At 41.0% G+C, this 72,089-nt stretch overlaps 3 protein-coding genes and 1 long non-coding RNA gene across 16 annotated transcripts; 2 read left to right on the plus strand and 2 right to left on the minus strand.

Moving 5' to 3' along the window:
- Positions 1 to 3,024: 3,024 nt before the first annotated feature.
- LOC120728189 (secretin receptor) lies at positions 3,025 to 22,225 on the plus strand (the record flags this gene model as incomplete). The annotated part of the gene is made up of 11 exons (XM_040023026.1): positions 3,025 to 3,142; positions 3,833 to 3,933; positions 4,601 to 4,710; positions 7,413 to 7,545; positions 10,683 to 10,836; positions 10,992 to 11,052; positions 12,735 to 12,804; positions 16,670 to 16,761; positions 19,680 to 19,818; positions 20,082 to 20,123; positions 21,820 to 22,225. Coding segments are annotated over 11 exons (1,185 nt in total), but the record flags the coding sequence as incomplete, so codon positions are not given.
- A 247-nt stretch (positions 22,226 to 22,472) lies between these two features.
- On the plus strand, positions 22,473 to 34,580 carry LOC120728271. Of its 7 annotated transcripts, XR_005694709.1 has the most exons (9): positions 24,446 to 24,460; positions 24,542 to 24,614; positions 24,720 to 25,041; positions 32,327 to 32,507; positions 32,606 to 33,098; positions 33,585 to 33,746; positions 33,994 to 34,101; positions 34,202 to 34,317; positions 34,460 to 34,580. It is a non-coding gene; the product is annotated as an uncharacterized LOC120728271 (long non-coding RNA). The 7 variants fall into 7 exon arrangements; XR_005694699.1 differs by having other exon boundaries at positions 23,955 to 24,614; XR_005694704.1 differs by having other exon boundaries at positions 24,542 to 25,041.
- Positions 34,581 to 37,363: 2,783 nt separating this feature from the next.
- Positions 37,364 to 42,552, minus strand: LOC120727905 (uncharacterized protein K02A2.6-like). Of its 7 annotated transcripts, none has more exons than XM_040022784.1 (5): positions 41,596 to 42,552; positions 39,914 to 39,918; positions 39,051 to 39,208; positions 38,575 to 38,629; positions 37,364 to 37,636 (listed from the first exon to the last, which is right to left on the minus strand). In XM_040022784.1, exons 1-3 carry the CDS (start codon positions 42,541 to 42,543, stop codon positions 39,136 to 39,138), a joined length of 1,026 nt encoding a protein of 341 aa, XP_039878718.1. In that variant the 5' UTR covers positions 42,544 to 42,552; the 3' UTR covers positions 37,364 to 37,636; positions 38,575 to 38,629; positions 39,051 to 39,135. The 7 variants fall into 7 exon arrangements, 4 of the variants coding, with proteins under 4 accessions (XP_039878718.1, XP_039878635.1, XP_039878553.1 ...); XM_040022701.1 differs by having other exon boundaries at positions 37,364 to 37,639; XM_040022619.1 differs by having other exon boundaries at positions 38,575 to 38,632.
- A 19,551-nt stretch (positions 42,553 to 62,103) lies between these two features.
- LOC120728454 (macrophage receptor MARCO-like) lies at positions 62,104 to 71,218 on the minus strand. Its single transcript, XM_040023413.1, has 6 exons — positions 70,876 to 71,218; positions 67,925 to 67,993; positions 65,052 to 65,087; positions 63,688 to 63,741; positions 63,017 to 63,181; positions 62,104 to 62,493 (listed from the first exon to the last, which is right to left on the minus strand). Exons 1-6 carry the CDS (start codon positions 71,018 to 71,020, stop codon positions 62,363 to 62,365), a joined length of 600 nt encoding a protein of 199 aa, XP_039879347.1. The 5' UTR covers positions 71,021 to 71,218; the 3' UTR covers positions 62,104 to 62,362.
- Positions 71,219 to 72,089: the final 871 nt, after the last annotated feature.

The raw sequence follows: 72,089 nt of genomic DNA on the forward strand, positions 1-72,089 counted from the left end.
CAAACCTCATTCTCCCTAGGCCCCTTATCAAACGTATCCCCCGGAGCACTGAGATATATCAGGCCATCAAAAAGATACAATATCTCCATTGTACCTTAGGTTTACCCTGGGGCCTCCTCCCAGAAGGACACGTTTGGAATGCCTCACACGGGAGGTTTCCAGGAGCCGACCTAGTTGGAAGGCTGAACTACCGCAACTGTTACCTTGCGATAGTGATGTGCGATACCACTGATTTCCTTTCCGATCCGATACCAAGTAATATTCAGGGTGGTATCGACGATACTGATCCGATACCGATACTCTGTACAAAAACTTATTTTATTTACTGTATCTCAAATTATAGCGTCATAATGATTACAGGACATCAGATTACTTGTTCTTATCACTTAATGATGCAGAGTTCATCACATAGAAATAAAAAACTGAAGTTGTGCTATTTGAACACGTTGCCTGCCTGCAGCACTAAAGGACTCCGTGAGAGACGTCTGTCTCGCCCTAGCAGCACCTGTCCCTGTCCTCCTCTTCAGTCTCAACATACGCTCGTCATATTCTGTGATATGATTTACTCTGAGGTGTTTGACAAGGTTAGTGATGTTGCCACAACCATACATGCCAACCCTCCCGATTTTTCCGGGAGAATCCCACCTTTCTCCAGATTTTCCGCCCAGACAACAAAGTTGAAAAACCATATCACAGAATTCATAGCGCGGCCCAGCAAATTCCAGTTTCCAACAATGGCGGCAGCTACTTAGTTTTAATATTACTCTTATTTCTCTTTCTGGGTCACAAAAGAACTTTTAACATATTTTCAGGTGAGAATGTAGCTGTGTAAACTTCAAATATCTGAGCCGACACATCGTCTTCAAACCCCCGCGGTCTTTCACCACTCGGGTTAAACATGATATATAAGTCCCTTTGATAACTTAAAAATGTTATTGTTTGGCTTTTTCAGTGTTTTATTTGTTCGTGAGTAAATCGGTTTGGCTGAGATTAAAGTTATTAGATTAGATTAAATTAAATTAAACTTTATTATTCCCTCGGGAGGGTTCCTCCGGGGTTTTCACACAGCTGAATAAACGTCAAACAGAAAATGATTAAACAGAAGTGAGAGACGGTGGAGAGTTTACGTCAGCGCCCGGTTATATTTTAGAGAGCAAGGAGCAGACGGCAGAGTTTCACTCCACCGAGGAAGCGCATGACGTACCCCGGCTTTCTTTAGACCGCGAATGCCAGGTCCTCAGGTGGAAGCAGCCTCTGAATTTGGACACTCCTGCTGTTTCCAGGCCGGCCAATAATAACGGTGACATTTAACGTATTTTATCCGATAAATAAACCCTGTAAAATATATTTATCCCCCCCAAACAGCCCTTTTGAATGTCTCCCTAATTCTGAAGTCTCAAGGTTGGCAAGTATGGCCACAACACCTCACTTTTTTGCCACATTTATTGCAAACCACGTCTCAGCTGTTTGTGGAGGTACAATACATCCGCACAGTTACGCTCAGCCATTGTCGTGAGTGCGCACGCCAAGGGGCTGCGAGACATTTATACAGCCGTATTTCGCACATGACTATGACAGGCGGAAGAGGAAGTAGTTCCTTTGAATGTAGACAATCCGAATGTTATAGTTTCTTTCCACTGTGTTCCTGTTAATGATAAACTACAAATTTACCCTAAATTACTAAAATATTGATATTTTAATGTGAGAATCGATTCTAGAACATAAATGATTGGTATCGGAGGAATCGATATCTCAGGATCGATCCGCACATCACTACCTTGCGATGTGGAGGAGCAGTGGCTCTGCTCTGAGCCTGTCTTGAATGAGCCACACTGAACTATTCACTTTTCTTTCTGTTCTCTAGAGGAAAGCCCAGCAAAAACTTTGAGGAAAATTAATCTCCCCGACTTGTTTTTCGGTCACTATCCAATCCATCTGTCAGGATCTCTCACTCATGATCAAATGAGATACCTAAACTCCTCCACTTGGAGAAGAAACTCTTCTCTTACACGAAGTGGCTACTCCAGCCTTTTCTGGCTGACCGCTATGAACTCAGACCTGATTCTCATTCCCGTTCTCTCACAATAGACTGCAAATCGCTCCAGTGTGAGCTCAATGCTCACACTACCTGATGAAACCAACAGGACCACATCATCTACAAAGAAGGGACAGATGAGACGATGAGGCCACCAACGCGTAAGCCTTCAGTCACTTGGCTTCACCTAGAAATTCACTAAAAAGGGCACCTCACCAGAAATGAATCCCTCTTATTGTTGGCATTTCAGACAAGCTCTTGTCACAATTGTACACGGTTGTAGCTTGTAACGGGCCCCATAGTCCTTAAGCACCACCTAAGTATACCCCAAGGGATGCTGTTGAATGCCACCCCCAAGTTTACAAAACTCATGTAGACTGGATGGCCAAACTCCCATAAACACTTGAAAATGTGTGAGTTCAATAAAGAACTGGTCCAGCATGAAAACCAAATTGTTCTTCCTGGATTTGAAGTGCGACTAATGGACAAACTTTCTTTTCCTTTACCCTAGCACAAACATTCCCAGGGAGGCTGAGGAGAGCCGTCTCCCTCTAGTTGGAGCACACCCTTTCAGTCCCCCTTCTTAAATATAGAAACTATCACTCAAGTCTCTCATTTCACAGGCACCACCCCAGATTGCCATGCAACATTGCAGAGGTGTGTCAACAAGACAGTTCTACCACAGCCAGAGTGTTAAGGAACTCAGGGAAAACCTCATCCAGGGGCCCAGCCATCAAACTACCTCAGTGACCTTGACCCCAGTGATGTTTGAATTCTTCTACAGAAAATGTGTCAGTGGGATTAAGGAGATCATCAAAGTAATCCCTCCACCATCCAACTAGTTGAAGTTGGCAGCACTCCACCTTCACCAGAATTGCCTCAAGCCAAAAGTCTGTTTCCATGGCCTCACCAAACTCCTCCCACACCCACGCTGTGCTTTAGCAATCACCTGAGCTGTGCACAAAGTGAAATTTGATTTTCTTTGAAAATTTGATTTTCTTTTTTTGACAGAATGCAGGGGATGGTGGGACCATGTTAACTGCTGGCCCCATGCTGCAGTTGGAGATGTTGTGTCTCAGCCATGTCCTGGATTTCTACACACCACTGGTTAGTAGTAGGGCCATACAGTAGTGCATATTTTTAAACTCATAGCTTGGCTATGTTAGTCACATGATTTGATATCCCTGTGTTGCTGTAGTTTCTACATCAAAATAATAATGTAAGTCTAGAATCAGTATCACAATTTACCAGTGATGCTGTCTGAGCATTCAGTTAGCATTAACCAAGAAACAAGCTAATGTTATTAAAACAAACATGAACAAACTAACATAAGTTTAATATAACAGCACAACCGATTTCACAATATATTTATTATATGTATCATAAATATATTAATATATTGTATAAATTAATAAAGAAAACACTTGAAATGCTTACTATTTCTACCAGAAAAGAGTTTTCTATAAACAAGTACATTTTCCCTCACATTGCACAGTAATGGCATCACAAAGACATGATTGTTCAGTTGCAATGTTGATCCTGGACCAACACTCCTGATAACAAAGAAACAACAACACAGGGATGTTAGATACTTTAGGTCTTACCTTGATGTCCGTGGTGAGCTGGAGTGAACCTCTTGGATTGTGGTATAATTAGATTCACACACTCATTGTCTCCAGGGGGTTGAACTAGATTAACCTTTATCCTATATATTACAAAAAAAACCCTAAATTTCTGCTATTGTTTTTTATGTGTTAACAATAAAACACATTGTATATATGTGTTTCATTTTTGTAGGGCAAGTTTTCAGGAACTGCACAGAGCTTGGCTGGACTGATCCCTACCCTCCACATGATATAGCATGCGAGTATGGCTTTAATGAAAGCCTTCCTCTAGAAGTAAGCCTCTTCCTTCTTCCTTTCATGCTGTAGTACTCAGTCACCCATCGAACTAACTGAAGGGGGGGCGGTAACAAAACCTGTCTCCCCACTCGGTTATGTCCCCATGTCTGTTTCCTCCCAGTCCTTGTGTCAAGCCCGCTTCTTAGTGTGTGTCTCATGTTTCCTATTTTTTTGATAATCCCTTGTCCTGTGTTCAAAGTGTTCAGTTTTGCTTCCTCCCTTTCTCGTTGTGTCAGATTAGTTCCAGCTGTGTTTTCCTTTTGTTTCCCATCCCCTCGTTATTCTGTTTTTTTGAAAATGGAGATTTTCCGTTTTCAGTGACCGAAAACGCCGTTTACGAGGTGACAAAAGGTGCAAACGCATAGAAAAATCTGCGTGTACGTGTGAACGTAGCCTTAGTCTTCTGTCTTCCTCTGCCTCTTCTCACACTCTCCGCACATAGAAGGAACGTGCAGGAACCCTGCAGATGCAGGGTGAGGGCTGCCAGTTCAGTTTGAATTAATCCTGTTTACATGGCAGTGTTGTGGGGATTTTCTGATTAGGATGAGAGAAAGTTATGATACCAAAAATATTCTTGCCTTTCGTCCAATGAGATAAATAGATACATAGTCATGCAAAAATCTGCTGCTGCTGAACTCACTGGATATATTCATGTTTTTCCCAGGTGCACAGCTCCCAGAGGTACTTCCTGTTTGTGAGAATCATGTACTCTGTGGGTTACAGTGTTTCCCTTGTCTTCCTCATCACAGCTGTTGCTATTCTCTCCCTTCTGAGGTCAGTGATGAGAGAATTAACAAACAACAATATCTGCGTACAACACTGTCTGTTACTTTACCAACTGTGTGTGAGGCACAATTATTACAGATTTTATTAGAAAGTAGTTATTTGATTTATTGTAAGACATTTACATTATAAGAGCTATTAGGCCCATGACTAAGTACCCTGTAACTAAATGTAATTTCATTTGAATTTACATGGATTTAAAAAAAAGAAGAAAAACACCTTATATTGTAAGTAATTTGTAAGTAATTTTAAAACATCATATGTATTTTTAAGTGCATGTTGATTACTTCATAATTTCATGGTAATTTCTGGAAAAACAAACAATACTTCCCCATCTTACACTGTAAGTATGCTGTACTGGGGTGCAGGCTGTATAACTTTGAGGTATTTTTCAGGACACAAATAGCACTGCAAGAAATTTAAGTACAGTGTAAGTAATTTAAGTACAGTGCAAGAAATTTAAGTACAGTGTAAGTAATTTAAGTACAGTGCAAGAAATTTAAGTACAGTGTAAGTAATTTAAGTACAGTGCAAGAAATTTAATTACAGTGTAAGTAATTTAAGTACAGTGTAAGTATTTTTAACTCATAAAATGACTTATGCTATTTGTCAATGATGTAAGTATACTGATTGGTTAGCACTTTTTTTGAAAAAAGTTTTGAAAACAAGAGCATCAAGTGATTTATGGAGATCCTTAGCAGCTAACTCTGGTCTTAATTCTTCATTTAAACTATGAACACAGCATCCTGGAGGTTCCTCTGCTCTCATCCCATTTGTCCAGCCAAAATCTAAAAGTCTATAGAAAAAAAAGAGAATCTGTATCTGTGGCTGATTTTTTTTTCTAATTTTCAACACCACCTGTGCCCACTTCAACCTCCTAGGACCTGGCGTCCACATATGTGGGCATCACATTTTGGGTTGTCTAGACCAAAATACTCAATTTTGCTCTACAAGGGCCTGATATCCACTTACGAGGACATTATACTACCATTGTTCCATCAAATTTTAAAACAAATGTCCTCATACGTGGCTCTCATTTTTCTTAGGAACAAAAATTGGGTAAAAAAAAAAAATCTGGTGTTTCTTTGTTTTTACATTGATCGGGTCCCAATCAGCCCAAATATCAAAGAGATATTAAAAATGCATGCCGTGGAAGAGTTCAGGTCTTAGGAGGTTAAAGCTTTAAATTATAAGAGCTGAACCATGAAAACAATTTTAGCATGTCTGGTATATGGACTGATTCTTATATAGTGCTTTTCTACTCTCCCAGAGCAAAGTGCTTTATACAACATGCCTCATTTACCCATTCACACAAGCACTTTTCCTATGCTTAAGTGCTTTCTATCCAACATTCACACACATTTATACTCTGATGAATGCATCTCACCTTTTATGCAACTCACTGGTAAATGCTTCAGGCAAAGGTAGATTTGTGAAGCGTTTGTAGAAAAAGAGGGAAGAGTTGGCTGAGTAGTACACTCTAAGAAATGACACACTGATGTTGGTAGAATTATGTAAATGTATTATGTTAAAACTAATGCCACCAATTGATTTTTAACTTTAAACACAAGTATGTTGTTTTGAATTTAATTAACAACATAAGATTTCAATACAACAAAATGCAGTAAATTAAATCCAATGTAAAAAGTTCATTTAAAATGAAGAGCACTTCATTTTAAAGAGGATTGTCCTAATAGGCTCTCTGTACTTCTGAGTTTGCACATGTGCAGTGTGGAAGTTTGATCATCCGCCATTTTCAACTGAGACTTGCTTATGCTTAGTATCCTGGACAGTATTCGAGTCTGCAGGCTTCAACAAACCTTTTAGCTTAGCACAATCATTACAGATATAGATCCAGAGGGTAGATTTATAATCCTTAAGTTATCTATACTTTACAAATGGTTATGTACTGTAAGCATGTATGGCCCAAGTGTTGATGACTGATTTTTGCCCTTTTAGTAAAACTCAATATAATTATTTTCTTAACAATAATTTTCTTTTAATAATAAAACATGTAATTAAAGGTCCAACTACAAATCGTCATTACTGTGAGTCAAACATTTGCAGCGTTGCAAAATAACACAGTGCTGCATCTGAATCTCCACTTTATCTGAAATGCCACAAATACGATGAAGAAATAAAGAAATTTTGTTGTGGAAGAAATGAATGCAACATAGGGATTCCTCACAATATATTTTTATTACAATATATTTGATCTATGAACTGATGACTTCACTAAGAAGAAATTAGCACGTTTAATCACTCTTAAATCATGAAGACTTCAGTTGTCACATTAACCCTCTGAGCTCCAAACCCCAAACTTGACCGTAACTTTTGATATCTGTTGCAGAAAAGCAAAGAACGTTTGTGGAAAAATGTAAATACTCGATAAGTGTCAGTTAATAATTGTCAATAATTACTGTTTTTTTTCTTTTCATTGGAGTAGAAGTAGAGCCCAAAAGGTTACAAACAAAAATGTAACTTTTTTGTTATGGTAAGGTTTACCAGTGATGATGACCTTAGAGGGTTAAATAATCTATTCTCAATACATAATTTATAATTTAACATGTATATATTATCACCACCAAATATATGCATGTATATACACATTTACATTATCTATGATATACATGTTATCAAATAATATGAACGATTATAACATTTGATCCATGTCTGTGTCCCACAATCCTCAGGAGGCTCCACTGCACACGCAACTTTATCCATGTCCAGCTCTTCCTCTCCTTCATCTTCCGAGCCGTACTCATCTTTATTAGGGATGCAGTTCTGTTCTCAAATGAAGACAGTTTTCACTGTCACATCTATACGGTACTTTCTGTTTTTGTCTTAACAAAGAGAGAGAGAGAGGGCACATGCTATGTTGTGACTTGTTACCGTGACACGTTTAACAAGACATTAACATTTAACATGTGGGGACAGACACATTCAGATAATGCTGTGCCACTTTTTTCTTCAAGTTCTTCAATTAATGCAAGTGGGTGATACTGAAAAATGAGTTTACTACTTCACAGAATCAACTGTTGATCCTGTGATCACTGCTGTGCCTCAGGAAGTAGAGCAAGTTATCCACCAATCATGGCTTTTCCCCAGTTTTTATCTACTGTGTTTGTGTCATAGATAAAAAGTGTTTAATGTAAATAGATTATGGATTCAAGCTCTGCACCACTATAGTGACCATTTCTGAATGGTACATTGCTGAAAAGCATTTAATATGAAATTCTTGGATACAAAATGAAGAACATGACACTTTTATTTCATTTTCATGCTGACTGAGCAAATATGACGCGTTGTATGGCAAAAACAAAAATACGAGTAGATGGAACAAAATCGTGGACTTTTATAAATCAGAGAATAATTTTGTTAAATGTTTGCGTGTTTTTCAATTTCAAGACCTTCAGTCTCAGATTTTTAGAATATTTTCTGCTGCACCATCTCTGATCTGAATAAAATGTTTAAAGTTTGTTATAATGATTGTTTTTCATTTTAGAATGATATCTTATAGTTTTCAAGATATACTTTTTAAAAGGTTTGCACACTTTCATGCTATTTTTTCTTTTCTTCTTTTGCAAATTGAAATCTGGGGCTGAGTTTGAACATGAACATTTTGAAAACTACTAAAGATAAATGTGGGTTTTATGGAGTGATGAATCCCAAGAGATCAGGAAAGAGGCACAACAGTAAGAGTCATCTGTAAAAGATAGTGGACGCTGTGCCGTGGTTGGTTCATTTCAGACTGGGGTTGTTGGGGATCTTGTCAAAATTTAGGGAATTATGAACTTAGTACTGTCAGATTTTGATCCACCATCTGTTTCCTTGTAGAAAGAGTCTGATTGGCAGCAAGTTTATTTTTTAGCATGACAATGATCTCAAACACACTGCCAACACAGTAACACCATACTTGGTTGGAAAAACACACAATGAAAAAATATCAGTCAGGGTTTAGCCTCCCCGGAGCGCAGACCTCAACATTGTTGAAGTGCGATCATGTTTAGAGAGAATGGAGCAAAAGGCAGAAACATGCAAAGAAGAGCTTTGAATCTCTTTCAAGCATGTCAGTGAAGGACATTCAATGTCAGTGACCTCAGCCCCAGTCATAAGTGAGTCATCGCAGATCAGATAGGCCGTTTCTCTCAGTCACACTCCCCCCAGATCACACTATCACTTCCCATGTGGGTAACCCTGCAGACCCCCAGCAGAACAGTGGAGTCCGTGGATTAGAGTCCTTCACACGACAAAGCCACTCTAAGAAGCCTGGGTACAGTGAACCATCATTTGGCACAGAGGAAAAAACAACATGAGGACCCACTCCCTGACTCTGAGGCGCAGGGAAGCTACCCACTTGTCCACCAGGGAAAACCCCAATATGCATGCAGCGAATCCTGAGGAGCCCACCACCTTTCACCTAGGGGATCTTCAGTGGAAAAGAGTCCAATCCCTCTCCAGAAACCTTGTTCCACAACCAGAATTATGCGCTGAGATGAGCCCAGCTATATATAGTCGGTATCTCCCGACCTCACACACCAGCTCAGGCTCCTTCCCCACCAGAGAGGTGACGTTCCCTGTGCCACAGGCCAGTTTTGGAAGCTGGGCATCAGAGTGCCAGGACCTCTGCCTCTGACTGCCACCCAATCCAAAGAGTATCAAACCCCTATAGACTCCTGTGGTAGTGGACCCATAGGAGAATGGACACAGAGCCTGGTCAGGCCATACGGATTAAGGCTCAGTCACCAGACCCTCACTCTGGAGCCTCTACGCCAGGCCAAGCTCCAGGGTAGGGACCTGGTGACCCTGTCCCGGGCAGGGTACACAGTGCAATAAATCAAGCCACCAGGATTGCTCTTTGTCTGGCCCTGTCACAGCCAAGGTTTTTGGAGGAAAATATTGAAATGAATCACACTAAGATTAGCTGCACTGATCAGTTTTTCGCTGAGCTTTTTCCTCACCTACAGTGTTTAGAGCTGAGCATCGCATATTTCTGGCATGTTTCCGAAGAACAGTTGCATACTCGCCCCTCTGTATCACAAGAAAAACCTCTGACAGCAATGATTAGTGTAAGAAGGAGGAGGCGAATCCTCAGGAGATGATGCAACAGCTATAACATTAGATTACACCAGCACAAGTAGATAAGTGCTGGAGGAAGAATTCAGATGCAACATATAAATAGACCACAAGTCCAAGTATTGCAGTGAAAATATCAGCAAGCTGTACTTCTATAATCCACTGTATATAATATAATCACTATATGATTATATAATGCCAATTTAGAATCACCAGTTAAAACTAGCATGTATGTCTTTATACAACTGATTCACGTCACCTGTGAGAGATCTAACTGATAATGTAATTTGGGGAGTTACTGTTACACTGTATTATATTTTGGGTCCACGTACCACCTAGCATAATGTGTGTGGTGGATTAAAATGGGCAATATTCATCTTCTACCACAGGTCAGAACTCATAATACAACAGAACTCGTTTGTGGGTCATTTTTGGCGAGAGTCGAGTTTTTGGCAATATTTATCAGTTGTTACCAAATGTGTTAATGTTTAAAATACTGTAGAAACACTAATGTATCAGTGAATAATGTTTCAGCTGTCATCTTTTCTTTTTAAAATCTAGTTTTAGTTTAGTTTTATGTGACCATGATAACCCTCCAAAAGTTGATTCTGTTCATCTGGACGTAGCGTTTTCACAGGTTTCAATCTTATAAACAGACTGTTATAAGATTGAAACCTGCAGTCAGCTGAGACTGAAGACGTCACCTGGATGATGATGAAATGTTTCTCCCTCTGAAAACATCCAGATGAACAGAAACAACTTTTGGAGATTTACTCACCTGGATGATTGAGAATGCTTCAAGATGACCATGATAACGCTGAGTTACACTGTGTGCACTGTGCCAGACACCTGCTTATCTTCTCTCTGCCCTCTGCTGCCCCCTGAAGGTCAGTTGTAAATTTGCCACTGTGCTGTCTAACTACTGCATCATGGCCAACTACAGCTGGCTGCTGGCTGAGGGCTACTACCTGTACAAACTTGTCAGCGCCTCGCTGTTCTCTCAGAGGAAACACTTGTCGTGGTACATCATCCTTGGCTGGGGTATGACAGCTCAGTAGCAGTCACTGTTACTATTCTTTATTATTATTTTTCTTTGTTTCACTCTGTTTATTTGGATGTCAGTATTTTGCTGATCTATATAGTCCTCTTATTGATAATAGCAGAAGGTAAACGCTAACGTTTCTCTCGTCTTCCAGGTTCTCCAGTGATTATCATGAGTGGCTGGAGTTTTGCTAAGTACCTCCATGAAGATGAAGGGTAAGCTCAACACATATTAATCTATATAGTACAAACAGTACACATGATCACATGTTTTTGGACATTAAAGGAATAAATGTAAAATGATTACATGCTGGGAATAAATACCTCCTTTTCTTCTGATTCCTAGGATTTCTCTTCATTTCAAATATCAAACTGTTATTTAAAATACAGGAGTTTATGGCCATATTAAGTGCTGTCATTAGCAACTTTGAGTGAGATGGTGATGAAATTCAGAATGAAGATTGTTACATGACCCATCTCTCTTGTATGAAGGAATATTAGCACCACGTCAATAAAAATATTTGGTAGCACTTTCTATTACAAGTCAGTAATAAAGAGGTAATAGTAGGGTAACAAGGAGAACAAGACTCTAATAATGTGGTAATTGTTACCACTCAGTTACCTTTGGTAGTTTCTGTGTAATAGGCAGGAAACAGAGCTGCAGAACACAAAGCTGGCTTTTTAAAAATTTAATAACAAATTAATAACCAGGTAATAATCTTTTCAATTCAGTTTCACTTCAATTTTATTTGCACAGCACCAAATCACAACAACAGTCACCTCAAGGCGCTTTATATTGTAAGGTAGACCCTACAATAATACATACATTTGTGGGTCAGCTGCCCGCTTGCAAAATGAAAAACTTTAGGTTTTGAAAGAAAAACAATGTTAAAGCAAGCGTGATGTAACTGGTAGACCTTTGAGCAACAATGTCACAGATACAGACTGTCCTATTAGAAAAATGCACCGTCATAATTTGTGTATAAAGTAAAATCATTATTTCATCCTTTTAATTTTCTGCCCAATATAACATTTTGGAATATTTCATTTAGAAATAAACCACTACAAAGTTTACTGTGGGTGGATAGCGCTATTCTGAGTACACCCTCACCAATTGTTGAAAACTGGAGTGCTCAATTTATGGGTAAATACATATATAAGTGCTAAAAGAGGAATAATTTCCCTTCTTGTTACTATAACTGATTCTAAAGTACAATTTTACTAACCCAGAGAAACAACTGTAATCTTTATTTTTAGATTTTTTCCCAAAATAGTATTTCAGCTTTTTTCTCATAAGAGATTTTTGATTTTAATCTCCAAATTTTGAGTTAATTCTCAAAATGATCTTGGTTTTGTTTTTTTCTTAATGTGGCCCTCATACTCCATCGTATGTCTGAGACAGGATGTATCTGTATCAGCAACAGACTAAATTGGAAGATCAGAAGCTTTATACAAAAAGGGGAGGAGTAGAAAAGCTGAGAACCTTCAGTTTTTGTAAAATTATGGAAAATATCTATGACTAATTTATGGTCTGCATAGTGTACAGTGCTGGGAGAGCAACACTGGAGCTGCTGACATCAAGAGACTGAAAAAACGACTGTCCCTGAGTCTCATCTGTCAGATTATTATTATTATTATTATTGTTATTATTATTATTATTATTATTATATATCCCTTTAAAAGCAGGATACTTAATGTTATTCTCCACAGTTAGGGATTGATTGGATTGGGTTTGGGAATGTTAAACTACCACATATAGGTTGGTGGGATCAACTGTAAATATTTTGTGTCTAGATATTTTTGGCCATATATTAAATTCGGTAGCTTGAAATCCTGACCAATTACTGTGACCAGTTACTGTCACTGACATCGTGTTTGTTTATGTTTCCTCTCTTAAGTTGCTGGGAGATGAGAAGGAGTGAATGGATCTGGTGGATTCTCAGACTTCCTGTTCTACTCTTCATTATAGTCAGTTCTTCCTTATGTTGATCTTTCTGTAAAAAAAATGATTGCATGCTCCGAAAGCTTCCTTGTGATTGCTCTGGACACTAGCAGGTTGCTAAGGACACCAGAAGTTCATGCAAACTTCTGGTGACCATAATACAAGGACCTACAATCTACAGGGAGTGCAGAATTCTTAGGCAAATGAGTATTTTGTCCACATCATCCTCTTCATGCATGTTGTCTTACTCCAAGCTGAATAGGCTCGAAAGCCTACTACCAATTAAGCATATTAGGTGATGTGCATCTCTGTAATGAGAAGGGGTGTGGTCTAATGACATCAACACCCTATATCAGGTGTGCATAATTATTAGGCAACGTCCTTTCCTTTGGCAAAATGGGTCAAAAGAAGGACTTGACAGGCTCAGAAAAGTCAAAGATAGTGAGATATCTTGCAGAGGGATGCAGCAGTCTCAAAATTGCAAAGCTTCTGAAGCGTGATCATCGAACAATCAAGCGTTTCATTCAAAATAGTCAACAGGGTCGCAAGAAGCTGGCCCCAGTGTTTTCTGGCATTTTCAACTCCTCACTGCAGGCATGTCATGTGCCTGCCTGCTTCAAGTCCTCTACCATAATCCCTGTCCCCAAGAAACCTAGGATCACTGGACTAAATGACTACAGACCCGTGGCTCTGACATCTGTGGTCATGAAGTCATTTGAGCGCCTAGTTCTCTCCCATCTCAAGACCCTCACGGCCCCCCTCCTGGACCCCCTGCAGTTTGCATACAGAGCCAACAGGTCTGTAGATGACGCCATCAACATGGCCCTACACTTCATCCTGCAGCATCTGGACTCCCCAGGAACCTACGCCAGGATCCTGTTTGTGGACTTCAGCTCTGCCTTCAACACCATCCTTCCAGACCATCTCCGAGGCAAGCTTTCCCAGATGAATGTGCCTGATCCCATCTGCCGGTGGATCACTGACTTCCTGACGGACAGGAAGCAGCATGTGAGGCTGGGAAAGAATGTCTCGGACTCCCGGACCATCAGCACCGGCTCCCCTCAGGGCTGTGTTCTTTCTCCTCTGCTCTTCTCCCTGTACACCAACTGCTGCACCTCCACCCACCAGTCTGTCAAGCTAATCAAGTTTGCTGATGACACCACCGTTATTGGGCTCATCTCGGACGGGGATGAGTCTGCCTACAGGAGGGAGGTTGAACGTCTGGTGTCCTGGTGCAGCCACAACAACCTGGTGCTGAATGCCCAGAAGACAGTGGAGATTATTGTGGACTTCAGGAAGCACACAGCCCCACTCCCCCCCATCATCCTGACTGACACCCCCATCACCTCTGTGGACTCATTCCGCTTCCTGGGTACCACCATCACTCAGGACCTGAAGTGGGAGCCCACCATCACCTCCGTCATCAAGAAAGCCCAGCAGAGGATGTACTTCCTGAGGCAGCTGAAGAAATTCAACCTGCCAACACGGACGATGATGCAGTTCTACACTGCTATCATCGAGTCCATCCTCACCTCCTCCATCACCGTGTGGTACGCTGGAGCCACTATCAGGGACAAACAGAGACTGCAGTGTGTTGTGCGCTCTGCTGAGAAGGTGATTGGCTGCAGACTCCCATCTCTGCAGGACCTGTACACCTCCAGGACACTGGGGCGTGCAGCTCGGATCTCAGCTGACCCTTCTCACCCTGGACACAGTCTGTTTGACCTGCTCCCCTCAGGCAGGAGGCTCCGGTCCATTCGCACCAGAACCTCTCGCCATAAGAACAGTTTCTTCCCCTCTGCTGTTGGACACATGAACAATAACCATATGACTGTCCCCACCACTAACACATGACCCTACGCTGTGTCACTGCATCATTCCATGTTTTGGCACTGATCACCACCTGCACTCATGTATATATCTTTCTACGTAGCACTTTTAATTCTTATTCTTACTTTTATTTTTTCATGTCTATTTAAGTGCTATTTATGACACTATGTTTGCACTGAAGCACCGCAGCAATTTCCTAATGTTGTAAACCTGCTCAACATTTGGCAATAAAACCCATTCTGATTCTGATTCTGATTCTGATTCTGAAGAAGCGTTTGGAAAAACCAAGGCGCACAATAACTGCCCATGAACTGAGAAAAGTCAAGCGTGCAGCTGCCAAGATGCCACTTGCCACCAGTTTGGCCATATTTCAGAGCTGCAACATCACTGGAGTGCCCAAAAGCACAAGGTGTGCAATACTCAGAGACATGGCCAAGGTAAGAAAGGCTGAAAGACGACCACCACTGAACAAGACACACAAGCTGAAACGTCAAGACTGGGCCAAGAAATATCTCAAGACTGGTTTTTCTAAGGTTTTATGGACTGATGAAATGAGAGTGAGTCTTGATGGGCCAGATGGATGGGCCCGTGGCTGGATTGGTAAAGGGCAGAGAGCTCCAGTCCGACTCAGACGCCAGCAAGGTGGAGGTGGAGTACTGGTTTGGGCTGGTATCATCAAAGATGAGCTTGTGGGGCCTTTTCGGGTTGAGGATGGAGTCAAGCTCAACTCCCAGTCCTACTGCCAGTTTCTGGAAGACACCTTCTTCAAGCAGTGGTACAGGAAGAAGTCTGCATCCTTCAAGAAAAACATGATTTTCATGCAGGACAATGCTCCATCACACGCGTCCAAGTACTCCACAGCGTGGCTGGCAAGAAAGGGTATAAAAGAAGAAAAACTAATGACATGGCCTCCTTGTTCACCTGATCTGAACCCCATTGAGAACCTGTGGTCCATCATCAAATGTGAGATTTACAAGGAGGGAAAACAGTACACCTCTCTGAACAGTGTCTGGGAGGCTGTGGTTGCTGCTGCACGCAATGTTGATGGTGAACAGATCAAAACACTGACAGAATCCATGGATGGCAGGCTTTTGAGTGTCCTTGCAAAGAAAGGTGGCTATATTGGTCGCTGATTTGTTTTTGTTTTGTTTTTGAATGTCAGAAATGTATATTTGTGAATGTGGAGATGTTATATTGGTTTCACTGGTAAAAATAAATAATTGAAATGGGTATATATTTGTTTTTTGTTAAGTTGCCTAATAATTATGCACAGTAATAGTCACCTGCACACACAGATATCCCCCTAAAATAGCTAAAACTAAAAACAAACTAAAAACTACTTCCAAAAACATTCAGCTTTGATGTTAATGAGTTTTTTTGGGTTCATTGAGAACATGGTTGTTGTTCAATAATAAAATTATTCCTCAAAAATACAACTTGCCTAATAATTCTGCACTCCCTGTACTGACCAAATGGTATTGGAAGTGCAAAGAGTGCAACACAAACCAGAAATGGAGAACATTCGCCTTCACAGTACAAGTTGTATCTGTGAAATGTGTTGGTCACAAACTTCAGGTGCAATTTGTACTTTGAAGACGAGATTTCACGGTTTCTGGTTTGGATCACACTTTTTCAAGTTTCACTATAATTCCATGAAAATGGAATGGCCAGACAAGTCAGGTTCTTCCTTGTATAAGGAGAATGTTGGTGTTCTCCGGCAATCACTTGACAGCCATTCACAGAAAGTTGTGGTGGATCTTTAGTATTAAAATTTCTGTATGGCTGTAAATACTTAATCTTTTATGATAAGCATAGACACAGTTTCACTTTAAGACATTATTAAAACTGTGGGTTATGATATAATTAACTATCGGGCCAGTGATTTAATGGTTCCAGAAATGAGCCCAACAGGAAACAGTCACATCAAAAACAACAAAGCAGAGATCCAATAAAGAGTGTTTACACTGTAGCAAGGCAGCAGTTTCTAATAATTGTGTGAAAGCATCATTCATCCCAGGGAGCAGCGCCTGAAGCTGAAGCTCTGCCTGCTTTGTTTTCCAGGTGAACTTGTTGTTCTTCCTGTGTATCCTAAAAATACTGGTGGCCAAGCTAAGGACACAAGACATGCCCGGCAATGAATTCAATCACTACAGGTGAGTGACTTACTTCAGTTTTCTATTCCACAGAACTGTGAAATGGTCCCAGTCAAAGCTAACCAGCTATTATGTGAAAGAGACTCTGAAGCGCCTTGAGGCAATTGTTGTTGTGATTTGGCACTATATGAATAAAATAAAACCGAATTGAATTAAAGAAGCTGGGTGGTGCAAAACGTTGTTTCAATGAAACCTTTTACTCCAACGTTTGTTTGCTGAAGGCAAGAAATGAGATAGAGGACATACAAACAGCATACAAACTGTATGTGTGGGGTGGCTGTAGTTCAGGTGGTAGAGCAGGTCAGCCACGGTCAGTGGTTCGATCCCAGTCTGCTCCAGTCTGCATGTCAAGTATCCTTGGGCAAGAAACCAACCCCATGTTGCTCTCCCATGCATCCATCAGAGTGTGAATGGTGTATGAATGTTAGATAGAGCACTTAAGAGCTTAGAAGAATGTGTGATTGGATGAATGAATTAGTTGTATAAAGCGCTTTGAGTGCTCAGACATTCTTCACTGACGTGTTGAAGGCAGAGAAGTTGCGGTGATGCATTTGATGAGTGTATAAAGATTAATCTGGCTTTTAGGTGGAAGAAGTAATTGGTTTCAGCTCACCTAGCAGAAAATAAGAAAAGCCTCTTTTATTCAAAAAAATGCTCATAGTTCAGTAACATTGATTAAACAGGTCCAGTGTTAGTATCACTACTCAAATAAAAGTATGAAATATTACTCATATGTTTTAAATTTGCATTTAAACACCCATGTGATTTACTGATGTAGAAAGTAATTTGTGAATCATTACATTACCTTTACTTTGTAATAGTACCTGGGCACTTGCAGTTAACAGTGTAACACTAAACTTTTCAAATGCTCACAAATCTTTTACTTTTTAGCACCTTAGATCTTAGTGATACCATAAAGCTTCCACCTAAGTCAGAACGCTCGGAAAACGTTATAGTGACAAGAGGAAATGTAATTACATCTAAGCCTGCTCTAGGTTGGAAAGTAGCAAATGGACTGACACTTGGAGAGAAAAGTTTGCTACAGGCATCATTCACCCATCCACACACATATTTGTACAATACTTTATTCTGTGGCTTTAAGTGTTTATTAACTATCTATGCAACTCCAGATAAACACAAAAGCAGCAGCAGCACTTTTTTATTAGTAACTATAATGTGATTCCTGAATTTAGTATTTGTTATAAATTTTTACATTGTAGACAAATGCAATATGATTACAGTAATGCATTACTTTGAGGGTTTATACACCACAGTAAGCCCACCATAAAAGGTGAGCTACTTCCCCACATAGCTCTAGCTGCATGTGTATAAGATAATCATTCAGGTCCTACTTGTCGGGTTTAACCACTGTAGCAATGGAAGAAGTGTTTGAAAGACATGAGTTAGCCACTGGATTCCTTCATACTCCTGTCACAGTAATAACATTTGTGCTTTGTTGTTTTCTTTAAAGTGGGACTAAGTCAGATAGTTGAATCTGAGCAATATGAACTTTATCCATTAGATGCATCTGGGACATTATTATGTCCCGGATGATCAGATCATGTTGTTGGTGTTGGGGTTGAGGTGGAGGTGAGACTGCTTCATAACATAGTCAGTGTCATGGTCCTGGGTCGGTGACCCAGCGCTTTTAGTTCGTTATCATTTTCTTGATGATGATTGTTTAAGTTCTATGTGTTATATTCAGTCTGCCTCTGAGTCCGCATCTGTATCTGTCTGTCTATGGTGTCTCCCCATCTGTTTGTGAATCTGTCTGTTTAGTTCAATGTCTTGTCTGGTTCCATGTGTCTGAGTTTCCTGTTTTATTGTGAAGGTCTGTGTCATATGTGAGTGTGCTCAGTTTACGTTTCCCCTGTCCCGTCAGCTCAGATTCCTCCCAGCTGTGTTGCCCTCCTGTCTCTCATCCCCTGATTACTGGTGTGTGTATTTAAGCCCTGTGTGTTCTCCTGCCTGTTGCTGGTTCGTCTGTGTAACGCCGTGTCAGTCTGTGTAACGCCGTGTCAGTCTGTGTAACGCCGTGTCAGTCTGTGTAACTCCGTGTCAGTCTGTGTTCCTCCGTGTCAGTCTGTGTAACGCCGTGTCAGTCTGTGTAACTCCGTGTCAGTCTGTGTAACGCCGTGTCAGTCTGTGTAACGCCGTGTCAGTCTGTGTTCCTCCGTGTCAGTCTGTGTAACGCCGTGTCAGTCTGTGTAACTCCGTGTAACTCCGTGTCAGTCTGTTACCCTGTGTTCCACGGTGTCCTGTTCCTCGTCTGCGTCTCTCTGTTATTCATCATCCGTTGTCATATGCTCCCAGGTCTGTTATTTTTAGTTCTCCCAGTTTAGGTGTCTTTAGTTGTTTGTTATGCCCCACTGTTTGTTTGCCACTACACCTCTGTAAATAAAACCACCGGTATCTCATCCACTGCCTGCATCTTGGGTCCTCCTTCTAAATCCACACGGCTCGCCTCGGCAGCCGTGACAGTCAGATCAAGCTGCTGAGGTGAATTTGTGCAGCTGAGCAGTTACGCCCTGTGTTGCAGTTTGCAGCTAGATGTGTTATTTTATTTAAAACCGAATGCCCTGACTCACAGAACCTGGAGAAGAAAACACATGTACGTTCCTCTTTAACATTCGGGATTAATCGGTGTTGCGGAGTTTCTGTGTCACTCAACCTTTTGGTCAAAATTTTAAAAATGTTAGCTTATATTCTAAAAATGGGCAAAAGGGCCGACATCTGCTTCAGTTTTGATTTGAGGTCCATTTGTGTTTAAGTTTGCTCTTTTTGATCACAGGTTTTTATTTTTTCCTTTATATCCCAGTGGTCTGTGTATTATTATTTGTCTGATATTTTCAAAGAGGTTTGTAGACTTTCTCACTTTAATTCTAATGGTTCATACACTGTTATTCTTCAAACAACAGGAAACTTGCCAAGTCATCCTTCCTCCTGGTGTCGCTCTTTGGCTTACACTACATTCTCTTTGCTTTCCTTCCACACAAAGTCCGCGGCAGGACCTATGAAATCTGGAACTTTATTGAGCTGGCTTTTGCTTCTACTCAGGTACAGTAAAGCCAACTGTAAGCTGTTGTCTAATCACCACCTTTAATTTTCTCCTAACACAGAAGTCTATTTGTACACGGCAGGAACATTGGTGTGTATTTGAACAGTGCATTTGTTTCTGCAGAGAAGAAAGTGTACTTTAAAGAATCATTTGCTGCATTCAGCAGCTTCATTGTATGAGAGACTAGAACAGGAAGCTTCTAAAAATATCCACATGCACTAACAGCAGCCTGTCAGTTATGTTTCTGTACGTGTTGTTTCAGGGATTTGTCGTAGCGCTTCTGTACTGTTTCCTGAACGGGGAGGTAAGGTTTATTTTTCCCTTTATACCCATGAAACATTATGTTGTCATTTCTAGATGTAAGCTTACTGTTCACATGCAAAATTACAGAAAATGAACTTTTCAAAGTCTAATTAGCAGTGCGGTGGTTGTACCATCCTAGAAACAACCTAGAAATAGTCCAACTTTAAAAATGACTGAACACATTAGGTAAACAGCTGGCACAGAAACAAACACTGCATTTATATTTAATTGCAAAAGATTCCTAGAAGAAAGCACTTTGATTTATTCAGTACAGACCAAATAAACAGTCGTCCAAGTTTTTCTTAATGAGCTCACACAAAGGCAGGGCAGGCCCAGATCTGTACAATAACAATATATGAGATCTTCACTATTTGTAACAAGTGACACTTTGCCTGGAACCACTGCATGTGTGGACTGCAGGCATCATAACATTTTTCTAAAAGCCTGCTTTTAGAGAAATAAGAAATAAAAACTAAAATTGCCCAAAGTGGCCATTTAATAAAGAATCACAAGGTTAAGGTTGTTTGATAGTCCTGGTCCCAGTGTTAATTTTTCTCAGGCTCATACAACATCTTTCCCCATGTACACCCAGGATTTTTTACAGTTTAAATTCAACTTACTGTTGAACCTCCTGGAGTTTTGGCACTTTTACACCAATCAGTACACAAGACATTGCTGACATGATTAGTTCTTGAAAAATCAAATGGAAAACGAAAACGAAAACAACAACAACGACAACAACGACAACAACAACGACAACAACAACGACAACAACAACGACGACAACAACAACAACAACAACAACGGCTGTGTGATATGACCAAAATCTCATATCCCGATATAAGGCATTTATAGTCCCGACAACAATATATAATAACAAAAGTTTTACATTTTCTGTAAATTCTGTGAATCTCGGGCAACTCGACTTGCGTGACGTGTTTTCAGCTGAGCGTGTGTATCTGGAGTCGAGTGTTACATAAGTTGTAACGGCCTCAATTTTCTTTGTGAGTACTTATTCCACGCGTGCTGCGGGGAAAAGCCTGTTCTAAGCTCTTTTTTTCTTCTTTTTTTTAGCACCTGACGGCTCTTTTTAGCTTCTCTTTTGTAAACACTCTGCATTCTGTCATGTGATTCCGTTTATTTTGAAAAATCTCAACAGGATCTTCGGCTTTATTGTGAAAGGTTTTTGTGGAAATAAACAGCGGACGGCAGAGCCACGCGATGGTTTTACCGTCGTTGTTGCTAACGACAACGCATAAAAACAGTCATTTGTCCGTAGTGTGGTTATATTAAATATAAGAAAAAGAGAGAACGTCTTGAAACTCTACAGTGACCATCAAAACGATAAAATAAATATTACCTTAAACAGTTTATTTTGCAAAACAAACAATAGCGTAATTTGAAACGATAGACGTTTTCATATCATCATCCGATATATGTGGTTATATCGAACAGCCCTAATAAAAACAATAATAATAATAAACCCATATAGTAATTAATATGTAATATCTGGGAAAGTAACACTTGGCTTTTAATTTTATGGCCAAGAAGTGAGGATCTGGTGTAATTTAAAAGTCTAAATCCACAGAAAATATTTCTTCTTTAAACACAGTCAGAATGGTGATAATCTTAAAATATAACTGCGAGCCAACTTTTCCACAGTGTAGCAATAATTAATAGCAATAATTGTTCTCCAGGTGCAGAACGAGATCCAAAGGAGGTGGCGGAGGTGGAAGATGAAGCACCGCGTGCAGTTGGAGCACAGGAGGAAGTGCAGCAGCATGAGCCAGAGCGGGGGTGGCCCCACCAACATCACTCTTCTATTTAAATCAGCCTCCACACCCGAGTCTGGTCTGGTGTAGCATGATACGAGGTTCCTCAGCGAGAGAAATACGAGATGATGTCTTCTCCATTTTAGACACAAATGTGTGCAAAGAAGGCAGAGCAACAAAACTAAGTACACTTTTCCAAATGTATCTGAAATATATATACAATCCTCATACACTCACATGTTAAAATATCCAGGTAAATGCCTCTGAACGGGATGTTTGCATCATGACACAACAAATGTAGTACTATATATATATATATATATATATATATATATATATATATATATATATATATATATATATATATATATATTAGGGGTGCAACGATACACAAAATTCACGGTTCGGTTCGGTTCGATATTTTTTCGATACAAAAAAAATTTTCATGCCTTTTTAATTTGTCATTTATTAAAATTATAAATATATATTTTAACTCAAAAGTACAGTTTTTAAATTTAACCCTAACCCTTGTGCGTGTTTTTTATTTTGACAGCGAATGCGCACCTGCGGACCACTTATGTGCAGCCCTGGTTATTTAGCTCGTCATATTGCAGCCACAGAAATTCTTTTGTCCATGAAACCATAAAGCTGCACTTTCTTTTTGCCTTATAGTCTGATTTGTCATAACTTCTCCGTTTTGTGGTAAGCTTTTCTTTGGCTGTCACTTCTTCACCCTGACCTGTCTTATTTGGCTCAGCAGAACTGAAATGCTTTTACACGCTCACTCACATAAGCTCAGCGATTCTCTGCGCGATCAACCTCTCACATGTTTAAGCTTGCTGCGGGAGATTTCACTTGTCATGTTTGCATAGTAAGCTAACGATTAATAAGACGATGTCAGAGGAATTGGTGCACAAATTATCATCACTCACAGATCAGTGCTGTCGCTCTCTATACACAGTTCGCACGATTGCAAAGTGAAAGCAAAAAAACAAGCGCAAATTCAAACGCGACTTCAATATGTCACATATTGACAGTGGCTCACAGATGCCAATGACATAATTACCCAGCTACATTTCTGAAAGAATGCAAAAGCATTGACATATATTTTCCTTCCTACAATAGCCCGACGGGCAGGGAAGAGATAGATTTTGGTAGCCCGACTGAAAAAAATCGCTAGCTCCAGGACGTCGGGCTAGCGATATTGCAAGCCCTGTATCTGATTGAGAATCACTCATCTTTGGAAAAGAGAGTTTATTACAGAGAAATGTCTCTTTCCAAAATAAAAGCTATACTATCCGCTTCTTCTGGGCTATATTCTCAGCAGCATAAGGAGAATCATGTGCTAACAGCTGTCTAAATGACTCGGCTAAAGTTAGTAGCATGCTTGTTGTTTTGGTCTTTGCACTAGGATGATGTCGGCGTAAATGTGCAGTCATATTCGTTGTGTTCCCACTAGTGCTTTCAGGTTGATCTCGTTGAAATGACCTTAACGCCACAACAACACGGCAAATCTCCGTTAACAAGCTACCGCCGATCGCCCCGTGTGTGGGGCTAGACGGCCAACACGTTAACGAGCTAACTGCGCTAACACACTAGTTCACACCAATGTAATTGAGCATTGCATGGCACATCCAACATACTGTTTTACTTTAGTCCATGACTCGCTTACCTTCAGGGTCATACCTCACATGAAAACCAAAATAATTCCAAACGCCAGATCTGAATGAGGGTGGGGGAGGTCCATGTGTCTTGCTAGCTTGCCCTGCGCTCTTCCTTCTGACTATGCTGTCTGTGTTGAGCGCTCAGTGGATCTGCGCTCGACAGTGCAGCCTAGGCGGAGTAGTCGAACGCAGATTCACTGAGCGCTCAACACAGACAGCATCGTCGGAAGGAAAGTTGATAAAATAAATTACAAATGTTGTATTGTTCGATACATATGCGTACCGAACCGAAAGCACTGTATCGAACGGTTCAATATCGATACGAATATCGTTGCACCCCTAATAAATATATATATATAGATAGATAGATCTATATCCCATTCATAACTGTACAGTGTGTAAATTATGAAACATCATTATTTGGATATTGATAAGTATCCAAATAATTCTCTTCAGTGTCAGCCAGTTTCTGTTGGCTCGGTCTGACCTCTGCTAAAGCAGGACACTGAGTGGACCTCTCCTGTTTGTTGTTTGAATATTTTAATTGAATTATCTGATGAATGATAATGCTGCTGAATATGAAGTCAGTTCTGTAGTTTTAGGAAGTAGAATTCTAGTATTTTATCTTTCTTAGCACTAGTTATATATAATATGTTGCAACATGCAGGGTCTTGTTAATGTTATATGAGAACTTGCAAAATAAAATGTGAGAATGTGTAAAACATGTTGAAAAAAATTAAATGCTAATGTAACAATTGTCACCTGGCAGTTTGTTGCTCTCTGCCAGGTGATTGGCTAAAGAGCTGTGAAAAGGTAGTGGGTGTGTGGGGTGAGGTCAGCACTCTTCTGTGGAAAAAACCAGAGGCGATTAATTGACTCGGGTGCGAGTGGGTCTACTGTCGGTAAGAGACTTTTGCCATTTTGTTTGGATCATTTGTTATTGTAGGTGCTGATTTTTAATGTGTGTCGTTGGACTTTTTTAGTGTGACCACGAGTTTTAATGGAAGAATTGATCAAGCCCTAGATCGACTGCGCGCAGGGAGACTGATCAATATTGTAGGTATATTGAGTGTGATTTAGCTTTGTGATTTTGAATGGTTTCATAAAATTGATATTTTATTGGGTAATATTTTAATCGATAGTGCTGTTTGTGTTTTTCAGCTGTGCTGTCTCTGATGTCCCTTTTTTTTCGTTCTTTTGATTGATTTGGAATTTTGTTTGTGTTGTCCGTCCAGCTGTAAAGACGGTTATTGATTGGGAGTGAGTTGTGTAAGGGCGGACTAACCTCCTTCTTTGTTTTTTTGTTTATTTGTTTGTGCCACTTCCCTTTATATTCCAGATTACGGGTCATGCATAGCGCTGCTTCCCAGCTGTGCTGAGACCCGAATTGTTTGCAGAGCGTGCCACAGGTGAATCGATTGCAGTGTCGCTAAGCGGGGTGTAACGCTTTGCAGTGTTGTGTAATTTTCACACCATTTGTGTGGTAAGTCTCATGTGCAGCTGGGATATCAGCAGGATGTGCTGTAAGTCCTGTCTGGAAATAACTGGGAATTTGTATGTTTAATTAATGTAATAAATAAATTATCAATTTATTTCTTTGCCCCGTTTACTCATCCTTGTCCTCGTTACATTTTGGCGTTGTTAACAGGATTCAAGGGAGTGGCCATTTTGTTTGTTTTTTTTGTTTTTTGTTTTTGTAAGGGCAGCAGGGACGGGTTTGTAAGATTGGAGCGAAGGAGCAGCCAGGTCTCGATCGCCATCATGGAGGGAAGTGAGCAACAAACAATGGCCCGACGTATACTGGAGTTGGAGAATGAACTTAGCGACTTGAAAACAGCATCTGTGGGTACAGAGAGGCCCTCGACGTCAACGAGGAGCTTCAGGAAGTGAATCAGAGACTGTGAGACCACAATCATGTGGTATATGTTCAACAGGATAGAAAGTTGCCATTATTTTCAGGGAAGTTGGACAATATGGGCTCACTGACTCTAGATGAGTGGACTGAGCAAATGAGAGACTTTGTGCACACGAGAGGCAGAACAGAAAAAGAGCAAGCTCAAATGATTTTTAAACCATTTAGAGGGTACCGCACGCACTGAGATGAAGTTTTTACCAAAGGAACAGAAAGAAAATGCTGAGAAATTTTTTGATACACTGAAGAAACTTACAGTTGCTTAGATTCCCACATTTCTTTGCAATGCAGATTTTTCAATCGTAGAAGGTGAGTCTTTAATTGACTTTTCTCATTCTTTGATGGCCTTAATGGATCAGATTATTAAAACGGATGAGGAAGTTTTGTGATGGTGTTAGAGATCAGACACTGAGGATCAGGCTGAGAGATTTGATTAATGCCAATCCACAGTGGACGATTCGTGAGCCGAAGCAACCAGGTGGATGGCACCGTATGAGAATCAGCCTTTTAGGTCCAGATATAATCAGTCTGTTTCAGTTTCTGCAGATATGCAGCTTCTTGTGAAAGTGTAGATTGTAGAACATCAGAATATGCTGAGTTGGTGTCCCTTTTTAAAGCCAAACAGCCCAAAACGGGGTGTAACGGTTTGCAGTGTTGTGTAATTTTCACACCATTTGTGGTAAATCTCATGTGCAGCTGGGATATCAGCAGGATGTGTTGTAAGTCCGGTCTGGAAATAACTGGGACTGTATGTTTAATTAATGTAATAAATAAATTATATTGGCTGTGGCTACAATGTAGCTGCCATCACCAGTGTGTGAATGTGTGTGTGAATGGGTGGATGACTGGATATGTAAAGCGCTTTGGGTCCTTGGGGACTAGTAAAGCGCTATATAAATACAGGCCATGAGATGAAAAAGATAGTGTGCACTCACCAGGTTGGAAAGTTATTTCCAAATATCTAAGAATCTGGGATTCAATTCCATTTTATTTATATAGCGCAAAGCACAACAAACAGTTGATTAAGGCGCTTTATATTGTCAGGTAAAGACCCTACAATGACACAAGCTCCCCTTAAACAGGAAGAAACAACCAGCAGAACCAGACTCAGGGAGGGGCAGGGCCATCTAACCAATTGATATTATTCACAAGTGAGACTGGAGCAGGACAGATAAAGGGATGTGTCCGAGTCTGTTGTGGTGAACAGAGAGCTAATCAGTAAAGTAAGTCTACATTCCTACCCTCACCTATGGCCACAAGCTGTAGGTAGTAAAATGTTCCAGCCGTGTCCTACTGGAAGGAGACGGGGGCAGACCCATGACTAGGGATGGGTATCGTTTAGGTTTATTCCGATACCGGTGCCAAACTGGTACTTTTGAAACGGTGCCGGTGCTTAACCCTTCAGAGCCGGTTGGAGCGGGCACGCTCTGTTTTGCGTAACTATTTTTAAATCCCGGTAGTCTCTGCAACCACGTAAGCTAGCGCAATAATTTTTTTTGCATATGAAACCGGAGGAGTTGTACTTACATCTGATGCCATCAGCTTGTCCTCGGGTCACAGTTTCCTTCCACATATAGCTGCATAAAAAGCAATTGCAGCAACAAAAACATAATTCCAGAAACACGCTTTGCCGATCCGATCAGCTGTTCATAACACTTCCTACGTTGGAATAGACGTCAGCGCGAACTTTTGCATGTCCGTCATTACCTGCCCGAAACCGGAAGTGACGTCATTTTCGCGGAAAATGTAGGGTTTTTTTACCATCAGGGCCTCAGGGCCTATACTGGTGTTTTTAAAAGTTATGTTTGACTTTATGACTTTCTGCGTCTTTTCTGGGATGCTTAGGACTCATATTGCACTGCTGGAAATAGTTTATTTTGATGCATATGCTGCTTTTTTGCAAATTTATATAGTATAATATTTATTTTTGTTTTTCCTGCAGAATATAAAAATTGGTGTATTTCAAAAATAAAACTATGAAGACACTCAAAATAAATTTCCTGTGGTAAGAAACTATTTTGTGCAACTTTTTTGTTTTACAGTTTTGAGGGATAAGCCTCTTAAATTTCTCTAACTAGAAATATATGTTAAAAAAGCAAAAACGATTTTCAATTTTTTTGTAGTTTATTGCACTTTTTTGCAATTTATGTAATTACTATGCACTTAATGAATACATATTATTAAAATCTGGGCTATAATTGTTGTATTGATATAGCAACTTGAAATGCTCCCAAAATGGCACCACACCATGTAAAAATATTATAGCTCTGGCGGACTTGGTTCTATGGTAGGTCTTAAAGGGTTAAACGGTGATTAAACAGGTGCTTAAAGAATGGAGAACACAAACTTTGTCCAAAAACCTCTCATGTTCAGCTGTTTTTTTTTTAAAATAGAATTAGAATAGAATAGAATTCAACTTTATTGTCATTGCACATGCACAGGTACAGGGCAACGAAATGCAGTTTGCATCCATCCAGAAGTGCTTTAGTGATATAGATATATTACAATATATATTAGCAATAATATAGATATGTGAGTATATTACAGAATGGGTCTATTATGGAATGTTATAATGTACACGGTATGAAGTATGTTGTGAATATTCTATAACTATAAGTATGTACAGGCTGTAGTGAGTACAAGCTATGAACAGGCTATGAACAGGATATAAATATGAAAAACTATACAGAATATGAAATAAATAACTTTACAGAATCTGAGATATACAGCTATACAGAAATGGGAACTATGCAAGTTGTAAACAGTTGTAGGATTAAAGATTATCGAATGTACAGAATGATTATTTACACAGAGCTATACAGTAGTGCAGTTAAGATAAGTGAGGGTGTAGATAGTTTCTACAGAGGCTATATAAAGTGCTGGTGGTTGTGAGTGGTGGTTCAGTCCATGTTATTATTGTGTGTTTGAGGGTACAGTTGTCCATTGTGTGTATGTTCAGTCCATGAGTTTAACGTGGGTCAGATGTCAGGAGGCAGAGTTCAGGAGTCTGACAGCTGTGGGGAAGAAGCTGTTCCGGTACCTGGTGGTCTTAGTCCGGAGGCTCCTGTGGCGCCTCCCAGAGGGCAGGAGGGGTGAAGAGTCCATGTGATGGGTGACTGGGGTCTTTGATGATTTTCCCAGCCCTTTTCAGACACCGCTTCCTGTAGATGTCTTTTATGGCAGGAAGTGGTGCTCCGGCGATGCGCTGGGCAGTTTCACGACCCTCTGCAACGCCTTCCGGTCCGAGGCAGAGCAGTTCCCGTACCAGACTGTTATACAGTTGGTCAGGATGCTCTCGATGGTGCAGCGATAGAAGTTCACCAGGATGTCTGAGGACAGGTGGTTCTTCCTCAGAGTCCTCAGGAAGAAGAGGCGCTGGTGAGCCTTCTTGACCAGCTTGGAGCAGTTGGTTGTCCAGGTGAGATCCTCGGAGATGTGGACTCCCAGGAACTTGAAGCTGCTCACACGCTCCACAGCCGTCCCCTTAATGTGGATGGGTGGATGTGGGTCAGCATTCCTCCTGTAGTCCACGATGAGCTCCTTGGTCTTCTCGGTGTTAAGCAGCAGGTTGTTTGTGTCGCACCACTCAGCCAGACGATCCACCTCCTCCCTGTAGGCGGCCTCATCGTTGTCACTGATGAGGCCAATCACCGTGGTGTCATCTGCAAACTTAATGATGGTGTTGGAACCATCAGCAGGTCTGCAGTCGTGGGTGAAGAGGGAGTAGAGGAAAGGGCTCATCACACAGCCTTGTGGTACACCGGTGTTCATTGTGATGGTAGATGAGCAGCGGTTATCCAGCCGGACATGTTGGGGGCGGTTGGTCAGGAAGTCCAGTAACCATTTGCAGATAAGGGAACTGATGCCCAGGTCTGTCAGTTTCCTGATGAGTTGTGAGGGGTGGATTGTATTGAATGCTGAACTGAAGTCTATAAACAGCATTCTGGCGTAGGTGTTGTTGTTGTCCAGGTGTGAGAGGACAGAGTGCAGTGCGATGGAGACTGCATCCTCTGTGCTCCTGTTCTGGCGGTATGCGAATTGGTGGGGGTCCAGGGTGGGGGGGAGACAGGATTCGAAGTGTGCTAGGACCAGTCGCTCTAAGCACTTAGTGATGATGGGGGTGAGTGCTACTGGGCGGAAGTCATTGAGGCAAGATGGGTTGGAGTTTTTGGGTATCGGGACGATGGAGGTGGATTTGAAGCAGGCCGGTACCACAGCGTGGGCCAAGGACAGGTTGAATATGTCTGTCAGCACTCCTGCAAGCTCCCCAGAACACGCTCTGAGAACACGCCCGGGGATGCCATCAGGGCCTGCAGCCTTGTGGACATTGATCCTGCTCAGCACCGCTCCTACATCGGTGGGGGAGAGAGTCAGAGGTTGGTGGTCTGGCGTCACGTCTGCTTTGGTTGTGGTTGTGGGGTTCCCTCGCTCAAAACGAGCATAAAAGTTGTTGAGCTCGTTGAGGAAGGAGACATCAGAGGATGCGGGGGAGGGTTTGGTGGTCCTGTAGTCTGTGATGGTCTGGAGTCCTTGCCACATGCGTCGGGGGTTGGAGTTGGAGAAGTGTTCTTCTACCTTCTTTTTGTAATGGTGTTTGGCTTTTTTGATGCCCTTCTTTAGATTAGCCCTGGCTGTGCTGTAGGCGTGTGCATCTCCTGACCTAAAGGCGGTGTTGCGGGCCTTCAGGAGGAGACGAACATCCCGGTTCATCCAAGGCTTCTGGTTGGGGTACATGGTGATCCGTTTCTGGGTGGTGACACTGTCTGTGGTTTTGGAGATGTAATCCAGTACAGATGAGGCGTACTGGTCCAGGTCTGTGTGGGTGAACATATTCCAGTCTGTGTTTTTAAATCTGTCCTGGAGCACTGCGTCTGTCCCCTCTGGCCACACTTTAATTGTCCTCACAGCAGGTTTCACATGTTGGATGAGTGGTGAATACCTAGGTGTGAGGAACAGGGAGAGATGGTCCGATTGTCCAATGTGGGGGAGGGGTGTGGCTTTGTAGGCTCCAGCCAGGTTGGAATACACATGGTCTAAAGTCTTGTCTCCTCTGGTGTGGCAGGAGACATGTTGGTGGAATCTGGGGAGGACTGTCTTTAAGTTGGTGTGGTTGAAGTCGCCAGCAACAATAAAAGCAGCCTCGGGGTGTTTATTCTGGTGTTTGTTAATGGCTGCAGAAAGTTCTTTCATGGCCAACCTAGCATTAGCGTCGGGGGGTATATACACGGCAGTGAGTATGATCGAAGTGAGTTCTCTGGGGAGATAATAAGGTCTGCATTTGACCATTAAAAACTCCGCATTAGGTGAGCAGTGACTCTCAGTAGTAGTGGAGTTCATGCACCAAGCATTGTTAATATAAATGCACAAACCTCCACCTCTGGTCTTGCCGGAGTCATCTGCTAGCCTGTCGGCTCGGTGTGTGTGGCGTCCTGCTAACTCGATAGCATTGTCCGGGCAGCTGTTGTTCAGCCATGTTTCGGTGAAAAACATGACATTTGAGTCCATAATCCGTCTGTTGTTAGTGATGGAGAGCCGTATCTCATCCATTTTGTTTGCCAGAGAACGGACATTGGCGAGAAAAATACTGGGTAAAGGCAGCCAGTGTGGTGTTAGCTTTAGCTTAGCCCGTAGCCCTCCGCGCCTACCTCGCCTTTGTTTACGATCTCGGCGCCGTCTGCGTGCACTTCTGCCCGGCTGGGCAGAGTGGGCACCCTCCGGTGTTCTGGAGATCTCTGGGATGAGTCGGAGATCGGCGATAAAACTGTTGGAGTTGTGAGTCCAGATGTCCAGAAGCTCTTGTCTGCTGTAGGTCAGCAACGCACAGCAATTCTGGACAAATAATCCGGTTAAAAGTAGATAAAAAACCGCTAAATAGCAGATTCTGGAGTTGGCTAAAAGTGAACTGCAGGTTCCTGAGAGGTGGACTGTGAGCACAGAAACACATGTTCATACATACAGCTGCAGCAAACTTACATTAATTTTAAATAGATTTGTTACTCTGATGTCTGTCTCTGTGTTAGTCCTCTGACAGACTGGTGACCTGTCCAGGTGTGCTCTACCTATGACTACTGGGACAGGCTCTAGCCTCTGTAATAGAAATGTTCTGTTATTCTCATTTAAAGTATTTAAGTGCTTATGCATATGCTTAGTTGTGACACTGTTACTGTTCAGTGAAAGTTTCTAAAACTAGATGAACTTACTTCAGCGTCAGCAGTTTGAGAAAACAACTCCCTTTACAGGTGCTGATAAGGCCAAGGGCACAAAACAGCTTAACCATTGATCCGTTAGGTTTCATAGCGAGACACATGAAGTGTGGTGTGATCAGTTTAACTTCCTCTTCCTTGGAATGCATAAAGGAGGAGGAGCACCACTTCTGTGGCAGCGCTGACATGACTGAACTGTGATGTTTGATGTGTGTTGGCGCAGTAATAAATAGCTTGATCACAGCTCTTTCTGTGTTGCAGACTTTATTTTAAAAATTCCACGACACCCTCCACCCTCCCACTGTGAACATGAACTGAATATTCAGAAGACATTTGTTTAAATAGTTCTAGAAATCTGAGCTGTTGGTGTGTCCTTGGATTGTGTGGTAATAATATTAGAGCCTGCAATCTTTCTTACTGAAACTCTACTATGAGTCATGTTACCTGAGATTAATTCTATGTTTACCTGTCAGCCTGGACGAATGTGCTGTGTGAAGGAAATTAAATTAAAACAGATCTGAACTGTGTACATTTAAGGAACCTGTTCATATTTAATATGAACCAGTGATTTTTTTGATTGCTGATTCCAAGAGAGTCTTTGTGGAAATCCTGTTTGGCTTTTTGTTATTTTAATTCTCTTCTCTGTTTTCCAGAACAGTTCTCCACAGTCGCTGTCCACATGGGTCAGTGGGACCAAGAAGCACTCAGCTAATGTGGGACTCTGACCAGCAACATCCAGCAAGACCCAGACAGCGTTTTCTATCTCCCAGCTGGAGTTTTTGTTTGTCTGTGACTGGAGAGGCAGATTTTTTGTTGAGCTTCACACTTGCAGAGGTAAGTCAGTTTGCAGAGATCCCTCCCACCCTGGCTTTTATGTCCTAGATTTCTTATCTGAAACAGTAATATTTCAGTGATTGCTGCTTATACCACAGGTTAATACACGCTACTGATCCCTGATGGGAGAATCATCAATTTTGGCAACAAAGAAGCCTGGTGGATGTTTGTTTACAGTCTGATGATGGGACATCATGCTCTGCATCTTCAAAGTTTGCCTCCTCATTATTATTCATACCCAGTAATGTGAAGTATGCTCATATCTACTATAACTGAACCAACCTGGTGCTCTTCATTTATGGAGGCTGTTGAGTCTGAATGTTGGATGTTGTGTATCTCGTGTTCTCTGGGCTTTGTTGTCCTCAGTCTTTTTGCAGGATCAGAAAACAAAACCAGGAGGCGCGTAAATGTTTCTTCTCCATGATGTTTCTTCAAATGTTTCTTCTGGATGATGATAAGACTGTGACACGGGATGCCACCTTTGGTCTTGTGATGAAGCAAAGCTCAGGAAGAAGTGGGATTAAATGGTACCCACATGTGTGCTGCTGAGAAGGATGTACAGGGGCACCTGCAGCCAAATCCAAGCCTCAGGTTAGTTGTAGTTGCAGAACGCTACAGGACTGAGACAGCTGAGGCATCAAATGTTTGATTAAACGGATGAAAAAGAGAAGTTTCTTCCCTATAATTATCACTTCTTAAAATCTGTAGCAACTTCAAGTCTGTCAGCGTGCTGAGCATGCTCAGAATGTGACAATATATTTTTGTTCAATATTTAATTTCTTTCAGTTGCAATTGTTAAATGAAAAAAAAAATATATATATATTCTTATAATTTAGCAAACTAATTTATCAAAAAAAATATACATATATCTGTATTAGTTTTAATAAATTAATTTGACAGCTGTATTGAAAATACCATATTGTATTCATACAGAATCAGTTTGGTATCATTGTTTGTCTGCTCACTGATTATTGAAGCTAAGAGCTAGTTTGATCTGTTTAGATCTAAAGTATCCAAAGTTGAGCTCTGATGTTTCTTCACCCCTGTGTGTGATATGTGATTCCTACATGCTGGCAGAGCAGAGCGGCAGTTTGTGCTCACAGATGGTGACGGTGTGGAGAGACGGTGGTGTTTCCTCAGAAGAACCAGCAGAGTCACAAAGGACACCAGTCCATCTCACCACCTTGACTTGCTGACTGATGTTCGTCTGCACTGCACAGAGGAAATCAACTGACCGAGGTTTGTCCAGTGACGTGTTATGAAATGTATATTTGTTTTATGCTCACAGATATGTTTTTCTTGACAGAGGCTCTGCAGAGGTTAGACAGAGAAAACATGTGCTTTACATTTTACTGTGATTTATTGAGATATTTGTTGCCTGATGTTCAGCAGGAATGGAGAAATAGAATCAAAGGAAGATGTTTTTGATGTTTTTGTAATGATGTAAGTAAATCTTCAATATTATTTATTTGCTTGGTTATATTAGGAGTGTTTCTGAGTGAGGGGGGAGGAGTCATCATCCAGGTAAAGTGACGTGGATCAGTGGATACACTTGTCTCCCCTTTAAAGGAGACGATCCAAGTCATCCTTAAATGTTAGTGCTTTCAAATACACAAACATTTTTAAAGGACAAAAATGAACATCCAACTTTGACTGTAACACAAAATAAATCATGTGTGTTTTCAAACTCTCAGATGGGCAGCATATCAGTCTTGGACTGTCTAACCTGCAGCACTGAATGACCACCACACATGAGCATGTTCCTGCAACATTCAGCATCTGATCCTTCATCTGTGTGCTTCTGCTTTTGGTAAGTAGAGTTACCCAACTCCAGTAACTCTAAACACATGCCATCCATTTCTAACAGCCTGGTTACTTCCTGTCAGTTACTTTAGAAACCATGTGGTCACCTGACCTAACACTGTTTCTTCTTCTTCCCCTTAATGTTCAAGTGTCACATGTCAAACAGCTGGAGAGGAAACTACACCAGTGTACTGGGATGTTTCAGCAACACGTGCCAGATGCTGTTCCTTCATGGTGACATCACCAGAGACAGCCCCGCCCACCTCAGGACCTCGCCATTGATCATGATGATTATAATGATGACAGCGAGCGGAACTAAGACTGTAAAAATCCACGACCAGAATGTTTCTTTCTAATTATTAATGAATACTGAGAGCCTCGTTCTGTGTTTTGTCTGTTTTGTTTTTTACCTCATTTGTTACTAACAAAGTTCACAAACTCACACAGTTTACATTCTGTATGTTTCCATCTTTACCAGCCACACTCTAACTGCATTTAAGAAAATAATCCTTAGAAATCGTCGGTTTTCTCTTTTGTAATTGATGATAATTCAGTGAATATACTGCGCTGCTTCCTTTTATTGCGTCACACATTGTTTTATGTTTTTCAGTGTCCAGTTATTTTTTACTGCTGTTTGAATTCTCTGTATGTTTGACCCTGTAGACTGTTTGATGGACTGCTTGTCTTCCTGTTTGTTACCGCCGCCTGTTTTTTAATAAAGATTTGGATTTCTGACTTCAACACAGCCTCTGCGTGTCCTCCCTTTGTGTCCTCTTCCTCTGTGAATGTGTTGCATGTGTCACAGATTCATTTTATTAACAGCTTTCCCAAAGTGAATTGCATCAGCATTCATTCACAGCACATTGCAGAAGGATTCAGATTAATACAGTGATCTTACAGTCAGAATGATCCTGACAGAGTGCCACTGTAAATGATCTTTCATCAGGTAAATTTTAAAGTTCAGGGGCAGGAGTTATGAAGAATCATGCTGGCATTAGGACTAATAATATGTACTTACAAAGTCAAAGTTTTTTAATTATGCTAGAATATTGGAAGACAATCAACTTTTAGTGTTTTCCGCATATTAATTATTCTGAAATAGAGACGGTGACCCTAACTGTACAGAAGCACTAAACAACTGACAATCTAACAGACATCATTGGCCTGAGCCGTCATGCACAGTGAGTCTGATCCTTTGCTGTGAGAGTCTGACAAGCATGTTTCTGGTCAGTTTGGAAGAAATAATATCACAATGTTGATCTTTCTTTCCAATATTCCTTCTCTTTTACAACATAAACTGTGATCAAAGCTACTTATGTTCACAGCATGTAATAATACTGACAGTCCAGGGCACTGTGGTCTGTTGCTAGTGGTTAGGACAAGAAGACACGCAATGCAGCCTACTATACTGACCGTCCAGGGCATTGTTGGTCTGTTAGCTAGGTTAGGGTTAGGGTTAGCAAATTCAGACATTATGTAATATCAATATTAAAACGTCTCTGACGTGGGCCACTGTCCCGCAGTGTTGGGAAATCCATACCAGGCTGGAACGAGTCAAGGTAGGTGAGCATCCACGAGAAGACACAGCAGATGCATCCTACTAATACTGACAGGACCAGGAGACTCCAGAAACCGAGCATCTTCTCTTCAGTGCCATCCTCGCCTGTCACCCTCTCTGCCCGCAGCTCTTTGAGTATGGGGTAGATAAGGGTGCAGAGAAACCCTTATTACTAATTTGTATTATAATTCAATTTTCATGAAATATTCATATTCAGTATTGGTCCTTTTATATTATAACCACGTATCCACCCAGGCTCATGGTGGGGCAGGGCTCTGTCCTGGGATGCTTGAGTACAAGGTAATGTACACCCTGACCAGGTATCCAGTCTGTCAGAATTGTTTTCAATATTTGGTTCAAAAACATGAGTGACAACAAAAATCCAACTAGGATTCTTGCATATGATGAATGAAGTCTGTCTTTGACTGTATTGTCCAGCTGATCCATCAAACCCCCAGCAGGTGAACCTTATTCATGACATAACACGGCAACAATGTAAAAAATGAAACAGCAACAGTCTAAATGTAAAGTGCATTCTAAAGTCCTCTTCAATAAATCATATGCAAAGAGTCATTCAGGACTGTAAAACGTGAACTACAGAACCCAGAGTCTTCATCATTAAATCTCTGGTTGCTTCATTTTTCTATCCTATATCAGACACTTTAAGGTTAGATTAGGTAAACTTGCATTCTCATGGTGAGGCAAAGTGCTTTATGTGTGTGTGTGCGTGTCATGAACGGCTATAAAAGGCCTATAATTAAAGAACAAAGCGGGGTTTGAGTTCGAGTTGCGGCAGACGGTCACTACTTGTAAATGGAACGCAGCCTTCCTGCGGCGGACAGCTAATAACAGGAATCGGACGCGGTCCAGCCAAGTCCACAGCAACCACCATAGCAACCGCCTAGCATGACCTTAAAAACATATTCTGTCTTCATAACTATCAAAAACGTGAAATGATTTGCAAAGTGTGACAGTGTTACAGCTGCAGAGAGCTATGGCGGCATCTTTGGAAGCTGTTTGCATAGCTAATAATATACGATGTAACCATGGAGACAGTCACGTGAGCTAGCGGTGCACGTTTACTACAGTGAATAAGGTGATTGCGTGCACAGCGTCCACACGCTGCAGAGGGTAAAGACATTACTTCAATATTGTTTTATATTGATATATATTTGCCTTCTGTTGACCATCACCTCAGGTTCACCATCACAGTTTCAGCAGACAGATGCACACTGTCTAAATATGAACACATTCAAAAACTCATGTCTCAGAAATAAGCACAGCTGTTCATGTTTGTCATCAGAGTTTTATTTGTAAGAAAATTATGAGCTTCATATTGTGTATCAAATAAAAGAACATTTTACAACTCTGAGTCAACAGAAACAGGAAACAGAAATGTCTCTAATGTGTACAGTGTAGTGTAAGCATTAAAAGATCATAAAGGAAACACTAACATTTATGTGAAACTAATTGTAATTAAAAAATGAACAGGTGGTTTATAGATGTAAAAGAAAGAATCTGAAAACAACACTTTTTTGGTCTAAGTGATCAAAGTAGAAAACAGAACTGATGTTCAAGAACAAACCGTAGCTGCACTAATATTACACATCTCCATTGTTGTGGTGAACAGACATGTTGCTTTTAAAACCACATGCAGTGTGTGACCGTGACTGTTCACTGAGACCATGAACGCCACTTTGCTGAAGCCTTCGCCTTCTTCTTCTTCTTCTTCTAAATTGGAAGCAGAAGGAGCACGAGCTGCTTTGATCTACTGAAAGGAAAAAGCAGAACATCTGAGCTGAAACCAGTCAGCTGAAATCATTAAGACAGGAACAATCATTCAATGCAGTGTCTCACGTATCTTAGCCTGTTACAACTGTTGATACAAGCTAAATACGGTTAACACACAGTGTCAGGGAGCTCCAGTGTGGGAACTAGTGGCTTTAGGTTTGTAGTCATTTAACTTTCATCCATTCATTCATTTAATTCAGGAGGAAGAAATGTCAGGTTGGTGCAGGCTGGTTACATTTGGTCCCATGCTGTCTTTAACTAAATGACTTGGTTCATTTTATGGCTGGGCTGTATGTGGGGTTATATCATGTTATTTGGGCAGGAGTACCTGTCCTCTGTTAGACTTAGAAAGTTTCTCCATAAGTAGAGTTTCTAACTCTTCTAGCACATCTGTGGCTGACAGCTTTTTGGTGGCTCTTTTTACCCCACACTGGTTGTGAGTGTGTAAATAGCCCCACTAGTTCTTTTGGGTTGCAGTTAACTTGGGAGGAAGGGGTGGGTCTGCCATGATTAGGTGAATAACAATGATCTGGGATACATAAATTTCATAATGCATGCATGTATCTCTATAAACCTGCCTGAGGGCTGCCATTTTTTACATTCAGTTATTTCTCTGCTGGATCTAAATAATGAATGTGTTACAGTTAAACTGACACTGGTCAGTGTAAATGGCTCATTGGGACACAGAAACCTTTAAATTAAACCTGATATCGAGTGTCAAACAATATCAAAGCTGTAAAAGCTGTTTACAGTCAGAATTTATAAAACTATGATTGTAAATAAATTCAAACAAGTGAGCTTTTCTCTTTGTGCTGAACATCAACACTGTGATTTCTTAGACTCTAAGCTTTACTTTAGCACAACCAGTTGTAGAAGCTGCCACTCCAAATGTCTTTGATAACAAGACAAAAATACCTTTTCAGTCCACGGCCTGAAGTTCTTCTCCGACATCTTCTGCCATCGGCTTTGTCTGCTGGTTTGAAGACAATAAACCACAAAAAGATGATTTAGTCACTTTGTCTGTGTCATGCAGCTCAAATGTGTCGTGTAACGATGTTGAATAGCCGTCGTTATCCCTCTGCTGTGTCAGTAGGATTGTACTGTACAGCATCTCATTGATATGTGAGGAATGCTAATGTAAACAGACTTACATCATTAAAACATAAAGGGCAGGAGATATTTAGATATTTTTATATTTATATTACATTTTATAGCTGACGGATATTACTAAATAGATAGAATTTACTAAATAGCTGGATGAACATGAAAAATATGTCTATAATAACAAATGACCATGAGAGCCAGTAGAATTAATTCAACTGGACACTCAAAAGACGTCCTTAAATGCTCTTTAAGTGGCAGAACAGATGAACAAACAGTTAATCGCTTACTTGAGATGAAATCTGCTCAGCTACTTTGAAAACAGCTTCTAACTGGTTCCTCCTTTAACAGGATGACTGCTCAGGGGTAAGGCCATCATGCAGTCCAGCAACCTTTATGGTTCTGCTTTGATTCACCAGGAACTATTAGGGAAACCTTCCAGCGCCTCCTGTGAAAGACACAGGCATAAACACACAAACATTTATTAACATGTTCCACAGTCTTCCAGTTTGATTTTCTCATCCTGTGGACAACAACGTACATGGATGCAGGTTTATTGTTAACTTTTGTAAGGTTTATTTAGTGAACATATCCAGCTGCAGCTCCACTGTGATCCTGAGCTGGATAAGCACTTAAGAAAATGTGTCAATAAATGGACAAACATCAACTTACTATATTTATCCAAACAGACGGGACCAATAATGCTTCACTGAGTTAGAGGCTTTAACAGTCTCTTCTATGTAAGAATGTCTCGTGCTGATAGACCTGCAAACTTGACAACAAAGGTTTTTCAGACTGCATGTAGCTGTCCTCTATGTCAGCTCACACATTTACATTCATGTCACACTTATTTCTGCTTTCCCATTTTATAATTATTACTTACATTTTGATTAGATACCTTGAGTTTGTAAATGATCAGATTACATAATTGGAATACAATGTATCCAATTCAGGGTTGCGGGAGGATGAAGCCTATCCCAGCTGATACAGGACAAAGACAGGCTGCCAGTTTATCACAGGGCTAACACAATATGTGTAACAGAAAATCCACTTAAATGTTTGATATTTCTTATAATAATCATAATTATGACTATTATTTAAAGGTTTCTTTATAAATACATTTTGATTTTTTTATAACCTCTAAAATATAAACCTGAGCTGTTTCAGATTCTGACCTCTGACCTCACTGCAGCTCCCTCTTGGAAGTACGCCTGCTTCTTGTCTACCCCAGTGTTGACCGCCTGCCCTTGATATCACGTACTGTACCTGAGGAACAAAAAAGGACAAACACTTGCCTTCATTTAAGAAGTACATTCATACAGAGATAATCTATGGAAACACACTAGTTCACCCTTTGGGAGAAATCAGTTCCTGTGAAACATTTCTGTATATGAACATCATGTGGAGAATGAATCAAATGAGTTCTTCCGGTGACTCAGCAGTCCCACACTGACAAATGAAATCTAGTTAAACTATTAAGCATATTTGCTCTTCTGAAATCTGTGTTAAACAACAACAAACATAAATTAGTAAAAAAAATACAGCCGAGTAGAGGCTTTACAAACCACCAGCAGCCATAATGCTAAATTTTAATCTTCAAATGTTTCTGAGCCGTCTTCAACCTGCTTTTAACACATTAAAGTCCCACAGTCAATGCAGCCTGACTCAATCCTAGATGTTCAGCACACAGAGACACAGAGGTGCCGTTTAAAGTTTAGTGTTAACCTGAGTCACTGATCATTTACAGTATTACAGAGTCTGGCAGTCTTTGCATGATGTCCACGTCACTGTAAGTTTCTAGCTGACTCTCAGGTGTGACAGGTGTGCCAGCAGGAAAGAGTAATAATAACCTGCATCCTGAGGTTTGTCATGCAGGATTAAAGGAGCCAGGCTTTGTTCACACAGCTAGGATTGTATTTTACACTGACCCTGGGTCAGTATAAGTATCATACAGTTTAAACGAAGCACTGAAACTTGCACATATTTATTACAGATGCACTGAAGCTAATCGAGATATTTGCTGTCAGTCTGTGGCTGCGATTAAACACTTTACTGAAAACTTTATTAACTAGTAACTTCATCAGTCATGACAGAAGCTAATATTTCTGTGCTAACATCGTTTAACCAGTAACAGCTTTCCTCCAATATAAGCTAACGTTTACACCGTAACTTTAAGCTAGCACCATAAAGACGGTAAAACACGTAATAATATCTACAAATGCATCTTAAAGCTGTTATATTAGCACTCGGTGTGTTGTATGTTCACCAGTATGATAATGATGAAGCAGTAATCTCAGTTAACGTGGTTTTATTAACCAGCACAGCAGCAGAGAACTTACATGCTTGGATTCAATAACGGAATGGCGCCTATACCACTCAAAACATACACACACACACCTACACGGAGGTACGGCAGGCGGATTAGGACAAAATACCAAACTAACAGCAGGTTATCTACATCCCCCTTCTTTAGTACATCCCCAACCGGACATAAAGTTTAATGCATACTGAATAATAATAACCAAAGCATAAAAGGTGACATACGCTGAGCCTTAGGAACATTTAAATTTGCAACCAGATGGAAGAAATAAACATGACAAGAATATCATTTTGCTGTATAAAGTTAAATATGATTACTACTGAAAATCACCTCAAACAGAATTTAACTTGAAACATTGACATCAGTTACTGTTGGCTCAAACATCAAACCTGAAAATGTTCTGTGTTTTAACTAGTACCCAATTAATCCCTATATCTTGGATTTGGTTTGCACACACGACCAAAGCGTGTCCTGTAAACACCATCACTCTTGGAAGGTCTTGGAGAATGCAAAACATCAGAAGAGCTCTCAACATGAGTGCTGTCTTTAAACTGTTCTACATCATTGTTTTCACCCACAACCTGCAGTCCATCATAATGATGATGATCAGTGTCTTTCTGAACAGTAACAGGCTCAGACACAGGCAATATGTGTCTGCGATTTCTCCTGTAAGTGTTTCCATCTGACTGTACCAGGTAGGATCTAGGTTCTTTACAAAGTTCCTTCACCACACCTGTGCGGTCATAACCCTGTGGGGTCTGTAACCTCACAACTTGTCCTTCGTTGAGAGGTGGAAGTGGTCGGCTGGATCTGTCATAACAGACCTTCTGAGTCAGTCTCTTGTTGAGTAGTTGGGCTTTCACTCTCTCAGATTCAAGGTGTTGTGGTTCGAGCAGTTTCGTTGTGATTGGGAGCGTGGTTCGAGTCTGTCTGGATAGAAGTCGTTCTGCAGAGGAACCCAGGTTCACATCACGTGGAACATTCCTGAGGTTCAGCAGGTTGAGAAATACATCAGTGCCATCTCTGTGTGATTTCTCCATCAGCTGTTTAGCACTGCGCACTGCTCTCTCAGCAAGCCCATTGGATTGAGGATACCCTGGACTGCTGGTGACATGTTGAAAGTCCCACTGTGAAGCGAAGTCTTTGAAACGCTGGCTTGTAAACTGCCTGCCATTGTCTGAGATCAGAGTGTGTGGAGCACCATGAACTGAGAAGTGTCTTTTCAGCTTTTTGATGACTGTCGCTGATGTCAAATCCTTTAGCAGGTCAAGCTCAAACCAGCCTGAGTATGAGTCGACTACTACTAAATAGTGCTGACAGTGCCACTCAAAGATATCTGTAGCCACAGTTGACCAAGGAAGCTCTGGAACTTCATGCAGATGAAGGGGCTCTTTTTGTTGATGAGGTTTAGTGCTGTTACACACCGAGCAGGAAGTAACTGTTTGTTCAATATCTCTTGACATGAACGGCTAGAAGACGATCCCCCGTGCTCTCCGCTTGGTAGCTTCTACGCCGGGATGTCCTCTGTGCATGATGGTGATGTAGTCTCCTTGCAGTGATTTTGGGATCACAGCTTTGGAACCTTTAAGAATGATGCCATCATCCACAATCAGCTCATCCCTGAAAGGAAAATATGGATGAACTGCTGTGGGAAGGTTGTGGAGTCGTTGTGGCCAACCATGTTTGATGAACGAGCTGAGCGCTTGCAGTGTCTCATCCTCAGCTGTGTGTCCTTTAAGTTCCTCCAGGCGTGAAGAAGAGATGCAGCTCACCATCATGACATCAAAGTTGTCCTCTTCTTCAGGCTGCTGGAAAGTGGAGCTGTTGGGAGCACGAGACAGTGTGTCAGCCAGATACATGTGTTTTCCACGTTTATATGTGAGGGTGATGTTGTATTTTTGGAGCCTTAACAACATCCTCTGTAATCTGGCTGGTGCAGCGTGAATAGGTTTCTTTAGTATGGTGACCAGTGGCTGATGGTCTGTTTCTACGACCACAGGCTTGCCATAAATGTAGTCATGAAACTTTGTACATGCGAAAACAACAGCCAGCAGCTCCTTTTCTATCTGAGCATATCTGGTTTCAGTGTCTGTCAGAGTACGTGAAGCATATGCCACAGGTCGCCCTTCCTGTAAGCAAGCTGCACCAAGACCATACTGTGATGCATCGCACGTTAGTGTCACAGGTTTGCTGACATCATAATATGACAGAACAGGTGGATTAGACATGTGCTCTTTAAGTGCTTCGAACGCAGTCTGATGCTGTGTGTCCCACATCCACTCGCTGTCCTTGTGTGTGAGCTGTCGCAGAGGAGCTGACAGATGGCTGAAGTTTGGAATGAATTTTCCAAGATAATTGACCATCCCCAGGAACCTCTGCAGGGCTTGGACATCTGTTGGAACTGGCATCTCTCTGATTGCGGCTGTTTTGGAAGGGTCTGCTTTAAGCCCCTCGCTTGTGAAAATGTGTCCGACATAACTGACCTGATTCAGCCGGAATTTGCACTTTAATGGGTTTAGTCGCAGGTTTACTTCTCTGGCACGATCAAGGACTTTTCTCAGGTTGTCATCATGTTCTTTCATGGTTCTTCCGCCAATGAGTATATCATCAACAATGATGGCACATGGATACCCAGCGAATATCTGCTCCATGGCTCTCTGAAACACCTCGCTGGCAGCGTTAAGACCAAAAGGCATTCTGAGGAACCTGAAACGACCAAAACAAGTGCTGAAGGTGGTTAGCATGGATGATTTTTGAGCCAATGACACCTGCCAAAAAGAGTTCTTAGCATCCAAAACAGAGAACACAGTAGCATTTGACATTATTGCAGCCACTTCTTCTACTGTGCGCATGGGATGGTGTGGTCTTTTCAGAGCAGTGTTTAAATCTCGAGGATTTATGCATATCCTGATTTCATCTTTGCCCTTCTTGTTGGTGGCTATCATGGAAGACACCCAGTCCGTCGGCTCTGAGACGGGAGTAATGACGCCTAATTTCTCCATCCTGACCAGCTCTGCCTTGACCCTGTCTTTCATGGCCAAAGGGATGCGATGTGCTGGGCGAACAACTGGTTTCACATCTGGGTTCAGTGTCATGCGATAGGTGACTGGCAACCTCCCAAGCTCATCAGAAAATAAGTCGCTGTATTCTGTGATAAGCTGTTGTGACAGGTCGTCTGCAGACATGCTCAATTGGTGGACGTCATTGCTGAATGATACAAGTCCCATTTCTCTGCATGCACATAGTCCAAGTATTGGCTGAACATCTTCATTAATAACAAAGAATGATAGCACATGTGGCTGCCCATGCAGAAAACACTGCAGCTTAATTACACCTGAGGTTTGAATCTTGCTGCCTCCAAATGCTACTAGGTTAACTGACTTGGGGTGTGCTTTCATTTGTTTATCTGCTCTTATAATGTTAACCGTTTTCTTGGGAAGCACATTACATTTAGCACCTGTGTCCACCTTCATTTCAACAGGAATCCCATTAATCTGCATGGTGACAAAAACTTCCTCTTTGTGTTCCACATGCACATCAGTCGCATGGATTGCATATTGCAGATTTACACCATCAACGTAGAATGTGTCATCTCCGCTGTCATCAGCTTGGTCTGGTTCCACATGATGAACTGACTTTCTGTGTCCTGCTACGTTTTGGGTAGGCCGAACAGCTCTGCACTGTTTCTTAAAATGATTCCACTTTTTGCATGCATGACACTGCTGCCCAAAAGCTGGACATTTGCTCTTTTTTGCAGCATGAGCACCCCCACAGTTAGTACAGTTAGTGACATGCTGTGTTTCAGACCTGTCTCCTTGTATTTTCTTTTTATCTCCTCTGTGCTTTCTTGTAAATGTGGGCTGGAGCACATCAACATTTGATGCAGATTGTTGAGGAAAAGCAAGTGTTTTATTATGCTCTTCAGTCATTTCATGAATCTGGCAGACAGATATGGCTTTTGCTAGCGTTAAATCACTATCACGCAGTAGCACTTTCCTTAAATTGTCATTGTTGATGCCACAAACTAGTCTGTCTCTTATTAGTTCTTCACTCAGATCACCAAATCTGCAGCTTTTTGCTTTAATCCGTAAATCACTTACATAGGATTCAACAGTCTCGCCAGTCCTCTGATTCCGCGTGTTGAACTTGTGTCTTTCCATCGTGACATTGGTTTGAGGGCTGCACATTTCTCTGAATTTCCTTTTGAGGCACTCAGGATCCTCCTTCGATTCTGCAGGAATGAGGACTCGTCCTCCATCGCCGGGCTCCTGGCGCGTAAACAAAAGACCGCTCCCGTTCTATAGCTTCGGGACCTGCTAAGTTGAGCAATATGTAGGCTTGTGTGCGCGCTGGCTTGTCAGAGTGTGCCGCCGCTATAAAAATGTCATACTCTTGCTCGAAAATGCGCCAATTTTCAGCAACATTACCATCGAAAACAAGCGGGTCGGGCCTCCTGAATCCTTCCGCCATGTTGTCTGCAGTCCGGATACAAAAAACGCACCCACAAAATAGACTTGAGACGGGGAAAAAAAACACCGTCAACTACGAAGTACGTGTTCCGTCGCTTCTGACACCATGTTGTATGTTCACCAGTATGATAATGATGAAGCAGTAATCTCAGTTAACGTGGTTTTATTAACCAGCACAGCAGCAGAGAACTTACATGCTTGGATTCAATAACGGAATGGCGCCTATACCACTCAAAACATACACACACACACCTACACGGAGGTACGGCAGGCGGATTAGGACAAAATACCAAACTAACAGCAGGTTATCTACACGGTGTATTACTAACATAACCACATTAACATTACTGACACTCGCTGACTTTTAATAGTCATTCTATAAATGCTGTCCGTTTAAATGGTCTTACCTGTACACACTGCATATCCACCGGATTGCAGCCAGAGTGGATTCTGGAGTCTTCCACGCTCCTGTTAGTGATCCTCCATCTGGATGGATGAGAACAACCTTCTGAACAATCTAGCAGGAGATGGCCCATATCTATGGGACTGATTTGTGCTAATAACGCCCATTGTATGGACTGATAACAGCCGAAGCGGGTGAATAATGTCACCCAGTAGCTAGCTGTGCCATTACCCAGCATACATCACTCCCTCCGTAAATGCAATAAACCATACAAAAGTATTGTTCTACCTGTTTTTCAGGTAGTTGTTTACATTATATAATTTATTGTGTTCTGTATACGTCACTACAATGTGATTTGGAAAATGTCTAAATATACCGACAACAGGCACTTCCGCGGCAATCTCTTCAATCGGAGGACCCTTCACGTCAATTCCCGACGCGAGAGGGGTACCCTGCGCGTCCATAAGTGCAGCAGAGGGAGCCTGACCATGCGTCACACGTTTGACGAGTTGGGAGTGAGAACGTGTTGGTTTGCAAACTGTAAGCTGCAGACTGCAGGGGGTTCAGCAGGGGCTCTGTGATGTAGCTCACCATCTTGAGACTTTTCCCCACATAGCACACAGGTCTGGGCCAGATCTGGTATCAAGCTGGCACTGCTGGCTGACTTCTGGCGTGATAAGACGTATGTCATCCAGATATGGGCCAGGCCTTTCATAGATGCCACTGTCTATGCGATGGCATGCCATATCTGGCCCGACTGTGGTTTGGTGTATGTGGCCCAGGCTCATAGAAAACAGATCTTCCCTGGATCCGGCATCAAGCTGGCACTTCTGACCGACCGTTGTCATGGCAGGGTGTAGGTCAACCAGATGCGGGCCAGGTCTGGCAATAACGGCACTATTTATGTTCCTATTTTCCTATTTTAGTCAGAAGACCCAAATGCCATGTTGCAATGCTATACTGCTATGGTAGCCAACGTTTCAAATGCAGGTTTGACAGGTTTGTGAGTGTACACTTTAGGCAAAACCTAGTGACAGTTTACTCATGCTTACCACTGGGTGGCTGTAGCTCAGGTGGTAGAACAGGTCACCTACTGATTGGAAGGTTAGTGGTTCGATCCCTGGCTCCTCCAGTTTGCATGTCAAGAGTATGAATGTAGTTAGGAAGAACTCAGTTTAGAGAAAATGGTTGTGTATGTGGCACTTTGAGTAATCTGGGAGAGTAGAAAAGTGCTACATAAGAATCAGTCCATTCACTGTCTGAACAGGGTTTTGTCATGTTACTTTTGCACTATCATATTCTGGCACATGATGTTATTGCATGGCTTGATTAAGGTACACATTAGGCTGACATCTGGGGCCAGAGCTGAAACTGTTCTGGGCCAGCACAGGGCCAGCAGTGTGTCTGCAACTGGAGGTTCACACAGCTGCATTCTCACCTGAAAATATCTTAAAAGTTCATTTTGTGACCCAGAAAGAGAAATAAGAGTGATATTAAAGCTAAGTAGTAGTCGCCATTGTTAGAAACTGGAATTGGCTAGGCCATGCTATGAATTCTGGGCCATCAGTTCCATGAAGGACAGTGTCATCCACATCATGCAACATGCAGGGCAAATGGGCTGCATTGGAGTACATTTGCAATTGGTGAAAAACTGTCTCCATACACTTACCAAGGGGAATCTACACAAATCAACACATCTGTAGCATGAGTCACTGCCATGCTGCATAAGGGGAGCTAAGAGTTCTGTGGTGCTGTGTCATCCGCACAGTTACTCCAGCTCCATCTCTAACAACATTCAAATTCATAAGCAAAGACTAGTATAGTGATACTTGAGCTTGAATAAAATGTCATCACTTTCTACTTTAGATTACAAGATATTTAACTTGCCTTCCCATCTGTGGTGACTTCTATCCTCACAGTTTGCCATAAAAAGTGGGATGTCTGTAAGAGCTGCAGTAATAGCTGCTGTTGTTAGATTGGCATGTCACAGATAAAGGCATTTTCTTCTTAAGGCACTGCAGCTGAGCCCACAACAGCCATCTGTAGACCTCAGGATAAATTTATATTTAAACACTGCAGATGGTGATAGTGTGCACCAGCTGATATCACACCATTGTCATCCTCAGTGTTACTCTTACCCACCCTCACCCAGTTTTTACAAAAGAACTTCACATATCAAAATCATATGCTCATCTACTTCCTCATTATTCAACAATCCAACACATGTCAAGAACAAAACAAAGCAATACTAAGAATACGTTTAACATTTTACACGTGTATGGTAAGCATCATCATCAAACGTAACTGTATCATTTTAGCTAGTCCTCTTTTTTCCTCGTACCAACAACTTTCATTGAAATCAACCGGAGCAAATATCCAGCTCACTGGACTGTCTGTGCCACGGTCCCTCGGGCCTTCTGAACCGCCTGCTCCAGACTTTGGTTCCTCTCTGTCTCCCGCTCCTTTCTCTATTCTTGTGTGTCTGTGTCTGTGTTCATGGGTGGAACTCATCACGGGTTCCCGCCTCTGGCTGAACACACCTGCAGCAATCACCCACCTGCTCCAGATCTCATCAGGAGGCCAATGCTGAGCCAGATTATTTGAAACTGTGAACAGAAGTAAAGTTTTCTGGTCGTCAGTCCAGCTGTTTCTTTTTCAGCCTGGATCAAAGTGGTGGATGACTGACAACCAGTGTTAGATTTAAGCGTTCCAAACTAACATGTTAACAAAGTAAAACATTACTGCAATACTGTAAAATATGATATTTCACAGTATTATAATTTGGGGAATGTTTTACACGTTTATTTCTTAGAATTTCTTAGTATGTATACGCTGCTAAGCCCTCTGTAAGGGCATTGTCATTGTCTTGCCACTTGTCGTTGACTCTTGATGAGATGGCTTGCCCCCACTTTAAGATAATCAGTTGCTGTTGGTTTAAATTCAACCAGAAGGCAACAAAATCCTCACTGTTCTCTTGCTTTGTGTTAACACATGTTTACATTCAGGCCCATGATCTGTCATGTCTGTGTGTAGGCAGGCAGGTGAACAGACGTTAACGACGCGACACCAAGTAGGGGAAGACACAGACACTAAATACAAGAGGTGAACGGAGCGAAGAGGAAACAGCTGGGAGACACGGCTGACGCTGATTACACTGACGAGACAGGGAGAGCACAAAGCTGAACGCACTGACATAGGACACAGACCTACAAAATAAAACAGGAAGCACACGCCAGACAGAGACACAGACTCATAACCAGGCATAATGATGTCATGGGCAAACAGTGGGACATACGGGCAGAGAAGACTAAGCACAGGCAACCTAAACCAAACATGAGAGCAAGATAACAAAACCTAAACCAGAAATAATCATCATCGTCATCATCATCATCATCATCATCATCATCATCATCATCATCATCAAACTAAAGAATCAGAATATAATTATAAACAAAACGGTATCACCAGAGAATAAGAACTAATCCATAATGCAACAATAAACCAAAACATAAGAAACTCAAAATACTGGGTCGAACCGACCCAGGACCGTGACATGATCAGCGCATGAGCACTGCACTGTGGTGGTGATGCTGTTGTCCAGACTGTTCACTCAAACTTCAAAAAAACAAACAACAAAAAGAAAAACTTTGGTTTCCTAATCCGGTGACATGAGAGGACATTCATGTCAAAGCAGTTGCTGTGGAAGTGCCTTGTGTGGGCTGGTACAGGCCGGTTGATGTTGAAGCTTGTTTTTCATGGTCAGAGTTGGGTGGTGGTGAAGGTGGAGTGTCTTGATGTCATCTCAATCATCCCGATAAGTATTTCTGGGGACTGATTGGGGAAACCTGCAGTCAGCTGAGACTGAAGAAGTCCCCTGGGTGAGTGACGAAACATTTCTCCCACTGAAAAACAGAATCAGCTTTTGGTGAAGGTAGTCTTTGGCTCCTGGATATGCAGTGCTGTGCAAAAGTTTTAGGCAGGTGTGAAAAAAATGCTGTAAACAAAGAATGCTTTCAGAAATATAAATGATGGTTTATTGGCCCCGAATGTATTCTGCAGCAGGACAACGACGTCAAAACATACAGCCAAAGTCTTTAAGAACTATCTTCAGCGTGAAGAAGAACAAGAAGTACTGGAAGTGATGGTATGGCTCCCACAGAGGCCATACCATCAACATCATTGAGTGTGTCTGGGATTAGAGACAGAAGGATGTGAGGAAGCCTACAACCACAGAAGATCTGTGATTAGTTCTCCAAGATGTTTGGAACGACCTACCAGCCGCGTTCCTTCAAATACTGTGTGCAAGCGTACGTAGAAGGATTGCTGCTGTTTTGAAGGCAAAGGGTGCCTTCACTCACTGCATTTTGTTGATTGGTGTAAATTGTAATTGTTTTGTTATGCTACTACTTGTTTGACCCTTATAAGTAATACTTACTTTGAGCTGGCTTTATGTTTAGGTATTAGAGCTCTCCATATTAGCTCCTGGTGCTGTCCACTCGTCATCTCACAGAGCCAATCTCTAGATTCTCAATGATTCAGTGAATTCAGCACTTATGTAACCCACACTGCTGTTAACCTGCCTGTGGCCATCAGCCCAAACCCATTGTGCTTACAGAACCTTCCTCTGAATGACCCTCTTACCACACACAAAATAATTTCAAATTTCTTAAACCAAATAACTCTCATATAAATACGATACAGTCAGAAGTTCAAGTTGATCTCAGCTGCTCTCCAGTCTGCATATCTGGATACTTTCAGCAGTGACTTTGTCTGCTCTCAGTTGTCAGGCGTTTGTCTCCTCAATCAGCTACTCTGAGGAAATTGATCTTTCAGACTCACTGAGTCTACCTGCAGTTTTTTCTAAATCAACATAAAAGCAGAGAAGAAATCATCCGTGTTACTAAGATTGCTGTGGAAAAATACATTGAGCATACTTTAAGTTGCTTTCCCATATGTTTCACAGCACGGCATGAACAACAGCTTCCCATTTTACTGACACGCTAGCTCATCTATCTATATTCTGTTATTTAAACTTTAAGTGTACATATTGGATATTTTTCAACTTTTGTCTACCCAGACACGACCTACAGTAGTTCCAGATTGTTCTCAGTCTCATTCATGTTCACAGACACTTTCAATGACAATTATTTTCTTCCTACCTTTTAAATGAGTCAGCAGATCCCTCCGCATCATCCAGTCAGTGGTTCTGGCCTTACAAATATCCAGATCTTACAGTGGTGGGGCTGAAGGCTTTGTTTTTTGTGCATGTTCCTCATTTCTGAGAAAAAAGGAAAGTGCTGGGATGTAGGATCCACAGGACCAAAATGTCGGATATATCCAAAGCTGACACCACATTAATAAAAAACAATGACACTTTTTTTTTTTTTTTTGCAAGAAGGAAGCTCAGGGGCAGTCCCATCAGCCATCCTGATCTCTACTGTGGGTTTCTTAGTACTTTCAGACACACGGCTTAGATACAAGGTCACAAAGTGTTCAGTGATATTTTTCTCCAGAGCAGTCATGATCCTTTTGTCTTCTCTCGTGTCCTATCACACGTTGTTCCTCTTTCTTGAGAGGGTGTGATAACTGAAACAGAGACACTTAAACAATAGTTTACAAGTACACATATTTCTCAAAACCTTCTTAACATACGCTCTTCGAGTTGCTTGGAATAGTCCAGTGGACCGCCTACCGCTACGCTAATGGCTGCTGGTTGAACCTCTGCAGGATTAAGTCAGCTGCAGGCATCATCACTGACCTGCTACCCAGACGTGGTGGCCAATGCTTAAATCTGGGACTCTCCAACATTTGACCTTAGAACTGAAGAAGCTTCTTGGATCAGAGGTGAAACGTCTTCAAACAACTTAAAGAAGTCCAGACGCTTTTCTTTGCATATTGTCTATTTCCTGCATTATTTACTTACTTATTGTACTTTCATGCTTATTACTCACCAGTCGACTGTTGTGTTCAGTGCTGTCGGCCTCCGACAAGAAAGCCTCATTTCTGCTGTTCAGTACTGAAGAAATGTAAACTTTTACAAATGATGCCAAAATGCAAAAACTCAGCTGTGTCTGTAATCAAACCTCTGTAACTTTGCTCTGCTTCACTTCAGCAGCATCAGGTAATGTTCATATGATGATTCATGGTTTTCTTCAGTTTTTGTTCTACTGCTGAATATTTTTAAGGTTATCTTTTATAAAAAGCCAGGCCAGAAAAAAATCGCCTTTATGTTTTTCTGTTTGATCCTCAGTTACTCCAGTCTTTGAAGAACCAAATCCAAGTTTGTGTAGAACTGCAAGTAAAAATCTCCAGTTTACCTGGTTTCTAATGTGTTGATGGAGCAATAATCTGTTATTAGTCTGCATGTATTACTGCTGGATGTCGGCCTATGATAAAACCTGTCGGTCAGGATGTATTATGAATTGAGTGGGTTTTTTTTTATCGTCTGGCAAGCTATCGATCATCATTAGCCCACTTCTTAAGCCAGGCAAAGCTCCAACTCTTCCACTGCTACTGCCCAGTTTCACTTACAAATGAAAGCAGAGTACATGATAAGTGATTCAGACATCGAAAGAGATGAATCCAGAACCACAATCTGTTCATCGTTTAGTTTGGGTAAATTTATATAGTTAAAAAATATTCAGTGACAGCATCAGATGGAAATCTGTGGCATGTATAAAGGTTTATAAAAATTTTTAAAAGATTTATTTATTTGTTGTGGATCATGAGTAACGTTTTCAGTCGAATCCTTAATAGAATAAACAGTTGATTTTTTTAAAATTTTCTTTCTTTCAGATTTGTTGCCATGGTTAAAGTTCTCCAAGTGCATTCTCTGCACCAGAAATGTTGTTTTCTATTTTTAATAATAATAATAATAATAATAATAATAATTTAATTTAATTATTAAATAAATAATTATCCAATTCTTTTGTTTAATTCTAGTTTGAGTTTTCTCAAGCTGTTACTTGATCTTGTGTTAAGGCAGCATAGGCAGGTTGTAATAATTAAATTTTTTTTTAAATTGTTATACAATAATCTTTTTCTTTATTTTTCTCATGAGAACAATCTCCTCCTATTATAAACGTGGCATCAGAGTGAAGAATGCAGGAAAAGGAGGGGTCAGAAACACCTGATCCTTATATACGAGAAAGACTCTGACCCATATTTTAAATACTTAAATAAAGTATTATAAATCAACCTGCTGGATCTGTAATAGTGTTGTCAGCGGTGAAATTAATTTTTCTGTTAGTTAATATGGTTACGCCTCTTTGTTTTTAGTTGGAACAGGCTGAGAACGTGTGAGTGTGTTTCGGACATCTGAGTCTCTTGTCTACCTTTGACTGTGTTGGTGTGTGGGACTGTAGCCCCAGGTTTATACTGGTACATGGTCATTATAAACCAGCGTGTTTCAGGTCATTTTATAGAGTAAGAGGAAAGTAATGTTATGAGAAGTGTAATGAATAATTTTCTCCTTTGACTAATTAAGTAATGCACTGCATTACCTTTAATGAATGTGTAATGTTTATGTGAGTAATACATTACTTTTCTTTGAGTAATGGCCCAACACTGATCACAGCAAAGAGAGGAAACACATCCAAGATGCACAAACATTTGACCACACAACAAGCAGTTCATTTGTAGAACTGTAATGTCTTTGATACGCTGATTAGTGATGGTGGTAACTCTCGTGTGAAGCCGGTGTGAACACAATGAGCATCAGTAAGAGAACTGATAAGGAACTGAATCGATAAATAATATTAATAATGGAATCGACATCACTCCCATCCCGAGCTATGAAGAAACCGCAAAAGGTGATGGTGCCACCACTACGTTTTACCCTGATGCACCATAAGTCCAATATAGATTTATATGCAAATATAAAAAATAATGTCGACTGTTGGTGCTTTTTACTGCAATAACAGTTACAGCTGCAGGACCAAGATTATTAAATGATTGACTACTTTCTAGTGTCAATTCTCATGTTTTCTCATGGTTAAGGATTCAGTAGATGGCTTACTTTTATCCTACAACAGGATATGTAAAGTTGCATGTGGCAGATATGACTTATTAAATCTGAATAAAAAACCCTGCTGTATGTGTAAAAGCCAGTTGTACACTGCCTTTTAAAACTGGATAAATATCAATGTTGTGACTAATTTTTAGTCAGTGGTTGGCATTGTCTTCACTTGGTTGTTTGCTGGTCATCCAATGCTTACCTGGATACAGGATCCTTCAAGGAGCAAAGCACAAATTTCCTGGATCCATAGATCAGCTGCAGCCTCTACTTTAATGATCATCCCACATATCCTGTGGTTCACTGCCTCTCACACTAGAGTGAATAAGGGATCTGATTCAGCCGGCATATAAAGGAGGCTATTTCATTCAGTGACCATATACAATAACTTCTCTTTTATCCCCTTCCCTTCCCTGCCGACCTCCCAATGCATGTCACCATTGTAGGCCCGGGCAGACATTGTGGCTGAGTTATGTCCACGTTCCCCCGCTTCCTTTAGGTTGATTTAAAGACCAGGTCTTGTGAATCAGACATAATGCATGACAACTGTTTCTCAGATGTGTCACATCTATATTCATGGGAGCAATTTGTAATGAGACAGCAGGGGAGACCTGAGAATCTATCACATAGTATGGCTGCCCTGAGGGCTGGAAATTAAAGTGGACTGCAGACAGTCTACTGCTCATATCAGGAGTTCACCATTATTCTTCAAGAGCGGGTTGCTTACGGCACGCCGCTGCCACTAGGTGATGCCAGCTAATCACTATGCTAAATGGCTGCTGTGAGCTGCTGTCATTCACTGACACTGACAAACTACAGTATCACCACACAGCCTCCCAGCCAAGCCACTCAACATTTAAACAACACTACAGTCTATTTTAAAAGACCATAATATCCTTTAACGTGTCTCAGCCTATTTACTACTCGAAGGTTTTGCATCATTGATTTGTGTTCAACAGTAAGGTAACTGTTTGAGCAGAAGAGAGGCTTACAGCTTACAGACATCAAACAGAAGAATTAAGGTTCAAAAAACTAAACTAAACTATGAGGTCCGAGGTCTCGAGTTTCTGAACTTTTAAATCCTTTATTAGTGTTTAGTATTGTGTTTGAGATTTAGTTCACTTGCATTCCCTTATAATTCTGAGTCTTTACTTCTTAGTTTCAGATTCTAATTGCATTTCAGTTTGATCCATCAGGGTCTCGCTGTGTGAAGTTCACTCACATTCATGTTTTACTTTGTCTCCAGTTCTTCTGTCATTTATCTTAATTGTATCCAGCTGTGTTTAGTTTGATCTCCTGTTGCCACATCTCTTGTTACCTCAGGTTTTTATAGCCTGGGTTCTTTACTTCATCATGCGATCCTTGCTCTGTTATCCCTGGTGTGTTCCCTGTGTGGTTTCCTTTGTTTCTTCCTAGTGTTCTGAGTTTACTTTGGATTTTGTTCTTTGTTGTGTGTTTGTTTTTTATTTGATGTTTTGGTTTTAATCAGCTTCAATAAAAGTTAATCTTTTGTTCTACTCCAATTTTCACACTCCCACCTTCTTCACAGTTGCTGGCAGATGTTAGCTCTCCTATTTACAGTTGGATTATGTGACTTATAACTTTTCTCCCAGTTTGAACTGATCTGAATGGTATTGAGAGGTCTGGCAGGAGAAGATATGAGGCCTTGTCCCACATGTACAGTAATGAGCAGCTATTAGACATTAGACATCTTTATCTGTCTATTTTGGTATTTTATCCACAGACAGTTTAGCGTCCCTGAAAATTCCCAAATTTTCAGTGTGGATATACACAACCCCAATTCATAAGAAGATATGTTGTATAAAATGTAAATACGAACACAACACAGTTATTTGCAAATCTCATAACCCCGTATTTTATTCACAACAGAACAGAGAAGACAAAATAAATACGATTTTACTATTTCATGAATAAAATATGTTCATTTTGAGTTTAGCTTCAGCATGTCTCAAAAATTTGGGAAGGGGCACCAAAAGGCTGGAAAAGTTAGTAGTACTAAATAGGCTGGACTATAGTAATTTGTTATTATTAGATTTTATTATTAGGTCTTATAGTTGATCCAAAATGCTGCATCTATAAAACAGCATGGCCATAAGGCCACTCTCCTACTTTATAGTAGGAGAGTCCAAAATGCTGTACTGACAAGGATTAGAAACAGAGAGCAGATTTCTCCTATACTGACTTCGCTTCATTGGCTCCTGCTTAAATCCAGAAGGGAATTTAAAATCCTGCTCCTCACATCTGAATCTGGTCTTGAATAATCAGGCGCCATCTTATTGTAATGACCTCACAGGACCGTATCACGCGTTAGATCATCAGACTGCAGGCTTAGGATCAGGTGACACTGAATACTAGGGGTGCAACGATACACAAAATTCACGGTTCGGTTCGGTTCGATACTTTGGTGTCACGGTTCGATATTTTTTCGATACAAAAAAAATGTTCATGCCTTTTTAATTTGTCATTTATTAAAATTATAAATATATATTTTAACTCAAAAGTACAGTTTTTAAATTTAACCCTAACCCTTGTGCGTGTTTTTTATTTTGACAGCGAATGCGCACCTGCGGACCACTTATGTGCAGCCCTGGTTATTTAGCTCATCATATTGCAGCCACAGAAATTATTTTGTCCATGAAACCATAAAGCTGCACTTTCTTTTTGCCTTATAGTCTGATTTGTCATAACTTCTCCGTTTTGTGGTAAGCTTTTCTTTGGCTGTCACTTCTTCACCCTGACCTGTCTTATTTGGCTCAGCAGAACTGAAATATATATCCTGCTGCTTTTACACACGCACTCACGTAAGCTCAGCGATTCTCTGCGCGATCAACCTCTCACATGTGTAAGCTGCGGGAGATTTCACTTGTCATGTTTGCATAGTAAGCTAACGATTAATAAGACGATGTCAGAGGAATTGGTGCACAAATTATCATCACTCACAGATCAGTGCTGTCGCTCTCTATACACAGTTCGCACGATTGCAAAGTGAAAGCAAAAAAACAAGCGCAAATTCAAACGCGACTTCAATATGTCACATATTGACAGTGGCTCACCGATGCCAATGACATAATTACCCAGCTACATTTCTGAAAGAATGCAAAAGCATTGACATATATTTTTCCTACAATAGCCCGACGGGCAGGGAAGAGATAGATTTTGGTAGCCCGACTGAAAAAATCGCTAGCCCCGGGACGTCGGGCTAGCGATATTGCAAGCCCTGTATCTGATTGAGGAATCACTCATCTTTGGAAAAGAGAGTTTATTACAGAGAAAGGGCTCTTTCCAAAATAAAAGCTATACTATCCGCTTCTTCTGGGCTATATTCTCAGCAGCATATTAAACAGCTGTCTAAATGACTCGGCTAAAGTTAGTAGCATGCTTGTTGTTTTGGTCTTTGCACTAGGATGATGTCGGCGTAAATGTGCAGTCATATTCGTTGTGTTCCCACTAGTGCTTTCAGGTTGATCTCGTTGAAATGACCTTAACGCCACAACACGGCAAATCTCCGTTAACGAGCTACCGCCGATCGCCCCGTGCATGGGGCTAGACGGCAAACACGTTAACGAGCTAACTGCGCTAACACACTAGTTCCCACCCATGTAATTGAGCATTGCATGGCACATCCAACATACTGTTTTACTTTAGTCCATGACTCGCTTACCTTCAGGGTCATACGTCACATGAAAACCAAAATAATTCCAAACGCCAGATCTGAATGAGGTCCATGTTGCAAGGAGAGCTTAACTTCTGTCTTGCTAGCTTGCCCTGCGCTCTTCCTTCTGACGATGCTGTCTGTGTTGAGCGCTCAGGGATCTGCGCTCGACAGTGCAGCCTAGGCGGAGTAGTCGAACGCAGATTCACTGAGCGCTCAACACAGACAGCATCGTCAGAAGGAAAGTTGATAAAATAAATTACAAATGTTGTATTGTTCGATACATATGCGTACCGAACCGAAAGCACTGTATCGAACGGTTCAATATCGATACGAATATCGTTGCACCCCTACTGAATACTCACTTACCCTGCATTAAGTCTGGGCTTGTGGTTCCCATGAGTCCCACGATGCATCGAGTCCTATGTGTTTATAAACCATCTGCATTCACGTATTAGTCATTATTAACTAACTGGCTCTCTTCCACAGCATGTCTTTGTCTTTTATCCAGATTGCCGCCCCTCCCTTAGCCTGGTTCTGCTGGAGGTTTCTTCCAGGTGAAAGGGAGAGCCCACTGTTGCCTAAGCGTTTGCTCTGTGTCTTTGTGTGATGGTTTCTTGTTTCCTGTTTTATTGTAAAAGTCCGTGTCTTATGTGAGTGTTTTCAGTTTGCCTCCCTTGTCTCCGCACGTTAATTACTTCCAGCTGTGTCCCCCACCTGTGTGTAATCTCCCTGTGTTTCTCTGAGTGTATTTAAGTCTTCTGTTGTTGTAGTTGCTGGTCCATCTGTGTGTCCACCGTGCTTCGTCTGTGTGTTCTCCCTGCTGTCCGTCGTCATTTACCTCTGCTCTTCCTCCTTCATGTTTGAGTTCTGGTTCGTGTTTTGTAGTTTAGTTGTTCTCAGTTTAGACCGTCTGCAGTCCCGTTTGCCGTTTTTCTATTTTGTACTTTGTGTTCAATAAACCACCTTCACGCCTTTACAAGTGCCTGCGATTGGATCCTCCTTCATCATCTCCACGCGGCTCATCTCACTCGCCGTGACACCTCCGTTGACATCAGCAGCACTCCACCCTCGTATACACTGAGTTCATTGACTGCTGGCGAGAATCTCATTGAGGCAGACTAAAAGTCTTTTTCCACAGCCTCACCAAACTCATCTCATAGAGGAGTTTTTGCTCTGGCTACCACCCAATAAGATTACAAAATTAATTGTAATTAATCGATCTGAGTCCGAGGGCATAGTGCCAACTCCTTATGTTTGTACAATCAGTTGGTGTGGACAAATTGATCTTTGCACAGAATTCCAATAAGAAAACACGACTTGGATCCAGATCAGGCAGGCCATTTTTTCCAGTTACTGCCCTCCAGGTCTTGCTGTGCCCACGTGAGCTTTGAAGTCTCCCAGTAGGATGACTGAGTCACCAGTTGGAGCACCATGTGACTCCAAGAAGGCCAAGTACTGTAACTAGTGCATAAGTGCAAAAGACAGTCAGGACCCATTTGCCCACCCAAAGGAACAGGGGAAAAAACCCTCTTGCCCGTTGGCAAAACCCCTAATGATTGTGAAGTCAAAATCAGATAAGGGAAGCATGAGAGATATTTACTTTGATTACACAAATATTATGGAGGAGTAGTAATGGCTTATAAATAACTGGATGTGAATAACTTGCAGTTATTACATATAATACTATACTACAGTGAATTTTTAACTAAGAGACTCCTTTATTCTCACAACAATACTTATGTATTGGAGTCATTGTTTAAACCCAAACAACCATGTCCTTCATGCGGCTGCCCAAGGCTGAGACTGGCCAGAAGAACAATTCTCCTTGATAACAGGACTGTGTTTGGACCATCTGCTCCTTCAAGGTCACCTACATCAGCTGGAGGAATGCTGACTTTTGCTCAACCGGGTGAAAGGACATTCTCTCTCAAGATGAACACAGGAAAACACACCCACGCAAATCTCGTGTGTACACTGACACAGACACGCACTCACCCCCCTTCCCTCCCAACGCCTCCCAACGCTTACACCCACCCGACGTATGCAGGCGGATGTAAGATGTGAAGATTTATGTGCTTTCTGTGCTGAGGTGTTTTTTTCTGTTCTCGACTGCTCTCCCCTAGGAGCTTAGTCTGGGAGGAGTTTTTTTTCTCCTCCTCTTTTCTCATGTAATGTGTATTTGCATAGTTTTTCGTACCTCTCTCTCTTCCCAATGATATGTTTGTGTATTCTACATATGGTCGGAAGGGGTGCTCATGATGGCATCGTATTCTCTGGCAGCCTTTAAAACAATTTCCCTCGAGATATCAATCAATCAATCAATTACCACACAGACAAGGGTCCTCAATCATGAGGGATGCTCTCTGCAACATCTGGACATAGCCAGTGGCTGTTTTACGGCCCCCACATAGAAAACACCTCAGGTGGGATCTGTTTGTCATGCTGGTAACGTTGGAAACCATCAGGACCATCAAGTTACAGTTAATCTCATCGGAGAATAAAACTTTCTTCCACCTTTCAGTGTCCCATGTTTGGTGCTCTCTTGCAAAGTCCAAATGGTCAGTCTTGTGGCGTTCAAGGAGACGCGGCCTTTGAAGACATTTTTTTTTAAACTCTTCAGTCTCAGATGCCGTCTGATGGTTATGGGGCTGCAGTCGGTACAGGTAACAGCCTTAATTTGGGTCGAGGATTGCCCAGTATCTTGACGGACAGCCAACTGGATCCTCCGGCTCAATACTGGTAAAAACTTTTTGACCATTTCTGCTGTCACAGAGTAATTCCAGCACATATTTAAGTAGGTATGATGGTGTGCCACTTAACTTTGCCCGTCACAGTATGCTTGTAGCTCATATTCATAAAGCCAGGACGGTTTGCCACTTCATTTTACCCGTTAAAGTATGCTTGTAGGTAACATTCAAAAAGGTAGCATGGTTTGGCACTTAATTTTACCTGTCAGAGTATGTTTCTAGCTCTTATTAACAAAGGCAGGATGATTTGCCACTTAAATTTAGCTGATAAAGTATGCTTGTAGGTCACATTCACAAAGGTAGGATGGTTTGGCACTTAATTTTACCCGTCAGAGTATTTTTCTAGCTAATATTCACAAAGGTAGGACGGTTCGCCATTTAATTTCGTGTTGTGCGCATGTGCAGAAACATCGAGTAGGATGGTTTGTCAGGTAGGATGGATTCCCAGAACACCTGGCAAGAACAGGGGACTCCCAGCAAGTCCAGACTCGCCGAGAACGCGAGTACGGACTCGCGTACTGATGCAAGTGCTGCAAAGTTAAAAACAGTCCCTCTGTCCAATGACACTGTCGCCAGACGTATAAAGGACATTGCTAACATTAGATAAACTCAAAGACAAAGCATATTCCATCATTGATGGGATACTTTAAAGAGTACTTCCATGAAAACAGTTCCCAGTATGACTGGGCGAGAGATCCTTTCAAAGCACCAGCTTCAACTGGTTTCAGCTTTGCAGAGGAGAACCAGTTCATTGACATGACGTCTGACTCCACACTGAGACTGCAGTTCACATCACAGACACTGAGTGAATTCTGGTAGAGAAGCAGTATCCACTCTGAGGACAGAAGGCTGTGGGCGTTCTTCTTCCTTTTGCAACGTCTTTGTGAGACTGGCTCCTCTGCTGTTGCTGCACTGAAGACAGGTCCCAGCTAAACACTGAGCAGGAGGTGAGAGCTGCAGGATCCTGCTTCAAACCCGCTTTGAAAAGCTGTGCACTGCAAAACCTGCTCATTGTAGCCATTAATCCTGACTTTGTTATTTTGATCAAAGAAGAAAATCAGCAGAAATTGTTTTATTCATTTTTGTTTTTTGTAGGTTAAAGTGTTTAATATATTGTGCTCCTGATTTAATGTTGCTGATCAGTTTGAATTCATTATTATTATTATTATTTATTGAGTTTGATCAATTTTATTTTTCAAGTCGGTCAAAAAATGTTCAAAGTTTAAGTAAGGATTTAATTTCTTTTTTATTTCAGGCAAATTGTTGTAATTTTTTCTCTTACAGACTAAAAAACAATAAGTTGATCTACAGTGTATTTCTTTCTTTTTTGTCTTCTTTAATGTAAATAAGGATAAAGTGTTAAAGCGAGGTGTACATATAACAATTTTATAGACAAATGATACTATTTATAGTTGTGGGGGGCGCAAAATGTTTTTTTCTTCCTGGGGGGGCATAAGAGAAGTCAGTGAGAAGCATTGGTTTAAGCTAATATGTTAAATATTGAGATTAAAATTAAATGAATAAAATATATTGTGTGAATATATAATTAGACTGAGACGTGAACACCATTAGTCTCAGTACTGCTCCCTGGTCAGTGAGCTGTGTATCGATGTGTTTGACAGTGGTGTGAGTATCCAGAGCCACCTCATGGTACAAAGTGCAGTATTTAGTGGGGTGTAGCTGCAAGGTCACAGATTGCAAGCAATTACAAACACCAGTTTGAGTTAATTTATCAGGAATATTTTATAGTGATCTACAAGGAAAATTACTGTTACGTCATTAATGTGCAGGCTTTTGTATAGTACTGAATCACAAGCTCATAACAGGTTTTTAAAGCTCAATCATTAAAGTCAGTTTTGAGCAAAACAGTGAAGTAAAATGTGTAATATTTCCTGTGATATATAGTGAACACTGAGTTTCTGAAAACATTTTGTTGCTCTTGATTCCACGAGAGCAGCGATTCTGTCTTCAGTCTAGAGACAGTGTAACCCAGCATCTTCATTGTGGTTGCAGTCATTAACACCGATTTTACCTTGAGGGCAATCAAAGATATTGTCCTCGGCTCCTGTGCACCGCAGCTCGTCCAGCCAGATCTTGCCAGACCCTACAGAAGGAAAGAAGTGTTACAGCAGACTGGTGTTGTGCTGTTTTTCTCTGACCCAGTGTTTTAGGCTTATGAACTATGAGTTTTTGTGTGTGGGCTCTTTTTTATTTGACAGATTTTGACAGATTTTTATCACTTTGTCTCTGTGCATCTTCATAAAGGTTCTTTATCTTGTGATGCTATGACATAAACCACCTGCTTGCTTTGACAGTTCCTATGTTTACTTTTTTAATATACTTTTAGTTCCTATAAATTCTGTGCTACACTTACAACCTGTGCACACATTTTACATTCACCTGGAATTAGATGTGGCTTTATGAATTTATGTTACATTTTATGAGATTTCCTACTATTTGACCATAAAAAGTCAACATCTTATTATTTAATTTCTTTGAAATTTGGGAATAGCATTTTAAATAAATTAAATAAATTAAATAAATAAATAAATAAATAAATAAAGTAAGGTTCTAGCAGTAAGATTGAGATTCATTGAAAACATTAGATGACAGAGTGGGCTTGGTACCTGGGGCGGCAATAAAGGTGGAATGGACAGTCTGGAAGCCCAGCATCTTACAGATCACCAAGCCATCCAAACGGTCAAATCTGTCATCACACACAGTGCCCCAGATATTGTTGTGCTTCACTTCCACTCGTCCTTGGTTTTTTCCTGGCACAAGACGCACAGTCACTGTGGTGGACAAAGTTGAGGTGACAAGATTAACAGTGGGTTTTTGTTGTTGCTGGAATCGTTGTTATGAAAGAGATCAGAATGGTTAACACTGCTAAAAATGTCCCTGTGAGACATTTAGTTGGTTTGCATTTCATAAATGACAAATCTGGAAATGCTAACTGACAAACACGCTGCATTTTCTGTGACTACTTCACAAAAAGCCAACTTGTGTTCTGGCGATTAAATATTTCTGCTGTGAGATTTACTTACCTGGATGACTGAGCATGCATCAAGATATTTCTGCTGTGATATAGCAGCCATACATGTTGAATCACTATGTGCTGCATGCTATTTTCATCAGTACAAGTCCAATAACAAAACACTCTAAGGCTTTTATTTTCTCTCTGTCAAAAATGGTTAATGTCCCTTTAGACATTAGAATACCTTTAATACATTTTTAAATGTTTAACATCTGAGGTTTCTGAAGCTATCGCTGCTCTCAGGTCAGCATGAAGTGCACTTACACTCTGTTTCCATCTCTCCCTTCTCTCCTTTGGTACCTGGTGGCCCAGGAAGACCTGTGGAGAAAAGATTAAAGCTGACATATGAAATTACAGTAGGCCCATAATTTATTAGACAAAGACATATTTCTCCCAGTTTTGCTTTTGTACACCACTACAATAGATTTTATATCACGATGAATATTTGACTGCAGTGCAGACTTGCAACTTAAATTCAAAAGGTTTTACAAATCTTTGCATTATACACTGTCCCCTACAGAAAACAGCTGAAGTGCATGATGACAGAAAACAAACATCTACAACATCTAAGTCAACAAGGTGTCAGTCATGGACCCAAATGTATCTGTCACAAACAGACTGAAGCTTATACATAATTTTATTAAGGAAGATCTACAATCAAACATCTGTCTGCTTCCTGGGCGCTTGGCGCCTAATCTGTGCTTTCATCACTTCCACTTTCCCACACTTTCAAGCTCATTGCTGACATCACAGCTCTAGTTCAGTCATATTTCTGCCTGCCTTCTTCAAGCCAATCAGCCTCCAATCTGCTTACTGGTCATCTGTCATTATGTTCAATTCATTATAAAGATCTTTGTTTACTGAACTGGCTCTCACATTAAACTTCCCTGTATGAGATATCTCTTATAGATGTAGCCTAGTGGAACTTTTCTAACAAAACCAGCTCTTTTTGTGGAATATGTAACCCCCAGAAAAAGTAAGGAAAAACTAAGCTTCCAGTGTGTGAGAGAAACAAGACTCCAAGTCATATTTTCTCCATCTTTTATGGAAGCCCGTTTCCACTACAAAAAATAATAATAACACGTATCCATAACTCGAAATTTTGAGCTATTTTCTTTAAATTTCGACTTATTAACTTGAAATTTCAAGAAACATAGCTCGAAATTTCAAGTTACTTTTCTCAAAATTTTGAGTTAGCTCTGCCAATCAGTAATCAACGTGAATGAGGTCACTTTCTTGTTACCCGGAAGCATATGGCGCAGACTAACGCGCAAAACCGGATCGCAACAAATTGGCGCTTTAGCGAGTACGTTTGCTGATAGTAACGCCATGTGATTCAGCCAATAACACAAGGATTTTATCATTTTTGAAGCCAGGCTGAAAACACTCAGCAATCTGTGCATTCATGACTGGCTGTAATACCGGTAGCTTAGCTGTAGCATTTGTACCTGAGGGCTTCAGCTTCCGGGTAACAAGGAAACGACGTCATTCACGTAGATTACTGATTGGCAGTGGTAACTCGAAATTTTGAGTCAACAAGTCGAAATTTTGAGAAAATAAGTCGAAGTTTTGAGTTATGGATCATTTTTTTAGTCGTGGAAACGGGCTTGTTGATTAAATGTGCTTACCTTGTGTTCCATTGTAACCACTTGGCCCTCTAGGACCTGTTGTGAAAATGACAAAATGAAATCTCATGAAAGAGAAAAACACAAACAGCACAAACATATAAGAATATGGATTGGTATGGGTTTGACAAATACTGTTTTAAAACACTGTTTCACATTAGTCACACTGTACACACACGGTATTCACAGCACTTCACTTGTTCCACATTTTGTCATGTCAGAGACTTTTTCCAAAATAGCGTGAATTCATTTTTCGCCTGATCATTCTTCACAGAGTTTCCCACAATGACAAAGTTAAAAAAAAAGTCTGAAAGTTTGAAATTCTCACAAATTTATTAAAAATAAAAACATAACAAAACATATGTATTAACGCTGAAAACTGACCTCAGGTGCATCCTGTTTCCCCTGATAATTTGTCAGCTGTTACAACTTGAAAGTTTTAAATTTAGTTGGTTGGACATGATTGGAAAAGTACAAGTCTGTCTAAGGTCCTACAGTTGACAGTTCAGGTTAGAGTGCAAACCAAGCCATGAAGTCCAAGCACTTGTCTGTAGTCCTCTGAGACAGGATTGTGTCGAGGCACAGATCTGGGAAAGAGTACGGAAGAATTTCTGCACCACGGAAGGTCCCAGTGAGAACAGTGGTCTCGATCATCCACAAAGACGTTTGCAACCACCATGACTCTTCTCAGAGCTGGAATCCTGATCAGTCTGAGTTATTGGGATTGGTGGGCCTTAGTCAGGGACAACACAATGGCCAAGAAGCCAATGATCACTTTACCAACCATCATGTGATGGTATTTCTGCAGCAGGAACTGGGACACTAGTCATGGTCGAGGGAAAGATGAATGCAGTGATGGACACATTCATGATGAAAACCAGCTTCAGTGCACTCTGGACCTTGACTTAGTCAAAGGTCTCCCAACAAAACAACGGCCTCCACACGGCCAAGATAACAAAGGAGTGGCTTCAGGACCACCTGTGAACGTCCTTGAGTGACTCAGCCAGAGCCCAGACTTGAACCCACTGAATATCTCTGGAGAGATCTGATAATAGCTGTACACCAACACTTCCCATGAAGCCCAGTAGAGCCCGAGAGGATCTACTAAGAAGACTGGGAGAAACTGCCCAAAAAAGTGTGCATGAAGCATTACACTTAAAAGACTTGAGACAGTTCTGCCAAAGTTACACCAGAAAATCTATTCAGCAAAGGCTGTGAATGTTTATGCACATGTTATATTTTTGTTTTTTATTTTTAATAAAATTGCAAGAATTGCAAGAAAACTTTTGTCACTTTGTCTTATTGGGTATTGAGTGTAGAACTTTGAGGTGAAAATGAATTTAATTCATTATGGAATAAGGCAATAACTTGTCAAAATACAGCACAAGTGACACGCTGTGATTATTTTTTTGATACTTTGATTATTCAGTAAGACTAAAACAATGACTTATACAGTAAATGCAAAGTATTTCCATTTTCAAATAAGGTTTGCTGTGACCTACAAAGAAAAGAAGAGGGATGAAGTCCAAATTGTCCTCAATGTATCCACCAGTGTTCTGAGTGCTCAGTTAGGCTAGAAAAGCCTTAAATAATTTTCAGTCCGTTTATTTCTGGATTTGTGTACACATTCAGTTTTGTGTACACATTCAGTTTTGTGTATACGTTCAAGACAATATATTTCTGAAGGTGGTATTGACATAAAATTCTCACCAGAGAATCAGTAACAACAGTAACAACCCATCCTATCCATACATGCACAGAAATCAAACCATATGTGTCCATAAATTATGTGTAATAATGAGAATTGACACAGGGAGAAAGTATTGAACGGATTAACAAAGGGAGGTGCATAAAGGCATGTAAAGTCATAACAGACATCTTGCAAAACTGCAGGATTGATCACTCTGCGAGCCAAATTCACCAAATCAGCTCCATCTCTGTGTGCTTCAGGACCAGTTTCCCATCAAAAATCTCTATTATCTGCCTTATTTACTTGTTTATTACGCACCAGTTGTGTACAGTGCTGCTGGCTGCTGTTTTTCTGTTTTCCTAAAATGACTTCTGACAAGAAAGCCTAATTCCTGCTATTCACTACAAAAATATTTAACCTTTTTTTGGTAGTGAATTATGCCAAATTGCTAAACGTGTAGCTATGTTTCTAATAAAACCTCTGTAACTTTGTGAAAAACAAGGTTTCTGATTTTCACTTTCTAATATAAATATTTATTTTGTTTCTTTTTCTTTATCATGTAGAAAAACTGTTAAATATGAAACTTCTTTACACTGACAGAAAGGGGAGATTCACCGGTCCGACCGCTTAGATAGGTCGTACGTGGCCTGCAATGTAAAATGAGTTCGACAGTCCTGGCCTAGGCGGTGGCACCATAACTGCCATTAGTGATTGGGATGAAAACCAGGGATGCATTGTCAGCCCCTACGCTGGTGCAGTCGGTCACCCAGGACCGGAATATCTAGGGACAATGCTGGAATATCTAGGAAGCATATCCTCGGCTTGTGGCCTTCATCAGGACCCTGATGAAGGCCACAAGCCGAAACGTCTATTATTAAAGTTGTTCATCTTCCCTCAAGTGTTGCTGGAGTTTCTTTGTGAATTCTTTTATCCTCTCCATGCATCTTGGAAGCAGGTGAAGTTGTGCCAGAAAATTCTTTTTGCCTTAAAGAAAACTTTGACATATTTAAACGATGCCTTCTCTGTGCAGTTAATGAATGGTGAAATAAAAAATGTCATATAGTCTTTTACAAGTCAACAAGTGCAGAGAAAGAGGATGATTGGTCGCCCTAGTGTATAATCTGCTTCATTTTGAGTTTGAGTGAATCCTCAACACGGCTGCAATGAATTTAACCCAAAACCTTACCTGGACTGCCAGGGTCACCTTTCTCTCCCTTTGCACCTGGTCCTTGATCCCCAGGTGGACCCCTAGGACCTGCATTTGTAAAGACAACAATGGTGATTTTAAAATGTCTGTTTAACTTTTATGGGAGCAAATTTTAACTCGTAAATGTAAATTAACAAAAGACAGACATCCCAACCAGTTTCCTCTTATCTAAGGGTGACATTTGTAGTCACCTTTCAGAAGAACACCAAAGCCGTGAAACATCCAAATAACATAAACTTACATACTTGTTTCAGCTGACGATCTTAGCAGCTGCTCACAATGAATAGCCTTTCTGCAGGAAAGGTTTATGGCCAGATGAGACAAAAACTGAACCATCTGGCCTCTGTTACATGCAATGGTGTAGGTGAGGTGCTGTTTCTCTTCCTCTGCTGCTCATTTTTCCCAGCCTGCACCTGGACTCACTGAGCAGTTAGCCATAAAACATTATAAAGTCTGTTTGAGGTCCACTTGCAATTTTCTCTGCTCTCTAGAGTCTGAGATTCTGCTGAGCAGAATGGAAAGACACAGTCGTTTTGACAGTTTCGGGAACAGTGTAGATGTTTTTTTGCTGCTACTAGTGAAGGCTGGTCGGCCACAGAAGTGCGTCTGGTTGTTGGTTGTGTTGTTTCTTCCTTTAGACAGGTTAGTTTGTGTTGTGACTTTTCTCTTTCTGTTCTCTTATTGATATAATAATCTTGTCTGCATTCAGGGTCCAATCCTGCCCTGACTGTTCATGACAGTCAGGGCTTTTAAAATGAAGCATATTATTTATACCTTGATGATGGTGATACCATCTGGCTCTGGAGCTGTTTGGCTGCCAGTGGTACCGGTACATTGCACAAAGTTGTTAGAATAATGAAGAACGACAATGATCTCCAAATTCTTCAACATAACCTCCAATCAAAGCTAGATGGTTAAAACTTGTTGTGTTTTCCGGTACATTTGCATAATGACTGAAGCTGGTACCACTGACTAACAATGGATGTCAGTTTCAAGTACCTTGGTGTCACAGAGGGAAACCAAACTGCTCGGAAAGTCTCAACCACAAAATACCTGCAGAGCGTAAGAAACATCCTGAGGAGTCAGCTGAATGGGAAGAACAAGTAGAGGAAGAAGGCTGTAGGGATCGATGTAGTGACACCAAGTGGTAGCAACACCAGGAAGAAGGAATGTGAGAAGCTCGAGGAATACCGAGAGCTCACAGAGGAGCCAGAGAAGAAGTGGAAGGTGAAGGCTGCCTTCCAGTCGAGAAAGGTTGGACTGAGAGAATGAAGCCCTCCCTGCTCGCCTCTTATTAAGTCTGAGAGGGTAAAAAGACATCTGGCCTTTTAAGTTTAAAGTGATACAGAGTGCTAAACAAAGTTCATGTGTGCACATTGAAGCTATAATCAAAGATATAAGGAAGAGGAAGGAAGGCTCTTTTTATTATAAATTGTTTGAAGTGAGTTTGACTCTGGCCGTCGTTTTAGAGAACCTGTGAGGAAGAACAAGAGACTCCAGGTTTCTTTTATCCCAACTGCAACCCGTCTCCTTAATGGCAAATAACTGTCATGTGGCTTTTTATCATTGTTTGGTTTATTCTTATTGCTTCCCCTTGTGGGACAATAAAGTATTGAATTGAATATGTCTAATTAACATGCTGAATGAGATATGCAGTTTGAGTAATAAAAATAATTCTAATGTCTAGACTTTGTGTGTGTGTAGACATGCTGTCCTTGTGTCTCATCGTTTGCCTCCCTGCTTGTTTATCTCCATTGCTGTCTCCGGCTGTATGTCTTAAGTCTCAGTGTTTCCTGTTCATTCTCTCGTCCTGTGTTCAGTGTGCTAAGTTTTGCTTCCCCCGTCTCATCACATCTTGTTCACTCCAGCTGTTTCCACTTCCCTCGTCATCCCTCAGCGTATTTATTGTCTCTCCCTCAGTCTGTAAATCTTCTGTCCTCCCTCGTGTCTCCATGTCCTCTCATTCTTTCCATGTGTTTCAGGTATTTTGTATTTAGTTTTTTTTATGGTTGGCTCTTCGTTTAATTTTGTTTCTCTGTTTTGTTCTTGTTCATTATCAGCCACAATAAACGGCTTGTTTTTTTCCAGAAGCTGAAACATACATTTGTGCTTCTGAACTGGCTAAATACAAGACTGTGCATGAGGATTATGTATATGAAACTACTTTTTGAAAGACTCCCTCAGACTATTCATTTATTCATGACCTGCATTCTCTGAGACTGTTTTTTGTGCTCAAAGATGAATTCTCATGCTTCTCATTCAGAAAGGGTTTATGAAGCAGCACAGCCTGAAACGATCATTGGTGTAAGTCAGTCAGTTCAGGCAGAGATGGGTTGTGCACCCACACCTGCTCCTAGGGTGGCCAAGGTCCCCCCATTCCCTGCAGCTGTACCAGTTTCTCGGGGGACACTGGCTAGGACCCAGCTGGCACCAGCTCCTGCTCCGAGGGCAGCTGGGCTCCTGCCTACCCCTGCACCCGTACCAGTGCCTCAGGTTTGGGAGGCTGGGGCTCAGCCAATCCCGTTTCCTGGTCTCAAATCAGTTAGGGCCCCGCTGGTTTCCGCTCCAGTACCTGGTTCTCAGGTAGGGACAGCGGGTGCCAGATCATCGCTTATGCCACTCCAAGGTAAGGGCAGCCATGACCCAGCCTGCTCCTGCATCCGTTCCTACTCCTTGGGTGGGAGTGTCTGGTGTCTGGTCTGCCCCGGCAGCCATTTTCGTTCCCAAGGTGCTAAAATATTGTCGCCAACAGTACTGGGGTCGTGCTTTGATCTGTGAGATGATATCTCCAGTCTCCCCAGTACAGAAGCCGGTTGTAAAGGATGCACTGAAGCAACTTTGATAAGATTTCAGAGAATGTGAGCAGCTCTTACTATAGCTGCCACAGGGTGGACTGTATAGGCATATTAAACTCTACCATTTTCCAGTACCTGGCTCTCCTTGTTCTCCTTTGTCTCCCCTTTCACCCTTTGGTCCTGGAAGGCCGTTATCTCCATGGTCTCCTGGAAAGAAACATACTGGTATGTGATGGATTATAATATCTGATGACGCAAGCATGCAGAAAAAAGCACACATGGCCAGTGCAGTTAGAAGATGACCACAAAACAAACTAATTTTATTACTGACTTTTACTCCACATCATATTTTCATAAAATGCATAAAATTTTGATTATAAAAAAGAAAGTGAAAATGTAAAGAACATTGCAGTTCTACACAGGACTTGTATTGTTGTTGTAGAAGTTGTGATCAGTTGGAATGTCTTGTTAATTCTTTCTATTGTGAACTATTTTTAGTGTTGTTTTTCTATATTATTTATTATATTTACATACCAATATGCTATAAGCTATTCTATAAAAAAAAACTATAAAATTCCGTTTTTTGAAAAATAAAAATACAAACTTGTTCCCTAAAAAAGTAATTTCATTTTCTAATTGGGGCACATTTTATATCAACGTAAAAGTAGAAAAATCTATTTCCTAAATAATCAAGTTGTTTCCACAACATATGATGATAGTTTGCAAAATCCATGAACTGCCAAAGTTAATGACTGAATAATCTTTCAAATACTTAATAAATTTAACATCTATTTTTATTTTTGTTGACTGTATTACGGAAGAAACTTGTGCCGTAGATGCAGATGCTACACATCAGGAAAACAAAGTCACCTCACCATGGTTTTCTGTTGAACCGATTTAAAATAGTAAGTTTGTGCTTGATATTAGTAACATGGTTTATTCAGCAAAATATACACTGTACCTAGACATTAGTGTTTAGATCAGTTATATTAACCCTGTAGTTTCATCACAGAAGTAAAAGAGCTGATATCTTTTTTTAAGTTTACATCGATCACAAAATCGAGTGGGAGTTAACGACTTCCACTTGGTCAAACAGCTGAACTCTCGTCTTGTCTCTCTATTCAGGAGATTCAACTTCACCGTAACTTATCGGTTGGGTATTAGAAATTGAAAAACGGATGCTCTGTCTGTGCAACTTTCTACCTCAGAAACAGCATGTCGAGAAAGGTGGGATCGACAGAGTCTGAATTTGCCGGCTTAGCTCACATTAAATTGGAGAGAGGTGATACCATCCAGCCTTTTATGTTTACAGTGATGCAAAGTGCTATGATAGTTTATCTGTATGTGCT

Source organism: Simochromis diagramma, unplaced genomic scaffold (assembly GCF_900408965.1).
Source record: "Simochromis diagramma unplaced genomic scaffold, fSimDia1.1 OVJJ01000322.1, whole genome shotgun sequence".
Taxonomy (NCBI): domain Eukaryota; kingdom Metazoa; phylum Chordata; class Actinopteri; order Cichliformes; family Cichlidae; genus Simochromis; species Simochromis diagramma.

Excerpts from the sequence above, each read along its gene's own strand:
- LOC120727905 (XM_040022784.1), bottom strand. The coding sequence starts at position 42,543 with ATGTCAAGAGATATTGAACAAACAGTTACTTCCTGCTCGGTGTGTAAC.
- LOC120728454 (XM_040023413.1), bottom strand. The coding sequence starts at position 71,020 with ATGTGTGCTTTTTTCTGCATGCTTGCGTCATCAGATATTATAATCCAT. Across the intron at positions 65,088-67,924 it reads AGGTGACCCTGGCAGTCCAG|GTCCTAGAGGGCCAAGTGGT; the intron begins GTAAGGTTTTGG and ends TTTTCACAACAG. Across the intron at positions 62,494-63,016 it reads CACCTTTATTGCCGCCCCAG|GGTCTGGCAAGATCTGGCTG; the intron begins GTACCAAGCCCA and ends TTCCTTCTGTAG.